The sequence below is a fragment of the Callospermophilus lateralis genome, chromosome 10 (assembly GCF_048772815.1).
Source record: "Callospermophilus lateralis isolate mCalLat2 chromosome 10, mCalLat2.hap1, whole genome shotgun sequence".
Classification (NCBI taxonomy): domain Eukaryota; kingdom Metazoa; phylum Chordata; class Mammalia; order Rodentia; family Sciuridae; genus Callospermophilus; species Callospermophilus lateralis.
This window is the reverse complement of record NC_135314.1, coordinates 5245178-5315925: the sequence shown is the minus strand read 5'-3', so window position 1 is coordinate 5315925 and position 70748 is coordinate 5245178. Positions and strand designations below refer to the sequence as shown.

The 70748-nt window shown below is 51.7% G+C and overlaps 1 protein-coding gene across 1 annotated transcript; it reads left to right on the top strand.

The window, feature by feature from the left end:
• Positions 1–35182: 35182 nt before the first annotated feature.
• Positions 35183–60249, top strand: Igsf5 (immunoglobulin superfamily member 5). The gene is made up of 6 exons (XM_076868608.2): positions 35183–35240; positions 39864–40184; positions 44948–45247; positions 54708–54848; positions 56838–56862; positions 60141–60249. Exons 1-6 carry the CDS (start codon positions 35183–35185, stop codon positions 60247–60249), a joined length of 954 nt encoding a protein of 317 aa, XP_076724723.2.
• Positions 60250–70748: the final 10499 nt, after the last annotated feature.

Here is a 70748-nt window from a genome sequence, read left to right as displayed (position 1 = left end):
TTTATTGGGGATCCCAGAGAAGTTTCCAGAAAATCCCGCCGGATCCACCTCTTGACTTCTGACTGGCAGCAGGATGACATCAGACTTTCAAGTCCCCACTGTGTGTGACCACTCTAAATCACCATGGCCCATGCTGGCCACTTGTAACCGGAGCCTGTTCTTACAGATTTATGGTTAACGGGAATTATTCTTGGCTCCCTGGGTTCTGGGATCTGGTTTGCATAACTGTCAGGAAAGTCCCTGCACTTCAGGGGTGATTTGTGTTCTTTTCCTCAGCGTTTTTGGCCAGCGTTTCTCCTGCAGATGACAGGTGGTTTGCTGAGGAATGCAGCACAGCCTATTGACCTGGACCTGGCAGGTAAATTGCTTTTTAGAAGAAAGCATGTGGGGGTCAGCAGGGTGGGCCCCGTTCCTAGAGTCACCCCTTGACCTCACATTTCCGCTGCGCCGCTCACGTTACCGTCCACAACTCTGCCTTTCACCTGGATCACACAGAGGGCCTGGATGGGCAGGTCACCCTGGCCCTCTGCGGCATGGGCTGATGTTTCCTTGCTCTCAGGAGCTCATACCTTCCCTCTGGCGTCCCTTTCCTTCTGCCCAGGCCCACCCTTTAACATGAGGGCATACTCTGAAGCTGGCAGTTATTTTCTTTAAAAACAAAAGGGTTCGATTCCAGCCTGCTTTGGCGTCCATTATTGCTTCTGAGAAGCCGGCAACCATTCTAACTGCTTTAAGACTCCCCCACCCCAAGCCGGCTGACATTCTGCTGTTTCACTACAGGGAGGGGTTTAAAACATCTATCCTCTTTGGGAATAATCGGACTCGAATGTGCTGCTGCTGTTTCTAAGTCTGTTTTGTTATTTAGGCAGGGGCGGGGGGTTCTTGTGAACTGACCTGCGTGCCCCACCGGATTCTCGGGGCCTGCTTTCACCCTCTGTGGTCCCCACCACGGAGCCTTGTGTTCTTGTGAACCGACTTCCCTGGTGATGTGCCGCTCGTTGCCATTAAAGTTATTCAGGGATTCCCTGCAGCCTGGCCTGCAGGCACGTTCTTTTTGCGACCATGTCCTTTACCTGGGCTCCCGTGGTAGGCTCCGCCTTCACACCTCAAGGTTTTGGGGGTGAACCTGTGGTGAGTCTTCAACACTCTGCTCTACAGATGCTGAATCAATGAAGATATTCTGAACCTGATTTCCAGAGGCCGTGAGAGCTGAGTGAGTGTTGGGACATTCATTCTCTGGAAATCAGGTTCAGAATATCTTCATTGATTCAGCATCTGTAGAGCACAGGGTATGAATTTGTCAAAATTCACTAAAATGTACACTTCAAATAAGTGCGTCTTACTGTGGACTTCAGAGAAGGGGAGGCTCATTATTAAAGCCGATGGACACCTTTGGCCGCCTTCTTCCTGTAGCTTCAGGTGAAAAATCGAGTAAGGCGAGGGGCACACTGACTTCTTGGCGCTTAGACTCTAAGAGGGAGCTGAACTTGGAGCCTTGGATTTGGTAGAATAGCTAACGGGATCTTCAGCTTTCCGCAGGGGTGCAGTGCCCCTCTCTTCTGCTGGCCATGTACATACAATTCCCATGCACATACCATCTCTGAAGGGGAACGGCACGCTCCACTGTGGGGTGGGTTCCAGCGTGCATGTCATTGAGCTGAGTTCCTTGTGGGACAGGATGGACCCCGTGCCACGCCTTACCTGGGAATTCAGGGAAGGTGCACCTTATGCACAGAACCACAGGATCATCTTGCTCCACACAGGTTTTCCTCTGAACTTGTTGAAATGCACCTTCCTTATCCTCACAAAGACCTTGATTGTGATTTCTCAGGGCGGAGGCCTGGATTCTGCATTTCCTAAGCTCTCCAGTGAGTCTGTGCTCACCAAAGCCTGAGAGTCACTGGGAAGAAAAGATGGAGGACGCTGGCCGCTGTGGCACCCCAGAAGCCAACAGGGGCTTAGGGAGGGGGAGTGCTTTTTCCACTGTCACATGATACGACAAGAGAGTAGATGTCACCAACAACCACAAGCTGCTCTGGTGGAGGGAAGAGGAGGGGCCAGAGGAGACCATGGGGTGCAGAGCATGGCTCTATTAAGTCAAAACAGCAAACACTGGACCCTGCGGTTCCAGCTCACATGACACACGCGTCCGTGCACACGTGTGCATCCAATGATGTTCTCCTGGAGTGTTATTTTTAAAGCAAAAGACAGGTTTCCTTCCATGTCAGTGTTCGCCAACGTGTGGAGGTCAGATCAACAGGTGTAACCGTGCCGCATTTACTAGGAGTGCGTGGAACATCCTTGGGAGGAAACGACTGTGATAGAGCTCTGCATTTTCATAGGCCCCGTGACGTGAGTAAATGTGGAGGAAGAGGTCTGAAGAGAATCACACCATGTGGTTGTTTTAAGTGGCGCTCTCAGGAAGGGACAAATCTGAGGACAAATGTTGTCTTCTCTTAAGACATGGCTCCTGGAGCATCCCCTGGAGGCTCAGTCCCAGCTTAGCCTCCTGTTGGCTGTGTGACTTTGGATAAGTGGCCTAGTGTGTCTGGGCCTTATGTTTCTTTAACATAGTGAATTTAATATGCATGCAGGGCGTGAAGGTGCTGACACAGTGTAGACACAGATGTGAGCCGTTACTGTATCAGGGCGGTTTAGATTTTCGTCTCTGCGTTCACAATACAAAGAACGACTTAGAGAAGAAAAGTCCATCTGGCCTCAGGTTTTACGGGTTTCAGTGTACTGTCAGGTTGGCCCCATTGCTCGGGAGAAGAACGTCATGCTGGAAGAACGTGCTGGAAGAACGTGCAGAAGGAAAGTCGCGTAGCTCACGGCAGCTGAGAAGCAGGCAGAGAGAAAGGAAGGGACCAGGGACAAGATACCCTCCCCAAGGGCACACTGCTAGTGACCTACTCCTCCAACCATGCCCATCTGCCTCCCTCCCACCGTCTAGTGGTCCTTTCAGCTCTCAGTGGATTCACCTGTTGGCTCCGAGCCCTCGGTGACGCCCTCATTTCCCCAAAGCCCCAGCTTGGACCTGGCTGCATTGGGGACAAGCCTTCAACACTTGAGATCTCGGGGGACACTTTGGATTCAAACCATAACAGAAGTGGTGAACAGAGGGCACCTCCCCTTATCTAAGTGTTGGATTTTTTTTTAAGTGTCTGGATTTTAAGCTGTGAGACTGCATTCGATGTGTTACTGATAATATTATTAATCACTATTAATTATTATTAGTATGACTGATAATAACTTTAAAGAACAAAAGGCAGATCACGTGGCAGAGGCAGAGATGCCCAGACTGTCAAGAAGTTGAAGGAGAAACAGAGACCGAGGCGCCCAGGGAGACGAAGGGCCTGCTTCTAGACACACTCGGGCGCCCTGGCCTTTGCACACGGCCCTGCCCGTGTCTGCATCCTGCGTCCGCACAGCTGCCGGCTGGCTCAGCAGCTTGGCGCCCCAGCCTTGCGGTCGTCTGGTGATGTGCGTGTCTGGGGAGGCTCTGAGGGATCGGGCTTGCTGATCAGAGGCTGATGTCAGGAGAGGGGTTTCTTACATCACTACAAGCCATGGAAGGGAAGCCGTTCACTCCCACCAGGCTCCGAGAGACAGCAGGGCAGGGACGACCGAGGGGGCACTGAACTCATTGCTGGCTCCTCTTGCTTCTATGACATGGAGAGGTACCTCTGAGGGACACGCTGAATCACGACAAGAATATGGTTTATTAAGATCAGTTGCACTTTGGTCTCTAGGTCATGTGCTCCTGCCGTGCCAGCCAGGATGCTGAGGGGCAGGTCACCTTCGAAGCTAAGGCTGAAATGGATGCCACTTTAGGATGCAGACCCCAGATAGCCCAGTGTCGCCACAAGCAGATTCTGAGGACTGGGGCGTGCTCACTCCTAGTGAGCTGGTACAGGAGAGGGGTACTGTCTCTGGTGCCCTTGGCTGGCTGGAGATGAGTGGTCACAGAAGAGCCACAGAGGAAGCCACGTGCATATCCACGAGGAAGCGCACCAGTTAAAATCAACCACGACAAGCACACAGGGCCGAAGCCGAGGGCTCATGCCGGGGACGTCTGCCCGTGGGGCTAGCTGCCTTCCTTTGTCATCTCTTCCTTCCAGACAACCTTTACCAATAAGGAATCTAAAACTAGGAAGTTAAAATTGATGATCCAAAATCTCACAGTAACGGCAGGGCTCAGACAGCCCCAAAGCCTGGTTTCTAAAGCAGTGAATCCGCCCTCAGGAAGCAACTGCTCAAACTGTCAGAGGCCAGAGGGGACGCAGACACCTTGGGTGATGCTGGCCACAGACAGTGGGCATTGTGTGTCCCAGCAGATGCCAGCCCTGGCAGTGACACCGGAGCCCCTGGCTCCCTGCTCCTAGTATGCCATCTAAGACTGTGGCTATCGGATTCCACCCCGGTGTGAGCCGGCAGACCATTAACCCCTGGTTGACTGAGCTTGCCGGAGACAACAGGGCTGGCCTTCAGTGATGGGTGTGGGATATCTGCTAGGAGGGGCTGGGAGGGCTCGAACAGAAATTAAATTTACACACAGGAAACACATCCAAATAAGGGGCTTCCCACCTGAGCTCTGTAGATGGAGACACTGGTGCCTCCAGAGCCCTCGCCATACTCCATACTTGTGCTCAGTCATTGACACCTGTCGGACCATTTCAGTTACAACAGACTCGGCCGTTGGTGACTGCTTCATCGTTTTAGATGAGGATCGCAGGAGAGTCAAGCAACATCCTCTAGATAATGCAGCTGGCAAATGGGAGGTGGGCGTGTTGGGGTTCCTTTCATGTCCTATGGCAAACACGATTGGTTGAGCAATATCCCCAAGTGTGGAATAGGCTGCCACCTCAACCCAATGTGTCCCAGGGTTTGCTTCCTTCTTAGAGCTGGGAGGCAGGCGGCACAATGGTGTATCTTTTCCTTCTGAGGCCGTGCGCTGTCCAGCCTCCCGCCACCTCAGGGTTCCTAAAGGCTTGCTCGCAGCCGGGGTTCCTGAGTTCCATGGATTTCTCTCCACCTCCCGGAGCACCCGTGTCTTAGGAAGACCTCCGGCACTTACCACTGTGGTTCATGGAGTCTACTTAACATGTCACCCTCAGAGGGGACCAACGTCATGTTCTGTGGCATGCTCGGGTGGTTTGGGTCTCTTTGGACATATGACGAGCAGAACAAAGAACATGGCCCTGGGACAGAGTTATGAATAGGCACTGCTGCCCACCAGGGGGCAGTGAGCTGCTTCCAGCCCTCGCTCCTGGGGCCAGCCGTGCCTTGGGCAGGTCAATGGCTGCACAGCAGATCTGGGCTACCGTCCAGGGAAGTGTTGGATTGGGGGCTCCTATGGAGTCTGCAGCGGTTCATTTTCACCGTCTACAATGGTTGGGGGAAACCCACTTGTTGAGGGAAGCGGGGAGAAGATGGTATCCATCCCCTGCTCTGGTCTCTGTGGGTCTGTTGTTTTCCTGGGGATGCAGTTTTGTTTTTGATTTATCATTTCCCCACTGTGACAGTATGACCCCACAGAACAAGGGACCTCCTTGTGGTCCATTAGCTTACCAGGGCTGACGTGACACAGTGTCTCACCCTGGTGGCTTCAACAACACACATCTCACAGCGCTGGGGCCATGACTCTGAGATCCCAACCTCAGCAGGGCTGGTTCCTTCTGAGCTGCAAGGAGGAACCCGCACAGGACGCCCCCTGCTGGTGGCTGCTGGCAATCTGTGGTGTTCCTTGGTGGGCAGGAGGGTCGGCCTGACTTTGCCTTCATCTTCACATGGCACTGTCTCTGGGTGGCTCTGTGTCCCAATTTCTCTCTTTTATAAGGACACCAGTTCTATTGATTAGGACCCTCCCTCGTGACCTTATGACATCTATAATGACCCCATTTTTAAGTAAGTTCACATTCTGAAGAAGAGGACTGGGACTTCAATGTATGAATTTTGGGGACGCACAAGTCACAATCACATCTGCCAAGTTTGTCCATCCCAGTTACAGGGTGGGTGGGAAGTATCACTGGGTGAGTCTCGGGACCTGAGGGATCTGGGCTGGGACTCTTACCTAGTCCTGATGGTCCCCACCTGTGGGGCGCCAGGCGGCTGCGGGGGACCTGAGTTCTAGGGTTCCGCATCGTCAGGCCGGCTGGGTCCCCGTCCCTGGGAGTGCAGTCACCCTGTAAGTGTCTGGAGAACCCTCAGGGGGACAACTACCGGATGAATTTGTGGTGGTGCTGCAGGTCCTTCTTCCTGAGAATGGGCCCTCTCCTTCAGTCCACGTGCTCGGGTGCAGGACTGGCTCAGGTACAGGGACTGGGCAGCGGGTTGCAACTTCCTATTGGAGTGGCAGCCTGGCGTCCTGCTCCTTGCTTTGGGCTGATGGTGTAGCTAGGGCCGTGCGCTTGTTGGCTGCTCTGTTCTGGCACCGTCTCCAGCACTGTCTGCGGGTCAGCTCCTCTGGCTGCCCCTCCAGTCTTGCACCTATTACAATAATCGTACCCACCTGGCTGCTGATGGCGACACGCTGCCACCTGGCCTGGATTTGTCTGGGTTTCTGCTCCCTGCTGCTGTCGGAGAGCCCAGCCCTGCCACAGGTTCCCCACTGGCGGCCACCACCTAACTGCCCAACAGTGCTGGTGGCATTTCACTAGTGGCCTTTTACCACCATGTAAACAGTGTCTGCAGGTCCTTCCATGTGACACAGGTGCTGATCACTTCTGGGACTTGGGTGTGTATACTTGTGGTGTGCACACTCCGTGTGCTTTCTGATCCCCCCCGCCTTCTCCCTGCAGTTCTGAAGTCTCTGCCTGGCTTGGTGTGGCCCTTGCTCTCTCCAAGTTCCCAGGAGCCATCCCCATTGGCACGACTCCTGGAGGCCTTCCGGGTGTTGAATTCCACATCACTGGAAGGTGGTAATCTACGGGGCACCTTCCCTTGGTCCAGCACTCTTGGGGACAAGTTCCATACAGTGCCCGGCTCCTGCTGGCAAGTCTGTTGCTCCCGAGCTCTGGAGGGGTGGAGGCCTTTCTCTCTTAGCCAACCCAACGCTCCTCCAGCAGTTTCCTGGTGCACGTTGGTCCCGGTTCCTGGCCTGCTGGTAAGTTTGGGCTTGATCCTGGGACGGGGCTGGAGTCACATATTTTATCCCAAGGCAGGAGACCATGCAGTGCCTGTGAGCAAGGTTGAGGGGAAGCCTTAGTCAGGGGAGCATAAGCCACTTGGACAGGCCCAGGGGGCTTAGGATTTCAGTTGTACTGACCCTGCTGTCACCATCCCAGCCCTGAGTCTTGGCCCTTCAGGGCCCTTCTCTGGGCATGGGCTTGCAGGGCTGAGCTGTTGGCCTTCCCTGGAGCTCTGCTCCCCTAATGAGTTCTTGGGCCTGGTGCTCGGCTTGTTCCACCCTGCAGCTGTCGGGGACGTTGTCTCCTGATGACTGCAGGGAGTCCTCCTGGCTCTCTGTTCTGGCTCCGCTCACCCTCTGGCCCTCCTGTGCATTGTAGCACCAGCCACAGCCTCCAAACCCGCAGTCCTAATGTGACTGTGTCCCAAGCCCCCTGCTTCCCTGTCCTGGTTCATCCCTGGGAAGACGTCACGCTGCACCCGGAATGGAGCTGTCCAGGTACAGGGAGCCACCCTGGAACGATGGGGTCAAGTCCTTGGGACTTGCCGAGCCGAGAGGACTCACACTCAGCTCCGTCTCAGAGCCAAGTTTCTCAGTCCAGTGCTGGCACCAACTGGCACCCTCAGCGGCTGACGGGATTTGCATGCTGACTTCACTGGGTGGGTAGGGGGACGGGATGATAGCGGGTGGGGACACGGGTTGGCTGAGGGAGAAAGGAGCAGCGGCGTGACAGGCCTCAGCTGGCCTGTGGGAGCTGGGAGCTGGGTGGCCCCTCAGAGGCAGCCTGGGGCGGGCCGCTCTGCTGTCACACTGGTCATGGGCCTGGGCTTCCCCGGAGGCTGAGTGCAGGCTGGCTTTAGCTCAGTTTGTTCCTGGGGTCAAACTCAACCACGAGCCATGAGACCACAGTCCTGGGAGGTGGGCCATGTGAGGGCCTTGGTTATGGAGGGGGCTCTGGGCAGCTCACTGCAGTGTCCACCATGGTCTTAGGACAAAGGCAGGCATGAAAAATGACCTTTCTGTCCAGTCCCAGGAAGGGGCCTGTGGCGCCTGCGGCCCTGCCTGTCAGAGCTGCTCCCGCGTGCCAGGATGGAGTCCGGAGCCCTGGGGCGTCGGCCTGACTCCTGTCCAGGCGGCCTCTCTGAGAGAGGACAGGAATGTGCAGGGCACCCAGGTGCGGGGTCAGGCCTGCCTGGAAGTGTCTTGCTTGGTCCGCCTTCTCTGCCTGGTCTGCCACTCCCAGAGAGGAAGATGGGGAGAGGTGGGGACAGAGGAGCAGCGCCTCTGGGTGCTTCCATGAGGGGAGGGCTGTGCTCCCGGAAGATGGGGAGATGGGGAGAAGGCAAGGAGGTTCCCGGTCATGGTGCCGTGATGATGTTTCCATCGTCCCACATCCATTCTGACTTGTTTTTTGCCACGTAAAAAAAAGTTCCTGTGTTACAGTCATCACAATAGTGGGATTCTTTTTTTTTTTTTTCTTTGTACCAGGGATTGAACACAAGGAAGCTTAACCACTGAGCCATATCCCTAGCCCTTTAATTTTTTTATTTTTATATTTTTTTAGATTTCGAGGCGAGGTTTTGCTGAGTTGCTAGGGCTTTGCTAAACTGCTGAGGCTGGCTTTGAACGCGTGATCCTTCTGCCTCAGCCTACTCAGCACTGGGGCTACAGGCGTGCACCACTGCACCTGGCTGATGGGATTCTTTTTGACATATTCATAAGTGCTCATAACAGTTTGCTCCATTTCAATCCCCAGTACTTCCCCTTTCCCTGCCCCGCCCCATGGTCTCCCTCTTCTACTTATTGGTATTCCTCTGTTTGTTTATTGTTTTTTAAGTCAGTGCAATGTAGTATACTATACACAAAAGTGGAATTCATTGTGATTTATTCATACGAACATAATTGGGTTGATGTCATTCTGCAGCTCCTTCCCTTTCCTCCTTCCCCCCCACCCCTCTGCTTCTCTGTTCTCCCTTTTGTTTTCATGAGATTCTACTCCTGCTTTTTAATTCATTCTTTGTCTCTAGTGTCTGCATATGAGAGAAAATTCTGACTCTTGACTTCCCGAGTCTGGCTTATTTCACTTAGAGTGATGTTCTCCAGCTCCACCCATTTACCAACAAATGACATAATTTCACTCTTCTTATAACTGAGTAAATTCTCTCTCTCTCTCTTACACACACATACACACACTTCACATTTTCTTTATTCAATCGTCTGTTGATGGGCACCTGGGCTGGTTCCATAACTGAGCCCTGTGCACCAAGCTGCTGTAAACATCGGTGTGCCTATATCACAATAGGATGCTGATATCAGTTCTTTTGGATAAATACCACAGAGTGGAAACTTGACATGGATCTAGACCTAAGCATTAGACCAGAAACACTGCAACTGCTAGGAGAGAACACAGGGTCGACACTGCCACATACTGGCGCAGACACCGACTTCCTTAAAAGGACTCCTAAAGTGCAAGAAATAAAACCAAGAATCAATAAGTGGGATGGCATCAGTGAAAAAGCTTTGCACAGCAGAGGAAACAATTAAGAACTTGAAGAGAAAGCCTACAGAATGGGAGAAAAATACCCAGAATAGATTAAGAACTCAAAAACCTTAACACAACAACCAAAATAAAAAAACCCAAATACTCCAATCATTAAATGGGCAAATGACCCAAACAGACGTTTCTCAAAAGAAGAAATACAAATGGCCAATAAATACATGAAAAAAAAGTTCAAGGTCCTTAGAAATCAGGGAAATGCAAATCAAAACTACTCTGATATTTCATCTCACTCCAATTAGCATGGTAATCAAGGACGTGGGGAAAGTGTTCACTCATACACTGTTGGTGGGACTGCAAATTAGTGCAACCACTGTGGAAAGTAGCTTGGAGAGTCCATTCTGAGTTCTTACAAACACCGTCCTCTGTGTTGGAGAAGTGCTTGGGCCTAGTGTGGCCTTGCCGCAGCTGTCAATCAAGGTGTCCTCTCAAGCTAGCCCATGGGCAGGCAGGCAGGCAAATGAGTGGCCCAAACTCGGCCAGGTGGGGATTTACACTTCAACAGGAGTCCCAGCATAATGAGAAAAGGTCGTGGGTTCACTCCTTCCAGGGAAGTGGGGTTGGGCTGGAGGGCAGAAGGACTCCTGCCTGGGTCCACCCTTCAAGTCTCCTTCTCCAGGAACTTCCATTCTTGGAGCTTCCCAGAATCTCCCCACATTTGCTGTGACTCAGGGTCAGATGCTGATGCTTCTAATGGCCAAGGGAGCCACACCTATAGAGCAGAAGGCAGCCCTGGACGGGCTCCCGGCCACCAGCTGTTGGCATGCTGGCTTGGAAGTCCACCCCGTGTTCTCAGTGTGAGGACCCTGAGACTCTGGTTTTGTGTGGGGCCTTCCTTCACTGACCCCAGGTGGTTTGGTAGAAAACACATTGCTGATTCGGCGAAGGGAGTGAGCAAGGCAAGTTTTCTCAAAAGAGAGATTCAGACTGGGGGAAGTCTTCGTGGCTGGACAAGCCATCCCCATGAAAGCACTTCAGCTTTGATGATACATTATTCATTTGATTATAAAAACTACTATTCAGGCATCAATACGAGACAGTGCTGGCACTGAGCTTGGAGTTTAAAGTGCATTTCCATCAGTGTTGACTTTCTTAGATGCCATGGGGAAGTTATTATGGATATTCCTGGGACAGTGAACTGTGTTATTATAATCACATTTTTCTTTTGCATTAAAAACTACCCACATGATTCTCATGTAAAAATTTCTGTCAAAATTCAAAAGAAGAGTGTTTGAAATGCTTTTCTGTCTTCTTCTGTTTTGCTGGCTGACATTTGTCGCTCTGCTTTGTATGTGCATCTTATTTATTGCTAGAACTGGAAAAGAAAGGATACCATTTTTCTCAATCTCCTGGCCTGGAAAAAGATTTTTATCTTTGATCAGTTTGTTGCTTGGTACATACTGTTCTCTGAATGCTGAATCTTAATAAAAATCTCCCTCAAATGTGTTTTTCTCTCTACTGAAAGGGAAATGGAACTTTCATTTCCATATAAGGGAAGAATAAGCAAAAATGAAGCTGCTAATAATTTTAACCATTTATCTTATTCTTTTTTTACCCAAGAAGAACATTTGATTCTCTCTTTGAAGAAAATTAATATTTTCTGATGCTGTGAAGACCTTTTCCTAAACATAAATAAATACATGCTTGTTTTCAACTGGATGTCATTTCAACTTCCAGAAAGTTTTAATCCTAAGCAATAGAGGTTTACATGTTTATTTTCTTAATGCTTATCCCTGGCATGCATCCACCCATCCATTGACCTATCTACCCACTCACCCATCCATCTCCCATCCACCCATCTACCTATCCATCCATTCATCCATTCATCCATCCATCCACCCACCCACCTATCTACCTACCCATCCACTCATCTACCCATCCATCCGTCCATCCATCCACCCACCCATCCACCCACCCATCCATCCATCTGTCCACCCATTTACCTACTCATCCATATATCTATCCATACATCTAACCATCCATCTACCCATCTATCCATCCACCCATCTATCCTTCCATCCAGCCATTCTCCCATCTACCTACCCATCCATCTACCCATCCATGCATTCATCCATTCATCCATCCATCCATCCATCCCTCCAGAATCCACTGAGCTTCTACCTATGACACAGGGATGACCCGTGTGTGACTCGGCTTTGTCACTACAATGACATATCCATCACAGGCCACTTGTGGTGCATAAGAGAGGCTTCCTTTGGTTCATGGTTCTGGAGGCTCAGCTGCAACATTGGGTGACCCCATCTGTTTGGTCCTCTGGCAAAGGAGGTATATCAGGAGCCAGGAAGAAGAGAGGGAGAGATGGGGGTCTCTTGGTTCCTCTTGAGAGCCCCAATGACCTAAGGGACTCCTGCTAGGCCCTGCTTTCCAACAGTCCACAGACCTTTCAATATCTACCACCACCCTGGAGACTAAGCTTGCCATAGGGATGTATGTGGATGCTCATCCAACCCACAGCACCAGATACTAAAGAGACACTATAAAGAAGAGAGAAAATAGGATCATGCTACTGTAGAGCACAAAGAGTGTTCTGGTGATTTTAGCCTGAATTTTGACAATAAAAATACAATTTCTTTCTATTAAAAAATAAAACCTGACTGGAAGATAATCATTCATGGATTTTATACTTAGTTGTAATTTACAGTCTTCTTTATCTGTGTTCCAACTTAAGGGTGAGCATTCATAGATGCCCGAGTCACACCGTCTCACTGAATAAAATGAACTGCGGGTATATGTGGAGAGGGAATCTACCCCCAGGATGTTATTGAAATAAAATTCTACTAGGATCCTGCTCACTCAGTGTATCACCCTGCAGTGCCACCTGGTGGCACTGGTGATGAACTACATGCAACTCTCACGGATGACAGAAACGTTGGGTCCCTGGGCACCTGTGATGACCACGTCACTTATCATCCAAACCTGTATGTAGAATGGGAGCTATTGGTAACTTCCCAGAGCAGAAAGCATAAACCGAGACGCTCAAAATCAAACTTACCCTAGATGGAAGAGTAAAAATTCCCTTCGACATTCATGAGGCAGCAAGGACTCAGGTGTACGCTCACATAAAATTGTCCAGGTGACCTACCTCCTGGAAGGTGAGTTCAAGGCTCGTCATCATTTTACTGTGAAGATGTGGAACTTGTAGGGTTTCCAGATAAATGGAGGACATCCAGTTAATTTCAGAAAATCAGCAATCATATTTTTGTACAAGTGTGTCTCAAATATTCAGATAAGCCAGAAATACCTTTTAGTATAAGTGTATCCTATGCAAATTTGGGGCATATTCATATAAAAAACTGTTGGCATGGATCTGGGGTTGTGGCTCAGTGGTAGAGCACTTGCCTCTCACAAGTGAGGCGCTGGGTTCGATCCTCAGCACCACATAAAAGTAAATACATAAAAATAAATATATGGTGTCCATCTACAACTAGGAAAAATATTTTAAAAATTGCTGGCTGTTTATCTGATATTCAAATTCAATTCAGGGGAAGATCTTTTACTCTGTTTTCTCCTGAATCTGGAAGCCCTAGATGGGAGAGGTTAGGTGCGGGGGCTGAAGACCATAGAGCTAATAAAGACAGAGCTGGCGTTTGAAGCCAGCTCTTTCTTAGAATGACGCTCAGGCTCTTAATGGTGTGGTCATCTCTGGAGACCATGGTCCCCACCTGGGCCAGAAGAGCAGTTTGTGGTGGAGGCTGAGCTGTTCACTGTATCTACAGTGTGCGCAGGGAGACTGTGATTACCAGCAGCACAGCTTGTTTTAATTTAGTGAACTGCACAGAAACCTGTGTGAGACGGTGCATCTGGGACGTAAAAGAAACTAGACCCAGGCACTGGAAGGTACTAGCAAATGTGAGATTCTCTCGGGGAACTTTGAACGCGAGCCATGCCAGCATCTGGGGGCTGTGCCGGCGAAGCACAGGCAGCACTGTACCCAGCGCTCAGAGACTTGAGTGTGGAGGAACCTGGGGACCCCCAGGGGATTCCCAGGCTGGTGTGCCAAAGTGGAGTCATAGTGGAGGACCCTGGGAACCCCTTCCCACCCCCAGCAAGGGGAAGCTTATCTGACCAGGGCAGAGGTGAGACACCAACTCTAACATGGGCTTTGAGGGGTCTTGTGGTCCACAGTCCTCTTCTGACACCTGCCCTCCTACCCACAGAGGGGTCCTGGAAGCCATCTTTGAACTTTGTGGCTTGTCCCCAAGGCCACAATAGCAGGAGGTTGTGGGGACACCAGACCAAGGAGGACCATCAGAGCCCATCCTTGGGAACTTAGGATCAGAGTCTGAGGCACTAGTGAATTGTGGTGGACATGGAAACCCGGGAGCTGGGAGGGTCCTGACGGCAGGGAGCTGGGGAGGAGGAGGGAGAGGAGGACGTGTGAGAGAGGCCGAGAAGGAATCTGAAAGAGAAGCAGAGCCCCTGTGGCCCATCAGCACACAGAACCCGGCCCCAGCTGCAGTCTGGAGCCTGCAGTCCCGCTGAGCGTCTAGTTCCGGAGCTCCTGAGACCCCTCCGCCTCCCGCAGCCCCAGAGCCCCTCTGCTCCCCATCCGCATGACACCAGCATCACCATCATCCTGGCTCATGGCCAGGGGCACCCCCTTCCTCTTTTATTCCTGACACAGAAACCTGCGCATCACAGATTTACCCCAAACAGCTCTCTGGAGACTCCTTCCCTGGAACTGGACTCACTGTAGGTGGACACTGTCACCTGGCTTCGGAACTGTTCCCGGTGTACCCCCAAGGAGGGGGCCAGGCCACAGGGCCCTCCCTCAAGCCCTGCCTGGCTGCCCCTGCATAACCCAGGCCTTCAGCCGGGACGTTCTGTCACATTCCTGCTGTGCCTGCTGTCTGTCCTCCTGTCCTCCTGCGTGTCCCTGTCTATGGGCTGGCCGGCATCTGTCTCAGAGGGAGAGGCTATGAATTCTGTCACCACCCATGGCCAGCTGGGGCCAGAGCGGAGGGGGGTCTGTGGCAGCCTCCTGGGGTCTAGTGAAGCTGCAGCAGACTGGGGGACCCCAGGGGGTTCGGAAGGTCCCTGGATAGGAGAGGGACGTAGCCATGAGAGTCAGAGAACACGAGTCACATCCCTGGGCCCGTAGTAAGCCAGGGCAGAACTGCAGGCTGACCGAAATGGGCCTGGCCCTGGGCTCAGCCTGCACCTCTCCCCTTGCCCGGGCACTTCCTGCTCACTGCCCCTGACCCATGTGGAGCTGCCACTCCCTCTCACAACTTGCTGGACGGGCCACTGTGATTGGCCTCGAGGTGGACATCTACTCTAAGATGACAAAACCAGAGCTTCCCCTGGGGCTCTAGATGTGGGGCCTGAGGGCCAAGCCAGCCTCTTGCCAGGGCTGGAGGTGGCATGTCAGTGGCTGAGCTCTTGAGGGCCACTGTGTGGTGTGATGGATAGCAGCAGGGGCCTGTCATCCTGGGCTGGTGAAGAGGGGCTTGTGGGGAGAACTCGTGGTTAAGGAGCCCAGCACACCCAGAGTCCACCACAGCCTGGGACAAGCACCATCCAGCCTTGAAGAGCCCTACCCTGTGACCAGTCGTCCTCAGTGCAAACTCCTCCCTGGAGGGGCCACCCCCGCCCGTCCCCGGTGTGGACTCTGCCTCTGCTGCCGGGCTTGTGTCGTGGCTCATCCCTCCATGGGCTTGGCAGCTGGCGAGGCAAGTCTGGGAAGTTGTCACAGCTGAGCGGGCCACGGAGACAGGGCAACCAAGTGTGATGTGGTGTCCTGGACGGGATTCGGGAAAGGAAGGGTCATCAAGGAAACCTGGAGAGCCCGGAGTGAAGCCTGGCTCTGGTTGATAATAGCCTGTGCCCAGGACAGCAGTCCTCCACGAGGGCCGCTGAGGTCCACGGACGGGCCACCAAGGGAGGCCGCCGTCTGCAGGTGGGGTTCTCCTCGGAAGCCCCCCTGTTCTCCAGGACTTTCGGCAGGTGGAGCCAAGGCCACTAGAGACCCAGGATAGAATACATAAATTGCCGCAGTCTGGCTGGGCACAATTCAGGAGCCACTTGTCAAAAGAAACTAACTTTATTTTTAGAACCACACACGATAAACAAAACAGCTCCTCAGGAAAAAACCCTCAGAGCCCAACTGCCACCACCGGCTTCCCACAAGCCACACACCCCAACAACCTCTTCCTTCCACAATCCTCCTGCTCTTGAGGCTGATTGGCTGGGTCGCATGGGCGGAGCCAAAAAAGTCCCCCAATGAGCAGCTCCGTGGTCTGAAAGGGCAGGGAAACAGCCCAATGAGCATCACCGCAGAGGAGCCAATCAGCTAGATGTTGCTGGGGCCGCTGTGAGCCAATCATCAGCTGGCAGTCTGAAAGTTTGCTGGGGCCCCTTCAGCTCATCAGCTGGCAGTCTGAAAGTTTGCTGGGGCCCCTTCGGCTGTGGCTCTCAACAATAAATAAATAAATAAATAAATAAATAAGTAAGTAAGTAAATAAATAAATAAATAAAACTAATATGGCCCCTCACAAATGCCTGCCCAGGACACTAGCTAGTGCCTGGTGCAATAGTTGGGGCCTAGAGGCTGGCCAGGCGTCATAGGGAGCTGACCCACTCACTCACCCTGTCGTCTGTCGTCTGTCTGTTCTCTGTCATCTCTCCAGATACTCTTCACTGGATTCTCTTCTATATAACTTATGTTCCTTTTATGATTATTTCCCTAGCAGTGGGAATTACTGAGTGAAGGGTCACACTCATGTTTTTAAGATTCTGAGTCATATCGTTGGAGTCAGCAGACTTCCTCTCATGACCTTGCTCTCCAGGCTGAGCCTCCAGGAGGCATCGGAGCACTTCCCGTGTTAGGGGTCAGCGAGCGGTGGGGTGTGCCCTGAGGCGAGAACGGGAATTTTGTTCCCATCAGGGTCTGCATTGGGCTCCTGACTGAATGCACATTCTGTCTTTGCCTCTCTCTCTCTTTTATGAGGACGGAAATTTAAGTCTTCCTTTAAAAAAGAAATTGGCTGTTATTTGCATGAAATCACCAAACTGCTTGGACCTGGCACGACCTGGTTCCTCTGGTGTAGTGCATTCCCGATCCTGGTGGACAGAAGCTGGTGGAAACTTTTCTGCTCCATCCCTCTTCATCCTGAGCTTCTATCTGTCACGTGGGGCTCCCAGGAAGAGTCCCCACAGCAAGGGATGAGCATCCAGCATGCTTTGCGGCTGTCCCTCTTCCTGGTCAGCTCCGTCTTGGCGGTGCAGGATTCTGAGAACCAATCTTCAGGTATTTTGGCTGAGAGGGGTGAAGGGGCCTGTGCCCTGAGGCTTTGTGAACTGGCCCAGGACTGCTGGCCTCAGGCCTCTTTGTACAGTTGAATAGCCCTATGTGTGTGGCCCCTGTTTTATTTTGTTTTCTCTTATATGAATTTGAACTGTATGTTGCTGGGACTCACCCTGACCCAAGAGGCACTGTTAGCCCACAGAGCTGCACCAAGGACCTGTGGCCACCTGGGCAGCTGTGAATCAGGCGAGGTGCTGGGCAGGCCCCACTGGCTGCCTCTGTTCTCTGCCACACATGCCTGACTTATCCTCTGTGATGACTCATGGCCCAAATAAGTAGATCAGGGTTCCCTTGCCCCATGGGGTGTTACACTCAGCTTCACTCATCGGCCAGGTGAAACCCCGAAATGTAAACCCGCACTGTTTCCCATGAGTGCCAAGATGTGCGACGTGCTCCTAGAGCTTTTGGGAAAGCATAAGACACAGCTGGGGCAGGACACGGGGAAGTGGCTGGTAAACACTCCTCGGTGCTAGTGGCTTTACTCGGGGGCACAGCAGCTTTCTTCTTTTCTGTGTAAAATCAGGTCATTTGTTTAACAGTGCAGAGCCCCAGAGGGTTTCAGAGTTTGGAAGCAGCCAGGGTCCCTTTCTTCTCAATGCAGTAAAAATAAGTGTTACTGACCACCTCAAACGGGAACCAGAAATCCAGGGCTTCAACACCTCCATGGGTTCAAAAGAAGCCTGGTTCCCGGCTCCAGAGACTGAACAGGGCTCCGTCTCTAGGACCTGGCTTCAGAATGGAGGACAGCTCTCCCCACAGGTGGACACACATGACCTAGGAGACACACGATTTGGATCTTAACCATTAGGACTTTGTCTGGATGTGAATTAGGAAAAACCATGACTAGCTCATCGTGTTAATAAGTTCACGGGTCTTGTCACTTAGGGTAAGACTGCAGGAGGTAAGTGCGGCTGCTGTATTTGTGGTGCTGGAGCCTGCACTGTGTGTTGTGTGCTTCCTGACTCCCTCGCACCACAGCCACTATCACTCTGTGTGTGTGTGTGTGTGTGTGTGTGTGTGTGTTCACCTCCCGATGACAGAACAGGGCCAGAGCAGGACGAGAGACGATGAAGAAAGATTTTGATTCATTGTTTGGACTTTGAAAAGGACATTTCCCTTATTTAACTTGGGGTCTGGAGCAATTTAAAACCTTAAGCAGTTTAGAAGCTGGAGCGCCCTCTAGTGGAGGCTACAGGAACAGGGTTTGAAAATTAGACTAAGCAGCAGGGAGAGGTGAGGGACTGGCTTTTCTGGGAGTGGCAGGAGATCCCTGGGCCTCACACTGGTGTCCTCTAGGAGACTCCAGGGTACTAGGAGACTGGTCTGGAAGTGCCAGCTGGCCCCACCCTTGGGCACTCACTGCTCATGCAATGGCGGGGCAGGGGGTGGGCAACATGGCAGGTAGCTTCTCACTCTGAAGCGGTTCCTGCTTCTGCTGAATGCCCGCCGTGTTTCCCGTGTGGCTGGGCCTGGGGAGCAGAGTCACGTGAAAGGTTCATTTCAACTACTGGGGAGGTGATCTTTCATTACTGGAACTGACACCTGCTTCTAAGTTAGATTCACCTTTTCTGTCTGCAGTTAGTGCCACCATCGGAGGGCCTCTGGGGTGATGGGGTTCTCCGATAGGAACCTGCATAGCATCCCTCAGTCAAGGACCTTAAGCACTGTTATGGCTCACATCCGTGAGGTGTCCCCAAAAGCTCACCGTGAGACAGTGCAAGACGGTTCAGAGGAGAGATGATGGGGTGGTGAGAGTCTTGACCCAATCAGTGAATTAATCACCTGATAGACTTCATTGAGAGGTACCTGAAGGCAGGTGGGGTGTGGTCATAGTAGGTGGGGCACTGGGATGTGGCTTTGGGGCGTATATTTGTACCTGGCGACTAGAGTCTCTCTCTGCTGCCTGATCGTCCTGTGAGCTGCTTCCCTCTGCCACACTCTCCCTCCATGATGTTCAGCCTCCCCTTGAGCCGCAAGGAATGGAGTCTGCTGTGTATGGATCGAGACCTCTGAGACTGTGGGCCCGAGAGACTTTCCCTCCCCTGCTGTTGATCTGGGTGGGTCCTATAAGAGAAGTGAAAAAGCCGAAAGCAGACCCTTGTACTGCCAGGAGGCGTGTCATGAAGGTCCAGCCCTGGGGTCCACTGTCATTACCCAGCCCTGCATCACCCAGAAGCAGTCAGCTGGAAACAGTGAAAATGTCCCCACAAGGCTCGGTGACAGTTCCCTTGGAGTAGGCAGGTCTGTGGACTAAGCCCAGGAGCCTGGCTGGCTGCTCTCGCAGGTGCTCCTGGCCTCCTGGTGGTGTTACCGCTGTTGACCGGTGACGAGTTCTTGCTTCCCCAATGTTGAAGAACGACACCAAAGAAGCACGCTGAGGCAAGGTCAGAGTAGAAATTAGAAGTTTATTAAAGGACAGCAGAAAAGACTTCTCCCGGAGGAAGAAGGGGACCCAAGAGGTGGAATCCGTGGAAGTGCGGTTGTCTCCCCTTTTTATAGTTTTGGTGATGGAATGTAGATTGGAGGCCCGAGGGGTGGGACACAGGTGGGCTTAATTATCACCTTTTGGGATGGGATTATCACTTCTTTGGGATGGGCTATCTCCAAATCTGTTGGGGCTGTTTCCTGGGCTCCATTAACATTTCTTTGAGGTGGACTTTGGCCTAGGGCCTTTCTCAGGACTTCATTAACATTCCATGAGTTGTCCTGCGTTTTCCCTGAGTCATTCCCAGCATGGCCTCCATTTTAGATTTCACTCAATGTTAGACCCGATTTACCTGACTACACTGACTACCTAACTTTAAATCTGGCTTCAGTGGGACTGAAACCTCATGTTCTGCAGGTCTGGAGAACCATCGTGGGGTAGAGTGGGGCAGCTTCCACTGAGTGTGGCCTCCGCCTGGGCACCCTGGGCATCCCCTGGGAGTGGAGCAGCTACTCCACCAGGCAGCCACTGACCCCCACACGGCCACTGCCGTGTTGCTGAGGCGTGGCTGGGACTCGAGAGATGCCTGGGCTCCTTGTTGGGCTTCCAGCCTGGCGACAGGGTGGCTGGTTATTTGCAGCAGCTGTGTCCTGGCGAAGGCAAAGTAACCGTGAGCTCAGAGCTCCAGGGTGGCAGGGAGGAGGGAGTGACCACACCACCCCTGGCCCTGAGGAACTGCAGGTGGCTTGTTTACTTCCCCTTGTGCATGGAGTCTTCCGTAGAAACTGTGGCTGGCCATGATCAGGGTGACAGTGGAGTTGCCTTGGAGCAAGAATGACCTGTGGCCTCACCTGAGCGCTGAGTGGCCTCACCTGAGCTTTGATTTCGGCAGGTCTCTGTCCTGATTTCTGCATTTCTGTTCGGTTATCAGCACGAGATGCCTTCCTGCTGATAACAGCTCCCTTCAAGCCCCAGCCGGAGCCTGGGGTGCAGGCTTTTCCTTTCTTCTTTGGGCTCCTCTGATGGTAGATGGGGAAGCCCTTGACTCTGGGGAGTCAATTCCTCTGGAGAAAAAGGCTGGAGGCTGGATGCCAGGCCTCCCGTCCTTCAGGTGGGCAGCTTCGTTCCCCACTGCCCCAGCAGCCTCCCCGGCCACATGGTCCTTCTTCCTGTCCTGACTCTTGTTATAGGGTGAGGGTGTCTCCCCAAATGATCCGTTCAGTCCTGACCCCTGGTACCTGTACTGGGACCTTGTTTGGGAACCAGGCCTTTGCAGATGAGCAGGTTGCGAGGCGACCACGCCGGAGGAAGGTGGGCCTCTACTCCAGGGCACCCCGTGTCCTGAGAGGAGGGCGAGGTCCAGGCAGAGGAGAAGCCCTGGTGAGGACAGAGGCAGCGAGGAGACATGGCCACACGCCGAGGCACACCGAGGACGGAGGGGCAGGGAGGGATCTCTCCTGCAGGTTCCGGGGTGCGTGGCTCCGCAGCACCGTGACGTGGACGTGCTGCCGCCAGGACGTGAGGGAAGAGAGTCTGCTGCTGGACACCTGGTGTGTGGCTGCAGAGCCCTGAGAGACCAAGGTGCTCATGTCCCACTTTCTCTCTCTTGCTGTCCACATCACCTCCCAAATAAACCTCCTGCTCACGGATCTTTCCACTGGGCCTTCCTTCAGGAGCCAAGCGGAGGCACCCCGTGCTGTGCACAGAGAGTGTCCACGGAGTCCTGAGTCCCCGAATGAACACTCATTTTTGTTAAAACAGTGAGTGGAACCATCCTTTCCATTTTCTGCCCACCTGTTCTGTGATTGGTACTTTACAAACGAATCAAATTGGTTCAGACCCCTGTAGTAGATAGCACCATCATGACCTCTACTTCAAGCCAGGGGGAGCCTGGGTCTGACTGAGCCTGAGTAGCTTGCACCCCTTGGGACCCTGGATGAGCTGACTACCCAGCACCAAAATGCTGCCCAGTCGTTTCTCCACAGATGTCAGGTTTTATCTAGCGTCCACCTGTGCTAGTTGGTGTGTATCAGTTGCTTGATAGAGACTCAGTATCAGTGGCTTAATTACAGCAAGCTACCCGTGGGGCGCTTCAGCTCTGGGAGTCCCTGAGGGCTCTGATTCCTGCCACCTGCGTGCTCGGCCACATGGGGTGCAGTTTCAGCATGCATTGCCATGCCACCTGCAGCCAGGGGTAGGGAGGGCAAAGGGAAAGAGGAGGCGGGACTCTTCCAAGCTACATACATTCCTTGGATCTTGAATGCCCCCAAAGGCCACGGGTTGGAGGCTCAGTCCTGTGGCACTGTTGGGAGGTGGTGGAAGCTTTAGGCCTGTGGTAGGAAGTTGGGTCGTTTGGTCATGCCTTTGAAGGGGATGTGGGGGACCCCAGGCCCCTCCTCTCTTTGCTCACAGTGAGGTGAGCAGCTCTGTTCCCCACCTGCTCTCTGCCGTGATGCACCATCTCCCCATGGGCCCTAAACAGTGGCTCCCACCAACTGTGGGCTGAAACTCTCAAATTGTGAGCCAAATTAAACTTTGCTTTTAACTTGGTTCTCTCTGGAGTTTTGTCACAGCAACGGAAAGCTGACTCACCTGCTATCGATGGGAATTCTGACCCATGGTCACACTTAGACACAAGAGGGCAGGCAGGCTGGGACATGCAGTGTGTATTTGTGCCTAGCCGTTGCCATAGAATGGGGGAAGGGGGTGTGGAGACAAGCCAGCGGGGGTGCTCTTGGGCCCTGTGCTGCATGGCAGGGACATGCACACAAACGCACCTGATTCTTCAACTCAGAAAAGGCGCGTGATGAAGGCAGATTTTCCCCAGCAGAAGAGATGGTCAGTAGGTCTGTGTGACGGCGGGAGCACAATAGTGATGTCCCCATGATGAGCCGGCAGGCCCTGAGCAGGAGGCTGCCCAGAATGCACAAGGGAGGAAGTAAAGAGGGAGAGGAAGGGTGTCAGCCTGTCCGGGACTTGATGCAGATCTCTAAGGCAAAACAAGCAAACAAACCCCCAAGAGTCCCACTGCCCATGCCCTCCACCTTGACTTTGGAAGGAAGGACCAGGTGCATAAAGCAGAGTGGGCTGGAATGAGAGCAGACAACGCCAGCCGGACATTGGCCCTTCTGGGACCCGAGCAGCTGGAGGAGGAGGCCGCAGGCAGCCCACGCCTGTCACCAGCTCCTCCTGGCTGCTGGGTGGAAGCTGAAGTCAGAGGTCGGGTGTCAGCAGGGCCAGGCTCCCTCAGACCTGCAGGGGAGGGCTCCGTCCTGGCCCATCCCTGCTTCTGGGGGCCCCAGGGTTCCTCGGCTTGTTATCCCAGTGGCCGGTTGACCGAGTCTCTCCTCCACGTCTCCTGGCTTGTCCTTGTCCCTTCACGTGTCTTTGTGTGTCTCTGTGTCCACATTTTCCTTTCTGAGAGGACGAGAGTGAGCCTGGAGTCGGCTCCTCTAGTGTCCCCGTCCTCACTTGACTCATCAGTGCAGGGCTTGTCTCCAAATAAGGCCACACTCACAGGTGCCGGAGGTGAGGGCTCCAGCATGTGTTGTTGGGGACACCGCTCAACCTATGATAGCTTGCTTGATGGAGGTTCATACCTGAAGCCAAAGTACATTTACACCTCACTCTCGGCAGCAGGAAGACTCCCCTCCAAAGCTAACAAAACATGCAGGGAGTTTTGTTTCCTGAGCAACTAGCAGCCCCTGTGCAAGAATGGATTGCCAAAAAAGGACTCGTGGCTCCTCGTCCCCTGTGCGTACCTATGAGGAGGCGGGGCTTCTGACATGCCCAGGACAGGAATCTGTCAGTAAAAATAGAATCAAATTATGATGTCCCAAAGGCAATTTATATTTCCTATGCTTTGCTTTCAAAACACGCTTTTGTGTTTGAGAATTTCAGTTCACTTTCAAGGACCACTTTTATTTTGCTTTTTGTTCAGCTTTTTGTGAACCGTGAGAGGCACAGGTCAGCAGCCAAGCTGGGGGACTCGTGGCCGGTGGCCTGGTGCCAGTGGAAGGCCCCGACTGATGTGAGTGCTTTGAAAAGGCGGCACATTTCAATCCTCTCACCCACCAGCAAACACCACTTCCCCATCCACAGCACCCGACTGTCCCCACCGGGCTTCTGGTCACCTGGCGGCCAGCTGACAACCGAGGCCCAGGCCCGGGGGGGAGGAGCTTGCCGGGTGTGCTTTCGCTGTGCTTTGTCTCCCAAGGGTGCACGGGTTCCAGGCTTGTCCTCCATGGGCTGGTGTCGAGTGGTGCGGGACCTTCCGGAGGGTCCGCTGGAGTGGCCTCAGGAGGGACTCTGGGGTCCCCGTCCCTCTGGCTTTCTGTTTGAGTTGTGATCTCTTTCTTCCAAACCTGCTCCTGTGCACGCCACACCTCTTGAGTCCCCAGAGATTGAGCTGATGCCACTGCCAGGCCTTGAACCCGGCTGTGGTTTGTGTCTGAAGTGTCCCCAAGGCCATGCGTGGAAGGCTTAGTCCCCCACTGGCTTTACCTGGAGGCAGAGGAACCGTGAGGAGGCTGGGCCTAGAGGAAGGAGTCGGGCCGTCTGGGGGTGCTCTGGGGGATGTTGGGGGCTCTGGTCCCTTCCTCTCTTCTTGCTTCCCAGCTGCCGTGAGGTGACAGCTTTGCTCTGCCGTGTGCTCTGCCGCAAGGCTCTGCCTCCCCACAGCCCATGGCAGAGGAGCCATCTTGCTGACCCTTGATTCTGGTCTCCTGAGGCCTTAAGCAGAGAGCTTAGGGCTTCCCACCTCTAAACTGAGGGAGATGAGCGAGCAACGTTCACATCCCTCTGTTTGCAGAAAAGCAATACTGTGACACGTGCTGCTTCCAGGTCCCTGCTGTACAAGACTAGCAGCTTCCATTTCTGGCTCTGGGGCCCTGTCCCATGAGGAGGCTCCAGCTGCCCTCTGGAGAGGCCCCTATGGGTGGTGGCCCGTCAGCCAGCCCAGCCGAGCTCCTGACCATGGCCAGGACCAATTCCCGGGCCTGTGTGTGAGCCTCCTTGGGAGTGACCGTCCAGCCCCACCGCCCCTGTCCCAGCCAGTGTGGGGAGCCTGGCCAGAACACCAAATAGATGCTGGGTGTTTGGAACCACCAAGTCGGGGTGCGGTAAGTAGAACACCTTTTTGCTACTTGCTCTCTGTCTCTGAGGATGTGTTGAGATGAAGATAACTTGAGCAGAGCCATTCAAGATGGTACATGTGGCATTCCTACCTGAGGCTTGAAGGACACTTATTCTTATGTATAGAGGGAGTTGTCAACGTTGTGCCCAAGTATGCCACACTAAGCATTCATGCTGCTGAGGACTTGGGGACAGGAGCCATCTCAGACTCTGCACGTGGGTTGTGAGAGGCAAAGTTCTGGGAACCGATTGAACTCCACCTCGGATTTCAAAGGGATCAGTGTCTGGATGTCTGCACTGAATTAAAGAGATCAGACTGCCCAATGCTGGGGAAATTAATAACAGCCCTGCGTGCAGGTATCTGTCTTCCTCTAGCTCTCAAAGCTAGCAGCGCAGGCGGCCTGATGGAGTGGGTATTCTTTCAGTCCTTATGATACATTATTATGATATTGTGTATCATCATGTAGCATGTTATTATGAAACCATTAAAATAATGTTCATTAGTGGTTTTTAATGATATGGAGCAATGTGCATCGTACAGCAAAAAATTTAAAAAGATGCAAAATTTTATGTACAACTTTATATTCTACTATATAATATGTGAAAGTACGTATGGTTGCCGAATTCAAATATCCCTAAGAGTTAAGACACCGGCACAATTTAATATTCAATAATGAAGAATTCTTTAAATAACTTGGTACATCCATAAAACATAATACCATTTAGCCCCTTAAAATTTTAACAATGCAGAAATGTACGGAAACCCAGTTAGGCTACTTGCTCAAGTGGGTATGTTGGTTCCCCTGGGAAGCCATAGGAAAGAGCCACAGATCAGTCGTCTTAACGCAACCCTGGTTCCTTATGCAAGGTTCTGGAGCCCGAGGTCTGCAACTGAGAGTCAGCAGGGCCTTGGGAGGAGCCTTCTTCACCCCTCCCAGCGCTGGCCGAGGCTGGTGGTCCTTGTGGTCCTCACTCTGGCCTCTCTGCTTTCATCTCTGTGTGGCTTCTCCTGGGGGCTCACACCTCCCTCTGTCTCTGCACACATACACCTCTCTCTCCCTAAAGGACCCCTGTCATACGGGATGGAATTCCCACCCTGACTTCAGGGTGACCTCATCTTAAGTGAACTCTTTACATCTGCAAAGACCCTTTGATCAAATAACGTCCCACTTGGGGGATCTGGGTGGACTCTTCGACCCGGTACAGGGGATGAAGTGAAAGAAGTAGAATTTCAATACGAAATTCCATGTCATTCTTCAATAAAAAGTTAAAAATGAAGCACAACACACTCACAGGCCATGGGTGTGCACACATGCGTGTGTGCTTGCACACAGGCAAAGGGGTGAAGGCTGGGTAATGAACACTTTCCTGGGGGGCTTTCTGGGCTGAAAAGCTGTGGATTCAGCTTCATGACCCCTGTGTATTTTTTGGAATTTTATGAATTTTCTACATTGACAACACACTCCTTTGTAATTAAAATGCTGATGATTTTTTTTTTGCCAAGTTGTCAAAATACAATAGCTGATGGTGTTGAGTGCCCTGGTCATTCCCTGCAGGGGGACAGTGACCATCTTGCAGAGGCCTGGCTACACTGCAGACTGCTCGAGGTGTGCATATCCTCTGACCCAGAGAGTTCATAAAAAACCAGACTGCTTTTTAGAGTAGTTTTATGTTTGCAGCAAAACAGAGGAGAAGGTGCAGACGGCTGTCATGCCCCAACCCACACACGCATGGCCTCCGCACTATCGACACCCCCGCTGCAGGCCCCTTTGTCACAGTGGGTTGACCCCCACCGGCCAGGTATCCACCCCCCAGCATCCACGGTGTGCACTGGGGGTGGCTCTTGATGCTGCACCTTCTGTGGGCGTGTCCAAGTGTGCAGTGATGTGAGTCCACTACAGCGTCACACAGAGGAGCTCGCTGCATGCCCTGAAAGGCCCTTTCCTCTCCCCTAACTCCTAGCAGCCGCTGAATTTTTGCATAACAGCAATTGCATTTTCCAGAATTGATCCCGAGGAGGGAATTGCTCGCTGTGGCCTCCTCTCTGGTGGGCTGTGACAAAGTTCACCACTTATTATACCAAGCAGCTGAAGCCCAGCGGCAGGGAGCCACCCCCTGAGAGAGGTGGCCTCAGCTGGCAGGGTCATGCTCAGTCACCGAGAAGTGTGTGTGTAGTCACGGGGAGCGGCAGGGGTTTGTGACCCACACGTGAATCAATCCTGCTGTGAAACAGTAGGCTCAGCATGGACGTAAAAACACTCAGGCCACCCGGTTGACCTGCTGTTGACCATGCTGTCCCTGCATGGTGGCCTTAAGTGCATTCTGTTTAGAAACTTTCCTCCTTTTTGCTTTCCTGTATTTTCTATAGCCAGTATGTTATTGCTTTTTTCATAAGGAAAACAATTGAATCTAGTTATTAAAAATTCATGGTGCCTCTGTTGAGATTACAGATGGTTTTTATTTTCTTCTTTCTATTAAATTGAACCAATATGAAATTGCTTTTTCCTGGAGATGAGGTTAGATATCGGCCCTCGTATTCACTGCTTTCTCTATCGTCTTCAAGAAGCCATGTGCTTGAATTCCTTATACACCTGAATTCCTCAAGACCATGTTTTTAAAGTTGAAATCATGGCTCTCTTACAAATCTACGATGTACAGTGTCAAGGACTGGACTTACTTCACTCACCAGGGAGGGAACCAGCAGGAGGTAACAGCGAATTCGGGGAGAACCCAGGAACATGCACACGTGGGCCATTGTGAGTGATGGGGGACTTCACAGTTAGAACGTGACACTCTCCACAGAGCCAAAGTCCAGGGATTCCCACTAGACAGGGGTCATTTGCATTTCTACGTCCAGCAATCATCTGTTTTACTTTCAGTTTCTCAGAGCCAAGGGCTCAAGGACAGCTCAGGCCCTGTTAGCCACAGCCTCACAACCTTGGCCCCATCCACGTTTCTCCACGGCATTTCCCACTTTCCTTTCTATAGGGGAAGGTAAAACCCAAACCTTTGGCCTACCCTTTGGTCTGGCCTCGCATCTAAGGCCACCCACCGCTGGCCCCTCTCTGTACTCAGGCCCCACCGGCCTCTCCCACTTCGGGGCCACCTGCCCTGCCCTGCGGCCTCATGCACACAGTCCCCTCTGCACTGAGGTTGCTGTCCCACCTCACAGCTTCCTACCCACCTGACAGCCAGCTCAGCCCCACTTCCCCAGGGCCTCCTGGGCTATCCCAGGCCTCCCAGGCCTCCATTGCAGTCTGAATTGCCACATGAATATGCGTTATGTAAATTTAAACTTTGCAATTTTAAAATAGCAGAGGCTAAAAATATCAGTAAAATCTCTTTGTGCTCAAATTTGGAAATAATGCAAGTCTCCAAACTTAAAAGAAAAAAAAAAAGTCGCTCGGGGCCACACTTTGCTAGCTACCTTTCCAAAGACCTGCGAGCCTGTCTGCAGGTCCTGCCTCTGGTGGCCTCTCAGCAGCTCGTGAACAGATGCAGTCCAGGCCCAAGGCCACCCGGGCCCCTGCCCTTGCCGCGGGACCTCTGAGTATGGTCATCAGGTGCACCTGCTGCACAGGTGTGCTGTGGTGCTCACTGTCGGCAGAGTTCTCCCAGAGGCTCTAGAGGTGTTTTCTGGTAGTGATGCTGGGGTTAGGGCTGGGACTGGGAATCTTGGTGACACTGAGGTTGGAAGGCCAGTCCTCAAGACTCCCGGTGCCAACTGATGTTCAAAATGGTAGAAGGAGGCCAAGAGGAGAAAAGAGCCGATGAGGGCAAGAACGTGCCAGGCTGGCCTTAGTTTTACAATCCTGGGGCACATTGGTCTGGAATTGAGTTCTGAATCATGTTAGGCCACAGCTCATCAGTAAGACACAAACCCTGTGGGATATCTCTGTGATTCTTTGACTCCGCGGGACTCTCCATTTTTTTCCCCTTTAGAGATGGCAATTTTGCTTGCTGTTACTATTTTGATTTCTATGTGCATAGAGGCCTTCATAGAAAGTGGGGTCCCTGATAAGGGGGGAAACTCAGAGCTTAGATGTGCAGATGGGATGAGACAAAGGAAAAGGTATCTGGGCTTCTACGGGAGATAAAGTATTGGAAGGCAATTATATGTTCGAAAGTAATAGAAGAAAGGGGTATTAAGGAAGGCTCTGTCTCAGCCAACTTGTCTTGGCACTGTCTCTGGTGATAAAGGTCACTCTCTCCTTTGCTGTATGAGAGACAGGGGTCACAAGGAAATGTGTATTCTGCTTTTAGGCCGACAGGGGGAGGCAGAGAGCTTTTCCTGTATCTGTTTTTTTCTTAACTGCCTTCAACACAAAATCATCTTTGTAACAAATGCATATTTTGGGGTGGCATATTCCATATTCTATCCCCTTCAATATAGAGCTCCAAATAGATTCTGATTGAACAAAAAAGCAATAAATGTGAGTATTAAAAACAACGTGTCTGCTCAGAGGGCTCTTCTGAAGGGGTCCTCTGGCCCCCGTCCTGTCCACGCAGTGCAGCCAGCCTCAGGGGCCCTGGGAGGCGCTGCTGAAACTGAGTCGGAGACTGAGCTAGGTTCTCTGCTGCTGCGGGCAGGTGGGTCTGGGTAAGTTGCAGGCCTTGCTGGTTTCTTATCTTATAATTTGAGGAATGAAATCCACAGGAAATGAGGGCTGAGTGTAAAAGAGGAGGATTTATTCCAGTGATAAAACAGAAGCGGGGCTCTTGCAGCAGGAGCGAGGTGCCCGGCGGCAGGTTTCACGTAGGCGTGCTGGTCTCGGGGGTAATATGGCTGCTGGGTGGAGTCTAGGCCCAGATCTGTGCTAACCAGGTATTAGAAGAGCGTCAGGGTTGTGGGTTCAGCCCTGACCTTCTGATTGGCTGTGACTTCCCTAGGCCTTGAGTTTGGACTTTCCTGTAGCCTCTATTTAGATGTGTCCCCACTTCTGCTTTCCCATCACTCCAGGACAAACGGCCATTTTATCACTTTTCTGGGACCAAGGCATGGCTGGAGCATTTGGGATGTTTCTCCAGGGACATTTCTTGGAGCCCTAATTGGTGCGGTGGCTCACACTTATTATCCCAGGGACAGGGAGGCCGAGGCAGGAGGATCCCAAGTTTGAGGCTAGCGTCAGCATCATAGTGAGACCCTGTCTCAAAATAAAAGATAAAAAGGCCTGGGGGTGTAACTAAGTGGCTAGGCACCCCTGGGTTCAATCCCCAGAACCCCAAACAAAAAGACAACACAATACAACAACAAACCCCCAAATGCCCCAAACAAAATAAACCAAACCAAACCAAAAAAAAACCCAGCCTTAATCGGGTCCCGCTGCCGTGACCACCTGAGGGTTTTACTGGGTCCTGACGTCTTCACTATGAGCTCTTTGACTGAAGACTGAGTGCGCTGTAAGTGTCCCAGTGTTGGCCGTGGCCGCTGCCATGACTGGTGACTACATCATCGCGATGGCCGGGTGTCACCAGTGTTACCACAGCCCTCTCCACCCTGCAAGCAAGTGACACTGTTCCCCAGCCTTGCAGACAGGAGCAGCTTGGGAAGAAGAGGCTGCCTGTGAGGCCCAGGGCTGAGGCCCAGTGAGTAGGCCTCACGTCTCCCCACCAGAGGGTACATGTCGTGGGGACAGGCACCGTGTGTGGTCACGAGCCACCCTACTGTGCCTAGGACTGTCAGGGAAATACTAGATGCTTCTAAATGTTTATTGCATGATATTTGGTGGGTGATACGTCTGCAGTGGCCACGTGGCCCATGGGTTTTGGAAACTCTGGACTGGACTTGCTAAGACTCTGAAGGGGAGGCTTTCTGAGACACTGAGTAGCAGAACTATGTATTGGATTAATTACTAGAGAATGAGGAAGTTGCCTGCACATTGATAAGGGTTATGGAAATTTATCTTCTGCATGAACAAACCACAGAACGGGCAGAGGACCCCACCTGTTAATCCAGAAGTCGACAGCTCTGGAGGAAGCCAAGAGCTGGGTATAAAAATGGGTGAGTGTGTGATTTTGGGGCTGGGGATGTGGCTCAAGTGGTAGCCCGCTCGCCTGGCATTCGCACGGCTCTGGGTTCAATCCTCAGCACCACATACAAATAAAATAAAGATGTTGTGTCCGCCGAAAACTAAAAAATAAATATTAAAAAATTCTCTCTCTCTCTCTCTCTCTTAAAAAAAAAAAAGAATTCACTTTTTAAAAAAATGGGTGGGTGTATGATTTCAAATGAATAGAAGTGAGAAGTTTAGATCCTGAACATAACTTCTGCGCTTAGTGTGTTTTCCAAGTGGATTCACACTGTGTGCTTTTCCTGATGAGGTTGACCTAGACATGTTTGAATGTGTGACATTTCCAGGCACATGCTGGTGCCCAGGACGAGGCCACCAGGGAGCAGGACTTCAATACTATAGCACTGGACGATCACGTGCTCAGGATTTAGACTGCGATTGCACCAGTCGGAATGCAGGCGTCAGACGTGGTCATTCTCTGTGCAAGAAGAAAGGGCTAGGGTCACCGTCAGTGTGCGTTACTACAGCAAAAGGCCACACACCACGGCTCGAGGACACCACTGTCCTGGAGGCGAGCAGCCTCTTCCTGGCTTGTAGGTGCCCCTTCCTGGTGCACGTGGGAGGAGAGGGATGGGGATGGAGATCTCACGACCTCATAGGACACTACCTGCCTCAGGCATGCCATCCTGGGGACTTCACTGTGGCCAAAAGCTCCACTTGAGGAATTAGGACTCCAACATATGATTTTATGTCTCTCTCTCTCTCTCTCCACACACACACACACTTCAGTCCACAGCAGCTAGAAAACAATGTCTTGATTGTGAAAGGGAAGGTGTTTCTAGGATTTCTGCTCTGAGTCAGAAAAGGGAAGGCCCGCCTGCCCGCCCTCCTTCTTTCCTTCTGCATAAGGTTGAATCTCCAGCGTCTTCCACTTAAAATGATCTTGAAGTCAAAGTGACACGTCGGATCCCCTTCAACAGTAAGGATCAGCACCCTGCCCCTTCTCCCCACTTATCTGCATTTGTGTCTTTCTTTAATATGTGCTTTCTACCCCTGGGGGCCTACTATGTGCACACAGCCTGAATTCTGCGTCCCCTGGGAATATTAATATACAGTAGGAGAGACAAGATCAGATAGTCACAAAAAACTCTTCTGCAGGCAGATGGTTCAATGCTATGTAGAGAATGGTCTTTTCTCAGAAATGTCACAGTGCTCTGAAAAGGCAAGTGTTTTTGTGTACCTCTGAGGAGCCAGGTGGGATGGAGACCCAGGTCTCTACTAGTCCCTGAGGGCTGGTGAGGTTGCAGGCTGAGGTGAAATTAGTTCTCAGGCAAATGCTCCAGGGACGCTGTGCCTCGTTCCTAAGGGCTGTCATGTGCCACCTCATGTCACTCTAGATTTTATTTTCCCCCAATCTAGCTGCTCTGTGTTGGATGCGAGGTGCCTGCAGGAGCAGGAACCGGTTTCACCAGCGCCTGGGCTTCTGTGAGGCCGGGAGGAGCAAGGTGGTGGCCAGCCAAGGTCCTCAGAGTCTGGGTAGGAAGGGGGCTGACAGCCTCGGGCTGGTGGAAAAGCACCAGGACCCAGGCTTTGTCCTGGGAGGCTGGGAGGGCTGGGCGGAGGGGAGCTGAAGAGGCCGGAGGCCTCTGGATCCTAGGCCTGGCCGTGCCTGCGAGCAGCTGTCTAATGATTAATGCAGAAGGTGGGGCGCTCACCTGTGTGCGTGTGGCCCTGCCTGTGACATGACGGGGTCATTTCAGGAGGAACTTCCTGTTAGCTGGTGAGGAGAAATCGGAGTTCTGTGGAGGCCAGAGGATCAGCTCCTGCGCCCTCTGGAGAGGCCAGCAGCCTGGAGCCTCTGGGAAGGAAACCTTCCTGGCAGCCCGAGGGGGAGGCCTCCTGGCCGAGGTAGGACACTGCGGCTCGCGCTGCAGTTGACCCAGGTCTGCCGGGGTCTCTCCTGGGTCTCCCATCAGAGCCTGGACGCTCACCCCCACCTCACGTTTGCTTTCCAGCCTCCACGGAGTTAAAAATTAAAGGAGAGGCCTGCTCGGAGGAGTCGGGGATTCCCTCGGTACTCGGTGAGTGTCCCCGTCACTCTTGGGAGTGTGGAGGGCCACTCTGCCGGGACTTGGGGAGGTCCCAGGGAAGCTGTTCCTTGGGCACTTGGAGAGGCCTTTGCTCCCCAGCGAGAAGGCCCACGTTTTGATGTCTTGACTTTCTAAGAAGCTGGGCCCCAGCTTAGGGGCCCGCAGAGCTGCAGTCTGCAGGGTCCAGGGAGAGGCGGTCCCTGCCCCGGGGGCGGTTGAGTGCGCCCCTTCTCCCTGCCAGGCCCCACGCGGTTCTGCTGGGGTCGGGCTTTCTGGAGCTGCCTAGACCAGGACGGTCGCAGGTGCTTTTGGAAGTTACGACATCCAGCTCCTCCCAATCCCCAGAGGGAAAGGCCGGCTCAGGGAGCTCAGACCCAGGCTGCTCTTCCCGAGAAGGCAGCTTGGCGGTGCCTGCCAGGGTTTTCCCAGGGCTCCTCTGGCCAGTAAGGAAGGGGCAGGGGTTACGTCCTGCCTAAACGGCCCGTCAATGCAAGACTGAAGAAGACTTTGCAGTTTTTCAACTACAAGTGCATCATTCGGATCCTTCCAGAGTGGGATGAATGAGAAGTCACGCCTCAGGGCTGCTCAAACTCCCCCAAGCAACTTGCCTGATTTAAGTTGCACTTGAAATCCGCTGTGTGGTCCTGCCCCAACTGAACCCAGCCTTTGAGCCCTGTGTGTCCTCACAAGCCCATGACTGTAGTGACCATATTGGTCCTGCTCTTGGACTCCCACCGTCCCCTGCGCTGCCCACCCCAGACCTTGCTGGAGCACGAGACAGCCATTTTCCGGGGTGGAGAGCAAGAGAGGGGGCAGCGTGGCTGCGGGTGCCGACAGCATCTCCCAGGGGACCTTAATCCGTGGCTGCGGTTTCCGTAACTCTGGGCCACCTCCACAGCGACTGCTTTTGATAAAAACGTGTCACTTCCGTAACTGGCAGCAGGTTGACTTCCCCTCATTCTGTGCTGGGCCTTGCATTCCAGGTGACTGTGAAGCCATCAGCTGTCCAGTTGCGCTAATTGATCCTTGACAACTGGTAAATGATTGATGGGGCGCTGGGTGGCTGAGGTGTTGGAGTGATCTCAGAGGCTGTGATTGCATTCTGGTTTGTGCCTGGCCGAGGCGAGATGTGGTGCTGGTCTGTTTGAGGCCAGCGCAGGGGCCCGGCTCCTGCCGGGGAAGCGTGCCGTGAGACGTTTGAACCTTAAATTAAGGGTAGGAGTAGTTGCAGTTTTCTTTCCGAAGAGAGTAGAGAAATATAAGGCCGAGACCCCCATTCCTTCTCAGGAGCTCCGGGGACCTGTAATGAGATGAGATGTTCACTGAGTCCCGGGCTGGAGCTGCTTGGCTGCCAGGCACACGGACCCTGGGCAAAGCCCAGCCGTCGCAGCCCAGGCGGGCCTGCTTGGGGTCTTGTATTCCTGCCTCTGGGTCGGCTGTGGGGTCTGCCTTCTTAGGCCATCCCTGGCCTGCTGTGCCCACATACTGCAAGGACAGGTTGTGGAGTCCCGTGGGTGCTAAAGCTGCCTCTCTCGCACACCTGTGAGGGTGGGGAGGAGGGCTGGGAACACCCTAGCCCCAGGCACAGGGTATCACTCCTGCAGGGTGCGTTCCTGCCCAGGCGAGCTAGCCTTCAGCTGCCCCGAGGCACCCACAGTCCTGGCAGGTGCCTGGAGAAGAAACAGCAAAGGCAAAGAAGCAGGTGGGGGGTGAACAAGGAGGCCATCAAGGCGAAGGGGGACTTGGAGAAAGGGTCGAGGGGTGTACATGTGGGGCCTGGAGTGCAGCTTAGTCGACCCTGACGTCCTGGACCCTGAAGGTACCCCTCACTCAGCCACAGAGCTCTAGGCTGTCTCTCAGCATGCCTGGCCCGGCCCACCCCAGGGCCTTTGTACCTGCTGTTCCCCTGCCAGGGGAGCTGCTCCTGCAGAAGTGCACACAGAGGTTGCCTTGCTCACTCTCCTCTTGGGAGCCTGCGCAGCTGGCGAAGATGAGAGCTAGACCCCGCCCCCCACACACCCCTGCCCAATCTATTTTCTCCTCACCTCTTGCACCTTCAGGAGAGGACATGATCGATTGATCTGTTTTGTCTTCTCTTCCTTTGTGAGAGTGTAAGCTCCTGGTGGGCAGGACTTTTTTCTCAGTGACTGACAGGGAGGGTAGGAAGCCACGCAGTACCTCTCAGTGGGCCGTGCAGGGCTCGGGCTGCACCATCTGCACCCCATCATTTATGGGAGGGCCGGGGTAGGGTTGCTCTATTCATCCAGTGACTCTCAAACCCCGGGGGCTTGTGTGGGCGCAGGTGGCTGGGGGCACCCCTGAACAGCTGGTCCAGCGGGGTGGGTGGACCCGAGAATGTGCCTTCCTGCCAAGTCTCCTGTGAGCCTTCTGTTTCTGAGTGGACGCCAGGAGCTGCTAGGGCTCAGGCCGTCTCTGGGTGGCAGGTGCCTCTTGGCGTGGGGTGTCACCCACTTGCCTTTCTATTCCAGGGTGAGGAAGAACATGCGGAGATGGAGGGCGGCTGGAAAGAGGTGCTGGCCGTGCTGGTGGTCCTGGCTGGGCTCGCAGGTAGGGGTCACGGGGCTGCGGACTGGTCACTGTCTGCTGCAGGCAGGGTGGCGGGCACACAGCTGCCCGAGGGCACCTCCCAGTGCACGGCTGCCCCTGGGCCTCCCTCTCAGTGGGATGCTGTTCCTACTTGGAACTGACATCACGGCCCGCGTCGGGGCTGTGGCTGAGACTTGGGGGACCTCATCAGGGACCTTCCCGAAGCCACGGCACTGCTGAGATGTCTCTCTCACCCCCGTCAGTGTCTACCTGGCTCTCAAGGAAGGGGACACAGGTGTCACTGCCTCGGGGAGCCTGTGGTTTCCAGGGTGGGCGCCCCAGCTGCCACGCATCCCCAGGTGAGGTCCACTGTGTGACAGTGCCCCCTGGGTGTGGCTGCTCCGGGACATGGTGGACACGCCCAGGGTTGAGGCTCAGCCTCCCTCTCGCTCACTTGAGTCTGCACACCCCGCTTTGGTCTAGCTGGTCTTGTCTGGCTCCGCGGCTCCCGGAGGGCTTCAGCTTGTCTCCCTGACCGGTTAGATGTCCCTCGGCATCCCTACTGCAGGACTCGCAGGCGTCACGCAGAAGGACAGTGCGTGTCCAGGAGCGCACTGTGTCGTCCAGGGGCAGAGCAAGGGCTTTCAGGCTCGTGCTGGGAATGGGGCCTCCCCTGAGCAGCCCCCTCTCTGGCCTCCCTTCGCTCCTCCCCAAAGTGGCCGCTGTTCTGACCTGTCACTGCACGGACAGTTGTGGCTGTTTTTTAGGTCCCCGTGTTCTCTATTTTGGATGCCAGACACAGGCTTTAAAAAATCTGGTCATGTCAGCATCAAAAAAAAAAAAAAGTGGGGGGATAAAACAGAACAGGAAACACCAGGTGTGTTCCACGCGGCAGGGGCTGTTCCACGCGGCAGGGGCGCTGCGAGAGGCTTGACTGGGGTTGATTTGCATGTGAAGTCTAGGGGCTCCAGACTGTGGTGGGGAACGCACTCGGGGCACAGGGACCGGGAGACCCTGCCCTATGGCGTGAGGGTGAGTTGGTCGGAAGGTGCTTGCTAGACATTTGTCTGCAGAGTGGAGGGGGGAAGAAAGCCCCCGGCGGGCTGAGCCCAGGGCTGGCCAGCCACCCTCAGGACTCACTGCAGGGACACGGCACTGTGTGGGCCTCTTCTAGCCATGGCCGCAAAACTCTTTCAAAGGTTTGTCAGGCAGTGATGAACTCTGGTTTGGGTTTTCTTAGAGATTTTTTTCCTGGTGTTGCTGAGTCTTGTGCACTGGGTTGGGGCAGAGGAATCTGGCTAATGTCTCATCTAGGAGGGCCAAATATCGTGGGCTAATTCTAGAGCCCTGGGGAGCGGGGGGCCCATCCTCAAACTGGTGATGAATACAAATTTGGAAATGTGTTGCCGACGCTTCACTCTGGCAGGCTTGGGGTACAGTCTTCTTCACCTGCAGACACCTCTGAACACCTGGGGGCAGCAACTGTGGACACCCAGTCCTCCCTCTTCACCTTGCCTGTGGTAGCTCTGCTGATAAGGAACTCGACCACTGGATCTATCCACTAGTAACTATGCGCAGGACTTTTGTCGTGGGCCACTTGTTGGAGCACGGCCGGGTATAGCCAGGCATAATCCTTGTTAACCAACACAGAGCTTAGAGTCTAGTAGAGGAACAGTATTTGAGATCCTGTGATAGGATCATTTAGCCTAAGTTGGGTATTCTGAAGGTTTCCCTGAGGAGGTAACATCTGGGCCTGGAACTGAGGAGCAAGTGAGACTGGTGTTCCAGGGTGGTCAGCGCATGTGTGAAGGCCCTGGGGCTGGAAAGAATGGATGAGTCTGATAAACTGAAGGTCCAGTGGCCCGAGGTGGAGTTGGGTGAATTGAAGCTGCTGTGGGACTGTGAGTCCAGTCTTAAGCATTAGTTGGTCTGACCTATGAGGAGAGAATCACTGAAACCAAGTCTGGGGTGTGGAGTGGGAGGTGGGGCAGGGTTGCCCGATCAGATGCATGACTGCGGCATGGACAGCAGTTTTGGGGGGGACTGGTGGTCTATGGGTGATCTCGACTCTTCCTGGGGACCCATCCCAGGGACTGAGCTGGGAGCTCACCTGCCCGGGGCCCTCCTTCACGTCTCCTTCTTGTTCTGGCTCCTTTCCCGCCTTCCAGAGCTGCGTCCCAGCGCAGCGCTCTCTCTGCCCGCCCCTGTCTGTCCCCTGCTCCTCCTGGGGGGAGCCCCACCTCCAGCCCTGCTTTCCCATCCATCCCACGTTTTAGGTAGGAGAAGAGGGGACGAAGGGGCTGCAGGTGTGGCAAGGAGCCAGAGGAGAGGAGCCTGGGAAGATGGAGGGCGGCCACACAGGCTCCCACAGCCTGAGCCAGGGAGGTGGCTGAAGGCCCCTCCAGGGTGATGCGGAGTTGAGGGTCCCTTTGTGGAGGACGAGCGGGAGCCACAGAGGCTGTGAGCGTGCTGCCCCTGAGTGTTTCACCTGGAAGGTGCCAGGCCGGGGTGAGAGGGCGCGGAACCAGGTCTCTCTTGGGGGCAGTTGGTTCTTTTCCTCAGAGCAGGAGAGCAGCAAAGGGGCCGGGGCTGGGAGCTGGGACCTGAAGAGCCCAGGGGAGAAGCTTCCAGGAGGATCAGCTGCTGCGGACGGAGCCAGGACCTGGCGTTGCTGACAGCCGCAGCTGGGCTCTCGGGCGGACGCCCTGATCGTTCCCAGTTTCTCTTTGCTCTTAGGGGAGAGGAAGGTTGTGAGCAGAGGTTCTGTTGGTTAAAGGTCTTATTTACAGTTTGCTCCCACTCATTCCGGTGGGGCAGGCTCGCTTGCACACTCACCTGCAGATAAGATACGAGGCCATGACCAGAAAAACAGCTTCTGACTCAGGAGGCCTGGCCTGGGGCGGTGGCTTAGGGTTCTAGCAGGACTGCGGGATCGTCAGGGGAATTTGGTGCTTAGCATTTGGTTCCTCCTGTTTGTGACTTAAAGGCCCATCAAACCCAAGGGGTTTCCATCCCACACAGGCCCCCTCCCCCCTTCCCCTTCCCCCTTCCCCCTTCCCCCCTCCCATCTCCCCAGCTGCGCCGGAAGCCTCACCCCTGGGCGCTGGGTTCTTACTGGAGGTGCAGGCTGACTTTGGAGTGAAAAGATGTGCCCGCCCCGTGCCCAGGGCTGGGAGGAGGTCTGGGTTCAGATGGGCTTGCTTGGAATTGCCTGCTGGGCTCCCCGGGGGGGGGGGGTGGGCAGGCTCAGTTCCCTAGCTCCACTGGGCACGTCCATCCCTCGTCTTCCTGGCCAGGTGAGGTCAGGATGCCTGTCATCGGAGTGTGGAGCTGGGGCTCAGCTTGCTTCTCCCTGGGGTAAGTCTGCCCGTCCTTGAAGTGTGGCTCAGAGCTCAAGGGAGCTCCCGCCGTGGCTTCCTGGCACCCATGTCTGATTCCCCCTCTTGTGGCTTTTCGTTTCTGTAGCTGAAGATCAAAGTTGTGGGCCGAGCGCCTTGCCCAGGTCAGGCAGGAGATCCGACCTAAGTGTTTAAAGTCACGCTTTGTCTCTTTTTCTGTCATGCTCCCATCAAAACAAAGAATGGTGACTCTTTTCCTGGACACTGGGTGGGCTTCCTGGGCCCTGACCTGCCCCAGCTCTGCCCCAGCTCTGCCCTTGGCCAGCAGGTCCTCCTGGTCTCTGGCCTGGCCTGCAGCGCTTCCCTCCCTCGCATGGTTCCCGCAGTGCCTTCTGGGTGCTCAGGGAGGTGCCCGTGGCAACGTGTGTCCTTCAGTGTGGCTCTTCCCCAGGAGCCGCAGGGCCGCAGGGAGACTCCTCCAGACCCTGCCTTACACTTGACCTTTCCCAGGTCTGAAGGAAGGAGGGGAACTCTACCTGGGGACACCCAGTGCACATGGCAGGCCACCTGGCTGACTGCGGGAGGGGGGGGTCCTAGGACACCAAAAGGCAACAGGAAAGTCTTGATGGAGAGAAACTAGGGTTTGGGGTGTGTCCCGGGCCAGGCTCTTCCTCTAGTGGCTTCAGAGGGAAAGAGCAGGGGATTCAGCTTGGGAAGGTCCGAGCTGGCCCAGGTCCACCACTGTGACTGCGAGTGCCGAGGTGTTGCTGGTGGACAGGGCTAGCTCCTCTGCAGTGTCAGGGAGGACCTGTTCACACCTCTCCGCTCCCAGTGGGTACCAGTGACCATGGATGTCTCTTGCTTGGAGGCCCAGGGCTCCATTCTCGGCCTCTATCTTCATTGGGTGGCCCTCTGTCCTTTCTCTTATAGGGACACCTATGATTGGACTTAAGATCTGTCTTAAATCCAGGCTGATTTCATCTGGAGATCCTTAACTCATGACATCTGTGAAGGCCTTATTTAAAAATGTCACATTCTGAGGTGGACATGGTGGACATGGACTTTTAGGGGACAGTATTCCACACAGTGCAGCTCAGGGAGGGGAGGAGACTGGAAAGGAGCATGCGGCGGTGGCCTTGTGTCCACGGGGAGCTCCTGGTCTCCTGGGGGCGCCCTGGAGTCAGGACCAGTAAGATGGGATCTGAGTCCTTGGGTGGATGCCCATTGTGGGGCACAAATGGTAATACAGAGGGTTACACTACAGGGTGGACTTGGGTCACCACCTTGCGTATCGGTTGTTTTCCAGCTCCTGGATCCGGTTATCAGATCATAGAAGGTCCCCACAATGCGACCGTCCTGGAGGGCTCGGAGGCTCGCTTCAACTGCACCGTGTCCCCGGGCTGGAAGCTCATCATGTGGGCTCTCAAGGGCACGGTGGTCCTGAGCGTCACCCCCAGGGAGCCCATCATCACCAACGACCGCTTCACCTCCGAGAGTTACGAGGACGTGGACGGGAACTTCATCTCCGAGATGATAATCCACGACGCGCAGCCCAGTGACTCGGGGTGGGTCAGATGCAGCCTCCAGAACAGTGACCGGGAAGGACTGGCTTTCCTTGCTGTCCAAGGTGTGTGTCCAGGTGGCCCCCACGCTGGGAAGCTGCGGTCCACTGGGTTGGCCATCAGAGGGTCAGAAGGGGCCTTATGAAGTCGAGGCCACACAGGGTGGCCCTGTTCGGCCTTCGGCTGGTGTCACCCTTGCCCTTGGAGAATGTGGTGTTTGCAGGGTGTAGAATCGCCCAGAACTAATATTGACTGTTCTCCATCTCTCTCCTCCCTCCCTCACCTCTCCCTTTCCTTCTTCTTCTCCTTTCTCCTTCCTCTGCTTTTTTAAAAAAGACTGTTGGGATGGGCTTTGTCATTCTGGTCCCTTCCTGTATCTCCCGGCCTTTCTGGACCCCATCCCTGCATCCTGCAGGATCAGGGACAGGCGCTCTCTCTGCTGCGGAGATGTGTGACGATCACGGTCCCTTCTCTGGTTTTCCCTAGACTTCACCGTCTTTCTTTGCATACATTATTGACCAACTTTGAACATGCTTTAAGTTCCTTCTCTTCCTGGCTGAAGTTCCCCCACCTCGTTCTCTCCCCACCCCTACTGCAGTGGTTATTACAGTCAAAGGTGTGTGTTCATCAGACATACCGAGCCTAGAGAGAGAAGGGAAGTAAACATAATGTGTAATGATGATAACTTCTTCTCTGTTCTTAAAGGTAATGCTGAGATTCTGAAGATCATGTTACATACTAGGGGAAAAAAGTAAAGGGATGCTTTGCCCAGGATCTAGAATATTCTGACCCAAGTTCAATCCCTTTGAGGTCTTTTGCAGTTTATTTATGTACTGTTTATAGAGGCACAGGAACTAGTGGGGTTCTGGATTTCCATGATAGCACTACTTACAAGAGACTGTGCCATATCTTTGAAATGATTTCTTACATCCATTTACATATTTGCCTGAGGGAAATTCCCAAAGATTCTGTCTATGTTCATGTTGCTGACATATCAGATTTCATAATATTCGATGGAGAGACATGTCTATCTCTATTTGCTTTTTTGAATGATTTTTTTTTACTGTAGAAATTGAGCTACATTGGTGAGCTACTGCAGTGTGTCATTCATTTTCTGTGGTTTAATGAGAGTCCAATGACATTTTCTAAGTAAGTGATCCTCTGAGGCCACCTGGGACCGCTGGCCTTTTGCACGACCAGCTTCTTGCGATAATGACTTGTGGTATAATGGAAAGAACACAGGAGGAGAGCGTCAAAGGCACGAGCTCTCTGTGGCTCTGTCTCCCAGAGAGACAGCTCCCTCATCTTTTTAAACTGGGATGAGGCTTCCCTGCCCACATCCTAGGCTTGCTGTGAAGACCAGGTGCACAAATGACTCAGGATAGTTTGGGGACTCCAAAGTCCCTTCCCTTCAATAGATGACAGCAGAGCCAGGGCCACAGTGCCACACTGCCTGGGGTCACTGTTCAGCTCTATGGCTAATCCCTGGCGTGACCCAGGACATGGCGTCCAGTGACCTTGTGCCCTAGTTCCTTCGCCACAGGGCTGTCGTTGATGTAGGGTGGATGAGGCTGGACACCCAAGGAATTTTCAGGAAGCAGGTTTACTTAGGCTGCAGTGGTCCAGAGGGACTCATGCCCATAAATCTCTGGATTTCCCAGAGTCTGGAAATTCCTTTAGATTAGACAGTGGCATCGGTGGGAACATGACAGTTACTCTTTGTCCCATACTCGTAGGCTAGACAGAGGCTTCACACGTTGTGTCTGCAAACCTGGCATTTACAAGGAAGAGGAAGCTCTGAACCACAGTGAGCTCTCTGCAGATCTCCTGTCAAATCCTGTTGGTGCTCTTTGTAAAAATCTTTCTGACAAGAGGAGAAGCTTAATGCTGGTGGGGGGGTCTTTTGGGTGGGGGTACCCAGTCTGCTTCATCATGGCATCTCCAAGGCGGGTCTGTGGAAGGTCTTCAGCACAGCGCTGGGCTCAGTGTGGCCCCAGGACCATTTGCTTCATATTTCTTGGGTTCCTAAAAAGAGCAGGCGTTTCTGTGCGACTCAAGATGAAAAGAGGAAGACACAGTTCCTGTCCTCAGGAGCCAGACAAGACCAGGGAGAGGCAAGTTGCCACACAGGTGCTGGCAGCCGTGAGGGAAGGAGGACAAGATTGGGGACCCACAGGGAAGGAGGTGACGGGTTCTGCCACTCCTCCCAGAGCAACTTCCCGGAGAAGGCTTCGTCTGAGGTGGGCCTGGGAGGTCTGCGGACCCAGAAGCAGGAGCACGAGAGGAGGAGGAGGGAGCCTGGACGGGTGTGGAGCATGAAGGCCTGGCTCCTCTCCCAAAGCCGCGAGTCCACAGGGTTGCCTGAATACGCCCAGTGCACATCGTTCTGTGTGATAATTGCCGTCATTTTAGGTTTTAATACAAATGAAAGAACAAGCTTCTAGGGGAGGCAGAACTTTCTCCAGGGTCGTGCAGAGGGAACCCCCAGGGCTGGGGCTGGGTGCCATCATTTCACCACGGCTCCATGGAGCTGGGTGGCACTTTGTCGTTGGAGGAACAAATGTTCTCTGAGCAACCAGGTCTCCTCGAGGGAGAAAAGCATCTTGAGAAAAGAGAGGACATGCCCACCAATTTCCCAACGGTGCTCATTTTTCCTTCACGTATCGATAAGGAACAGGAAGAGTGGATGGAGCTCCAGTTTGAGTCATGCAAACTCTGTGGGAGCGCTGCAGTCATCCTCCTGTGGACAGAGTGTGTCCTGCTGCCGGATAAGCTCCGCGAAGCCAGCGGGGAAAGTGGAAGTCCAGCTGGGCACAAAGAAAATGCTCCGGACTGCTGCGTGGATCCTTTCATCAACCTCACCAAACGGCCCTGGTGTTTTGAGCACCACTCGGCCCAGGGTTCACGGTCCTCTGATCTTGTCTGGGGCGATACTGTCCCTTCCAGGGTCTGCATCTTAAGACCCCTCTCCATCAAACCAACACCGGACAGACACAGGACAAGTGCAAAACCCTGTGGACATAAGGGACAAGTCCTTTCCCTGCTCTTATCGCATTTACAATGGCCCTTGAATTAGCAAGGGTGCTTTCTTATTCCAGGGAATATTCAGGAACGGAATAGTTGGGAAGTCTCAGAGTGGGTGGGTCAGGCAGAGCTGTTCTGGTTGGTGTGGCCTGGCACTGCTCGGTACCCAGGACCGCTCCAGGGCGTCAGTGAAGCCACTGGTGCTCTCTGGGTTCCCAGATGGGGGCTGAGTTCCTGCTTTCCGTCTGGCAAGTGCACAGGGAGCTTTGGGCTGGGCACGGGGAAGGTCTACAGGGCTCAGCAGGCCCGCACTTTCCCCAAGTGAATAGGGACAATGGTACAAAGTCACGCAAGGACAAAAGACCCCAAGTGCCCACTGGAGAGGAGGAAAGTCCCTTGGTACAGCTTCAGAGTCCATGGTGCCACCAGCCTTGAAGAAAGCTCAGCTGTTGAGCTTTGGTCTGGTATCAAAGAAGAGCAGGATGATCGACAAAGGCGAGGAGCTTCTCCGCACTATTGCAATTACACTTCAGTGTGAAGTGAGAGAGTCTTTACATCTTTCAAACAAAGCAATATATTGCAACAGATGGAAGGAAGAAGCAGGTGTGAGTTCCTGGCCAGACACCGAGATTTTGTATAAGTAGGAAACAACGTCACCCTTACTAATTTTTATTGGTTTAAAAATTGAGTTATTTTAAATGAGATATGTTGATCTATTTGGCATGGAATAGGCTATTATTTTTGAATAAATATGTTAAAGTAAATATTTAATCTAAATTTTAAATATGTTGACTATCAATAGAATCCATATAAATGAAAGGTCTTTGGAGTCCTCAGAGATTTTCAAGAGTGCAAAGATCCTAAAACCAAACTGAGAACCGCTGACCTGGTCAAATCATCTGATTGACAGGAGGAAAACAGCACCAGGATTTCGGTCTTTTTTTGAGGTAATGGCAATTTTTCAGCAGAGCCAGGAGCGAGGGCAGAGCCTTTGATTCTTGGTCCAGTGTTCTTTCCATTACATTATGTGGAGGGGAGTTTCAGCATGTGCCATTTGAATATTTTAATGCTTGTGTATTTCGCTAAGGCTGTGTCTTTGCTGGAGCCAACACTCAGGTTGTGTTAGCAATATCAGCAAAAATAAGCCATATTTTCCCATGGATTATTTATATTGTGAACGCTGGTATAGGCCAATGGGTTCTCGATAAAATTTTAAAAATAATTTATCTGAGTAAACCATTTTGATACATGATTTGGATCCATTATTTCTATCATCACCTCAGATTTGATTTTGGTTTGACATATGGCTACAATCATATTTTAAAGGCCATGTCGAAGATAGTGATAATGTCTAAGCATTTGTGATCCCCACAATGAATAAAACAAATGTGGTCGACCCCACGTCAAGGAGAGGCCTGCTTCCCGGGAGGCTCCAGGATCCGGCCGCCTTGAAAAGAATCTGGAGGCTGTTTCCCTTCCTGCTTTTGCTCCTGGGGTGGCCCAGGACAATCCTGTGGCTCACTGCAGTGACTCTGTGGCCATGCATCTGTTTTCTCTTCCCCACAAAACGGTAATGGTTCCCCAGAGCATGGTGGGCGATCTCACCTTCTCTTGAGAACCTGGCAGGTGTAGAAAGGGACACAGGTGAATCCTGAGCTGGGGTTTCCCAGGACAGACACAGCCTCGGGGCCTTGGGAAGAAAGTCTCCTGGCCTGTGATTGGGAACACCAATTGCCGCAGGAGAAGAGGAGCTGGCACTGACAGCCGCTGCCGACTCTCCGACTTTCTCTCTTCTCTTCCTCAGTCATGGGAGCGCTGTACATTCCCAGTGACAGCATCGTAGTCACTGAGGACGAGCCTTGTACTGTCACTTGCCGCGCACTGGGCTGGAGCCCACTCCCGAATATTTCCTGGGAGGTCGCCGTCCCCGTAAGCCAGTCTAGCTATTACTCCTTCCTGGAGCCCGGCGAGCCCCGCAGTACGGTGAGCGTCCTGGCTCTCACGCCGCAGGGCAACGGGACCCTGACTTGTGTGGCTAACCTGAGGAGTGTGCAGGCCCACAAGGCCGTGGCTGTCAACCTCACGGTGGTCCAGTCTCCGTCTGGTGAGTGAAGACTTTCTGCCTCATGTCCAGGGAATTACGCCTTCAAGCTTCTGTTTTCTGTGTGGTGCTAAAATAATGCCTGAGAAAATCACAGGGGACCTTGGTTTCTAGCTGGGGATGGTAATGAAGACAAATATCTTGTGCTGTTGGCTTAAAGATCCTGTGATCTCTTCTGCACTTAAAATTCATCTTCAGGTTTTTTTTTCTCTCCCCTGAATTGCACATGAAGACCATTCAGGAGTCTTGCCGATCAATGATCATAAAAGAGCATTGGATTCAGAGACAGATGCTTGGATTGAATATTTTCTCTAGCCTCTACTGACACTGTTCCAGGTTGGTCCCACTCCTGAGGAGAGGAAGCAGGTCCCAGTGTTGCGGAGGGTGTTCGGGTTGCCTTAGGAGAATTACGAGGTTGGATCTAGTTTGCCCAGCAAATCCTCGACGCGCCATGTTTCCATCGACTGTTTAGCTGGACTAAGGGATATGACTTTAAAGTCTAGATCCTTCAGTGGGATCTACATGGGGTCCTTGACAGGCCAGAGACTCTAACCAGCACCTTGCAGAGCCTATGAGCTCCAAGGGGTGTGGGTGGATGGGAGTGCAGGGGTGGTGGGGTTTTGGGTGCTCAGCCTGGAGATTCTCTTTAATGCCTGTGTTTCACAGAAGACAGGGAGGTCTGGAAAAGTGTTCTGCTCTAATCAAGAGCACTAGCTGGGTGGGGCAGAGTGAGTCCTGGAAGCTAAGGAGAGTTTTTCTCTTGGTTCAAAGCTTTTCCCACCATGCAACCACCATTACTTGAGGGTTTTCAAAGTTCAGAACAAAGCTCTAGCCAAAGCAAAATAATAATAATAATAATCCAATAATAAACAGCACTTTCCAACCACAATAAAGAGGCACTGTCCCAAGCACTTCCCAAGTATTTTCACCACTGTGACCAAAAGACCTGACAAGAACAATCAGAGGAGGAAAAATTTATTTGGGGGCTCATGATTTCAGAAGTCTCAGTCCATAAAAGTCCAATACCACTCCTTGGGGCCTAAGGGGAGGCAGAACATCATGGCGGAAATGAGTGGTGGAGGAAAGTGGCTCAGGACGTGGTGATCAGGAAGTAGAGACAGTGCCACTCAATGAGGACTAAATATACACCCGAAGGCATGCTCTCAGTGACCCGGCTCCTCCAGCCACACCCTATCTGCCTACAGTTCCCACCGGGAACTATCGGGATTGATTCACTGATTAGGTTGAGGCTCTCTAACCCGGTCATTTCACCTCCAAACTTTCTTGCATTTTCTCATACGTTTTTGGGGGATACCTCACATCCAAACAGAACATCAACTATGAACCAGGTTCACCTGCACAGCAACCCTAGTTACTGTAAGGTGAGGTGACAGGGACAGTATTGACAGGATTTTGATCAAGCCATCGAGACGGTAGACAGCAGGGCAGTCCTGGCAGTCTGTCCCTAGGATCTGACCACCCACTCCACCCACTACCGTGGAGTGCCACTGAATTGTGCAAGGGCTTCCTGTGGCTGCTGTATGAGGTGTTGCAGATGACAGGCGGGGGCTGGGGGGACCAAACAGCAGGAAGTCACTGTCTGGTCCTTCTGGAGCTGCAGTCTCAGGTCAGGGTGTCAGCAGGCTTGTTCCTCCTGAGGGCCGGGAGGGAGAATCTGTTCTGCTGCTTTCCTTTCATTTCTGGTATTGGCTGGTGGTCTTTGGCGATGTGTCTTTGGCCATATTGATGGAACTCTGCCTTCATCTTCCCATGGTATTCTCCCTGTGACCAGACCCCCCAGTCATATTGGATCTTACTCAGAATGACCTCAACCTACATTTGCAATGCTTCTCTTTCAAAATAAGATCACATTCTGAGGGACTGAACGTGAGTTATTTTGGGGCACAGTTCATCCCATAACAGGAATCTCTGAACCTGTCAAAACCTCTTCTGAGCCTGACCTGTTGTAAGCACCCACCATCTGTGCTCCGTGCTACGTGGATTGATCCCCAGGGCAGTGTTTGCTCACTCCCCTGATGTAAGCCTTCTTGTTTCCAATTCGGCTGTCCCCAGAGACCAGGCAGACAACAAAAATGAACACAGAAATGAATATATGCATCAGCTAGAGGATGGAGTGGTAGGGGAGGGGGGAACCAGGGCAATATGGTGATGTGGGCCCTGTACTACCAGGCCTCAAGTACTCCATGACTAGGTAGATAGCTGGAATTTTATGCGAACTTCTGTGGCTTTTGAATGCCGTAGCTACTTAAACCATTTGGTAACTCTGTAGGCTAAGCAAACACGATAACCATAAGGGGCCTTGTACTGTCCATTCCCCAGCCCTGTGTGATGTCTCCCTGTTAAAACAGGCCCTCACTCAGTCACTCTGAGGTCTGTGGACTAGGAAAATGGTACTGCAGAGTGAATGTATCTCCAAGAGAACTAACTTGTAGCTATTGTTTTCTAAATTCCAAGGAGCAGAAGTCTATTACAAGGATCCCTCCTCCTTTTCCCTCATCTAGAAGGTTCTGGAAGCCCTTTGTTCTGGAATAAGAAAGAGCAGGAGGGCGGCTCACTGGGGCAGTGCCTCCCCTCCTGCTTGTTTGGGTGCACACACTCTAGCTCTCCTGAGCTGGCTGTGGGATGTCGCGCTGGGTTGCTTAGGCCTGGCTCCGGTGGAGGCAGTGTTTCCAGGGCAGGGACATGAACCTTGTGTTTCTTTAGTCAAGGCTAGCTTATCCTAGCTGATTAAATTCAGGGAAATCTAGCTTTTCCCTACCAAGACAGTATGTGGGGATGAGCTCGAATCCAAACCTAGTTTGCTTTTCTTTCTCCACCTTACTTTGAACAGTTATAAAACCTTTACAACAGTTGCGAGGACAATATAGGAATTACCCATGTTTCTTCATCTGGGTCACTAAATGTTCCCTAGATGCTTGTCATGCTTGCCTCCCTCTTTTTCTGTCCCTCAACCTTCCCCCAGAGTATTTGAGAGTCACCTGGAGATGGGATGATGCTGTGTCCTGAAATGCCTCAGAGGTCTGTCGTACAGGGAGGCCACTCTCCCACATGACCCCCCAGAGTTGGCTACCAGAAAGCTCGACCTTCCTCCAGGCCCTTGCACAGCATGGGGTCTGTACTTCCAGTATCTCTGATAATGTAATATGGAGTGAGTCGTTTCCCCCAAACTGGTGTTAGCTCTGGGTGTCAGGGCTTCAGTCTCCCTGAAGTTCAAATGGCTCCCCTAACTTTTTGCCTCATGGTCTAAACATTTTTGAAGGGTCCAGTCTACTTCTGAAGGATTCTCCCCAATTTGGATTTTTTCCTAATTTTTTCCCAGCATACTTTGCAGTGGGCCAAATGTAATCTTGCAAGACGTAGGTGATGCCACATGGGCACACGAGGACAGTGTTCTCTGTCATTGATAATGAGAATGTCTGTGGCATCTCCTGGATCTCTCCGGTGAAAAGCTACCCTTTTGCCTTAATAATTCACATCGGATCCATGCACCTGTGGGAAGGCGCTGTTTCTCCACAGCCTTCCACCTAATAACTTTTGCATTTACTGCTAAGTCACTGCTGGAATGTGCTATTTCTATGCTGGCTCTAAACCAGCCTTTCTATATTGAGTTGTTGGGATTCTTTTATAATGAAGAGACCTTCTTTTCTTCCTTTCGTCTCTCTTTTCCTTCCTGTTTGGTATGGACTCATTTTTTTTCCAACCCATTGTATTCCACTCTTGTCATTATTCCTTTTGATGCTCAGCTTGGTCCCAGGGTGGCCTGCAGGAGTCCTTTCAAGCTGTCTCGGTGTCTTTTTGATGTGACCTATTACTTTCTTAGCACTTGGTCCAGTCAGTGTTCCAGACTCACTCTGCACCTCCGTGTCCCAGCCTGGAATCGACCACGTTGGCACGGAGCTGACCAGCTTGCCTTTACGCTACTTAAATATGATGAAATCTGGTCCAGGCTTCGAAAGGAAGACTGAAAAAAAAAAAAACGCATAAACCTTCTGTATTCTGGAAAGAAGTGTCTGTTGAAGCACGTAGTTGCAGGGTAGCAGGGCAGCCAGGAGCTCCTCCAGGACCGATGGTACCCTATAGAAAGGGATTTTAGAGATTAGGTAGCCAGAAATTTTTTTCCTGCTATAGGGGCAGGGCAGAGGGAGGGCGTTTAATGTCCCTTGTAGGTTGACTCAGTGGAATTCTGCAGGGACCAAACGAGTGCTTTACGTTCAGTGGCTAGAGGCAGGACTGCTGGATAGGAGGTTTAGTGGGTGGGCGGCAGTGAGTCTGTCCTTATTGGACTCATTTGGAAAAGGGTCATTAGTTTCTAAATTATTCATCCAGGTCTGGAGCAGCTGGTGCTGGCAGTGTGCTGTGTGTTTTGTGCAAGTTTTTTTTGGCGGAAGTCTCCGTCCCAGCCTTGGCTGGTGCAGCTGGCCTGAGGCTGCAAGTGGCAGAGCCAGGTTCCCAGGGAGTCGCGAGGGAGTCAGCTCTGCCTGTCAGGCTTCTTCAGGGATCTGGTCACCATCAGTCCTGATGCCACTTCCCAAAGCACAAGGAATCTGCTCTCATTTCTGGAGTGACCCCTGTCAGTCACTGAGAGAAGGACAGTGGCAGCAGAGGAGGTTGGAGCAGGTCAGGCCACATTGCCCAGAGTTCTTCCTACTGGTGTGTAGACCAAAAGCCTTCCTCAAGAAAAGCGGATTGCAAGGTGAATGCTCATCTTCAGAACTGTCTTATAAAAGCTGATTTTCTTGCTGACAGAAGAAACAGAAACTTAGAGTATCACAGACATCCCTGAGACTAGCAAGCAACAGCCCTCTCGCCCCTGTCTTGAGACACTGTGGGCCTTCGTGCCACTCTGGGTTGTTTTCTTTTTTAAATTTGTTTTAATTAGATACACATGACAGTACAATGATCTTGACGTATCATAGATTTGAATCTCTGGGTTGTTTTCTTTGCATGTATCTGTGGAGAGCTTGGGAAAGGATGGAGGTGACACATGACCGCCCCCTGTAGGAGGGCGTGACTCCTGTCCACAGTGCATGACCACGGAAATTCAGGGGCAGAGAAGGGCGGTAGGCGTGGCAGTCCTTTCACTCTACAACTAATGGTGTGATTCTGGGCTCCGTTGTCTCACCTGTGACAAGGGCAGGAGAGGAGCAGAGCGGTTCTCCCTTCCTCTGTGTGTCGGTCACCAGAGGAGCCTGGACGCAGACACCGAGGCTCAGGCTCCTCCCCAGAGACTTGGTTTAACTGGTCTTCTTGGAGCCTGGAAGTCAGGATTTTAAAGTTCCCAAACCATCTGTTGGGCACCTAGGATTTTGGGACACTGTTCTAAAAAAAAAATCTCTAGGTCCCCACCTTCCATCTAGCCTTCAGGAGTTGTGATCCATGCAGGTTTGATCATCAGACAGGGGCTGCTCCCGCTCACTCACTAGACAAGTGGCCGCTGTTGGTGGTAGAGGGCGTGGGCTGAAGCGCCTGCAGCACTGGGGTGGCCTGCCCAGGCAAGACGCAGAGCCAGGGCTGGCGTCTCACTGGTCCAGTGATCCCCCGTGTCCCTCCGGTTCACCCAGAAGCGTGCTTTGTACATGGTGGCGGTGAGATTTTGTATGAACACAGTTGGCTTCAAGAAATTCTACGCAGCCTTTTACAGCTGCACCTTCCTTTGAGAGCACCTGGGAGATACCTCTTCCTTGTCTTCAAAGACGGAAAGAAGGGAAAAGGACACTCTTGAGGCTGAGCAAAGCCCGCCCTAGGTCAGTCGTGCAGCCCCCACCGTGGTGTGAAGACTGTAGGGAGGGAGGCGGTGCTGACCGGGAGATGGCCTCTCAGGCCCCGTCTGTGGTCACTCAGGGATGGCACCTCTCTGCCAGCGAACCTACCGCACCTTGCAGCAGGCACACCGCAGACTTCTTGAAGACGGATTTATTTCCCGTCAGGCCTGGGTGGTGACTTCCCAGGGGGATCGGGGTAACTCATGGCAGGGTGCGGGGTGAGTTGAAGGACGAGGCTCTCCTGTGCCAAGAGCCCTGGGCAGATCACTTGGGCTCTTGGCTCCTGGATAAGACCATTCCAAGACTCTGTGTTTTCTGTGCACCTTTATGATTTTTTGATTTATCAATATATGACTGTTATTATTTATTTTTTTCAATCTCCCATAATTGTATCCATTTTAAAAATTGGCCTTATACTGAACAAAAATATCCAGTGTGTATAGGATACATGTGTACATATACAAACACACACAAACTATACACATGTGTGTAACATATGAAAAATAAAATCATTATTAAAACAAAGGAGGTTAACTGTGGAGCTCCAGGACGAAACCCTCCCCACCCCGGCTCATGTACCAGGCTTTGTCCTCCCCTGAGTTAGGGGGAGACTAGAGCTCAAGCCTCTCCCAGGTGTAGACTTCCAGCAGCACATGGTCACCACCAGTAGAGAGCAGAGGAATGAGCCTTCTGGTTCCTGAGGCCAGTTGCCATTTGGTCAGAGGTGGGGGCTTTTGGGCAGGCATCGCCTGGCTGACTGGTGAGTTAAGGAACAAGGAAGTGGGTGATGCCAGTATGGTCCATTCTCCTCCTTGACTCTGTCTCCAGTCTCTGCAAGGCTGCTTCCCCTCCTGCAAACAGGCACGCCCAAGGGCACTCCCAAGGACACAGCAGGCAGTGGCTTCTAGGTCAGGGGAGAGGCTGTCAGGTCAAGACTGAGCTGGCAGGACGGTGGGAAAGGCCACGGCATGATGTCTTAGCAGGTGAGGGGTCCTGCCGATTGCTGACATGCTGAGCCAGACCTTACTGTTTAACCTGAGCCAGCTCCCTTATTGTGAAAATTCGTCCTATTTGCAAGCTGAGTTTTGTAAGAGCCCATCAAACTGGATGCAGGGTGACAGCGGCAATCTCAGACATGTGCATTGGAACTTAGAGCCTCCTCAGAACTTTCCCACACATTTTTTGAGTCTCTGGGTAAGAATTGTTACTGGTGAGTGAGATGGAGGCCAAAGGGGACATAGCAGGTACGCAGTGGCATGAGACTGACTGGCTTCCCCAAGTCAGGCCCCAAGAGAAGCCCGAAGCTCTTGTCAGTCATAAACCTTCCCCACAGTGCTGATTTTCAACTCTAGATTGAGAATAGATTGATGAAGTTCTTGACTTAATCCTATTCTTATCGATTTGTGGGAGGGGGCATATGGGAGCACCCTGTAATGAATGGAGTTGCTCTTGGGTAGTGTTTACATTTTTGTCACATACCAGGGATTCTCAGAGTGTGGGTCCTCAGCCACCTGCATCTCAATCACTTGGGACACTATTCCAAATCCCTTGATTCTGCACATCCAGCAAGCATTCCAGAGGATTCTTGGGGTTCTTCCATCTGTGGAACAAGGGGATAATAAGCTTGCTCTCTGAAAAGGAGGAGCTTGTGCTAGTGTTCCAAGTCTGGGGGTGGGAGGTATGGTAGAAAAGGGTATGATTCCATCTTCTTCCCATCACAATTTTTTTTGGCTCTTTTCTTGTCTCTTTCTGTCCTATCTCATTTCAGAAAGATGATGATTAAGGTGGAGACAGATGACATTAGAAAAATAGTTGACTTTCTCTACATTCCTACAATTCTGTTCTGAGCATCCTAATATGGTCAGAAAGGTGAGTTCTAGGTATGACTTGGCTACAGCCAACTGCCTGACTTCTCTGTGTGGAGACAGAAGGGAACTCAGCATGTTAGTCATCCATCCATCCATCCATCCATCCATCCATCATGCCTAATATGTTCCAGGTGCTTGGAGCATAAGAAAAATAAGTCAGTCCTTGACCTTGAGAAAGGTAAGTCCTGTTTGGACATCGTAAGATATATAAGAAGAAATGGAAGCAACAGTTGATTTCCTTGACGTTTGATATGACAGTACATGTGAGGTGTTCAAAAGAGAAACTGTCAAAATTATTTTAATATTTCTCAATTTCTTAGAAGAAAAATTTAAAAAAATCCTTTACAGACAAAGCAGAGAATCTTTGTGTAGGAAGGCAAGACACATATTTTTTATATTATATAATTCTTCAATGTATAGAGTTCCCGGAATTTCAGCTCTTGTTTTTAGACAGGTATGTAGGTGATTCTGCAGCTGGATCCTGACCTGCCCATGAGTCAGCCTCCAGGTGTTTGGAGGTGTTAGACACAAGGCAAAAGTGATCATCTCTAGCAGTGCCACGCTCGTTCTGAGCATTTGGCACAGACATGGGAATGGCAAACTATAATTGCAAGGTCAATTTTCAAGGAAAGCTCTAAGGAAGAACATCCAAGAGTGATTTTCAACTCTGGCCTTTGGTTCCAAAGTGCTGAATGACCATTAATTTCAAAGCCAACTCCATGTTCCTTCAGAGGAAGACTCTGTTTTGATATTTTTTGATGTGTAGCATCTAATAAAGTAGCGCACATTTACATCAAGATGCAACTCACTCCCTCAGGGCTGAGTGACAATTGTTTGTCTAGAGCAATTCACAGTCGGACAGTGGTGGTTTGGCTTCCATGTGGCTTGGCAGGGAGAAGCGAAATGCTGGACGAGGCCCTCCTGGGAGCACCAGTGTCGTTCCCACAAACCATGGCCCGGCCATGCTGCCCGGTAGGACTTTCTGTCATGACAGAGGTATCCCATAGCTGTGATAATGGGACAGTAACAGAGGCACGGAATAGTTAATACACCTAATTTGAATTAATTAAAATTTGAATTTGAATAACAACATAAAAAGCCAGGATTGGAGAGCTCTGAAACATGGCAGCAAAAAATCAAACTGGCCTTTTTTCTCTCTTTCCTGCTCTGCCCGCTTCCTTTAACTTCCTGCCCGTTCCACCTCGGCTGGCCATTTTTCTCGTGACCCCCTGACTGCCGGGTACAATCAGAGGGTGAAGCGTCCCGAGGAGGGTGGCTCCTGAGAGCTATGGGAAGGCAATTTCAGCCTGAGAACTCCATCCTGTAGCCGGGTCTGGGGGGGCTGCCGCGAAAGCCCTGCACCTGGCTTCCTTAGCAGTGACCGTCTCTGTTCCTGTTGGCTCTGGGACCTCAGAGTGGCCCCCAGGAGCGAGACCCCCGTCATTCTCCAGTCTTGGCCGGCAGCAGCTGCTTGAGGATGATTCTTGAGTGAACACAGAAGGTGCCAGCAGGTGTGATGAGAGTCCTCCGCCCCGGGCCCAGGCTCTCGCCCCTCAGGGCGTCAGGTGCTCCCGACTCACACCTGGGCTGGGTTCCTCAGCAGTTATTTATGGATAACAATAAATATGATGATGGAGATGCTGACCCGTGTTGACTAACCAAACTCACGGAAGGGACGCTAGCCTCGGGCGCCCGGCCACGGCAGGCTCCCTCTTGGCATTGGTGGAAAACAGACTGTAATGTAGATCCAGGCAGAGTCCACGATCCCAGGCAAAGCTCCCTCAAATGTCTCCTCTCCTTTCAACCTCGCAGACAACACGGAAAAGTCAGGTGCATCGTTGCCCACCTGGGCCATTGCTCTGCTCGCAGTGTTATGCGTGTCGGTGTTTATCCTGATAGTTGTTCTGATCATCGTATTCTGCTGCTGTTGTTCCTCTCGGAGAAAGAAAAAAGGTAACTTTTTCCTGTGTGAATTTTTATGTAGTTTTGAAGTTTGGTGTAAGCAGATGAAGCTGATGAGCTCATGAGCTCTTTTAAATGACACACTGAGGTGAGCAGATAGAACTTCCCACCTGCAAGAATGGATCTTGTCAAAAAGACAGATGGCCAGTGATGGAGACAGTGTGGAGAGAGGGGGCCCTGGAACACTGGTGGGAATGCAAATAGGAGGGGCCATTATGGGAACAGTGGGGGGGGGGCTCAGACAAAATGAAGCCCAGGGCCACTGTGTGATCCAGCAACCCCACTACTGGGTATGTACCCAAAGAAAGCGGAATCGGTATGTCAAAGAGATGCCAGCTCTCCACGTTCACGGCAGCACTATTGTTAGAAGGGGAAACCGTCCAAATGTCCATCCATTGAGGAATGGAGAAAGAAAGTGTGAGCTATCACACACGCGAACTTACACAGAGTCAAAGGGCAGCTGCCAGGTTGGGGCTGAGGGGATGGGGACACGTAGGTCCAAGCAGACAAGGTTTCAGTCAGCCAGGACAGATAAGTTATGGAGATCCATTGCAAAGCAGGGTGTCTGTGCTCATCATTCTGCATTGTGTGCTCGGAAATTACTACGAGAACAGGTTCCAAATGTTCTCACCATAGAAAGGTGATTAAACGTAAGAGGCGATGGATGTATTGAATAGTCTTTAATCTGTTCATGATGCACCCATGTCAAAACGTCATACCACACGCTGGAAGTGTATACAATTTTAACACATATAAAACTGATATATATATAAAATAGATCAATATCAGTTATACTTCATAAAGTTGGGAAAACAGTAACAAAAAATGAGACAAAACGCAAAACAGAAGAGCCCTTGACTCCAAAGCCCTTGAAGGGAGCTGGAGAGATCCACGGGGAAGCTGAGGGTCGTCTGGGAAGGAGCTGATCTGTAGGAGCTGTGGGACCGTCCCTCTGCCGGAAGCCAGGGAGGCAGTGCCTTTCTCACCAGAGACTCGGATTATTTGAACTTTGTGCTTACTTTCAAGGGTATGTAGCTACTGTGATGCGTCATTGAATGCTGTAGTTTTTTTTTTTTAGGATAAAACCTACCTGTTTGGGCACATCAGAAAATATTAATGTCCTGGTAGAAAGAAAAATAAGGTCTCCTGTTACAGTCTGAGGATAATTTCAATGCTTCAAATGACTAAATATAACTTTTTCCCCATAAAGTATTTTTTGGTACTCGACTGGTACCTGCAGAGTTCTCCCTGTGCCAAGTGGTTGACAGTGGAGTGACTGAGAGGGACCCAGTGGAGTCCTAAAGAACACAGGCTTGAGAGACAGGCGTGGGGACTTGGTCTGTGGCTCGTTACTCCCCATCTTCAGATTCTAGATTCACTGTAGTTCAAGAATCCATTGATTAGTGATATTAGCAATTTAATGACAGCTTTTGGGGGTACTTGTGTATGTACCAACCATATCTACCATTGGCACAAATGAAACTGATAGAAAATGTATCTTAGAACAACGTGAAAGGGTAATGCTACCAAGGTAATATCTAGTCTATTAAATTGGTGACACTAATAACTACTCTTGGTTGTTGCAACAATTAAATGAGGTGATGCTTTGTACAGTTCTGCCCTGGGGCTCATACATTGTCAATACTAACGAATGACAGTGGTGATTGGTGGTGCCAGCACTTCTTGTTGAAGGAGTCTTTTATAATATTGGTAATCAAACTCAAAACCACTAAATACTAATTGGATACCCACCGTCTTTCAGGTTCCTTAGGTTTACTTATTTTTCTATTGGTTAAGAGTGAATTCTACTTTCCTTATTCTTGGAAGCCACTGGATGATTTGGTGTGGGGGCCACTTCTTAATACCTGCTGGGTCACCAATACTAATGTGAGGGTTAGTAGAATCTGGGCGTCTGTAACAATCAGTGAGATTTTGTTTTTAAAATGAGTATTCTGATTTTTCTAATTTGTTTTTTTGCAGAGTCTGTTTATCAAATTAAAATAAGGTAAGTTTGAAATCATGTCAGTTTTTTGAAAACCAAGCGAACTACCACCACCACCAACAGCACACATACCCATAATTGTGCCATTTTAGGGTTTGTGTTACTCAAAATTAAGTCCTGAAAATAGGCGATACTGCAGAGCACATGTGCCAGCCACAGACTCACGGGGCGGCCCTCGGGGACTAGCACGGGGTGGATGACGGCTGCCCGACTTGCTCTGGCTGCTCGGGGCTGGAGCAGACGTGTTGGTGCCTGGCATTTGCAGCTCCTTCCACAAGAGGACACTGTGCACCAGGACTGTCCCTCCTGTTCTCCGTTGAGGATGGGGACACCAGAGAGGGTACGCTGGGATTTCTGGGGGCATTGGACAGCCAGGCCTCGGAGAGCTGCAGGAGGCCCTGCTCAGGAGGACAGAGGAGGCCGCATTCCCCTCCTTGCACCACGGGAGGCAGGACACAGACTCCCCTCCTTCCCACACTGTCCAGCAGTAGCTGCAAGCACTGTGAAGGTGACCGTGTCGAGGCCCACCAGAGCTCGTGCCCGCCAGTGTGGACGCAGCACTTGGGCAGGCAGCAGTGCTCCGAGGGGAGGGCTGTGGCCCCGGGTGGCTTCCCTGCGGGGGCCCTGACAGTCATGGCTAGCTGTCGGTATTCGCCTGTTAATCTGAAAAGCTAAGACTTAAACTCTCCCCGGCTGCTCTCAGCACAGTGGACAAATGTGTGTCCTCAGGAAGGGACAGGTGCTATCCATCTCTCCCCGCCGCTGGTGATGATGCGGATCTGAGAGGCGCTGTCTTCTGAGGACGCCACCGTGGAGCATCTGAAGACACGTCCCCGTGGGGCCTGACTTAGGGGAGGGAGGAGGAAGGGACACCACCCTGATAACCTTTCTGGCCTCTTTTCGACTCTACCCCTCAGCGGGATCACAGCGTGGAGGCTGGCCTTGCCCACTGTTGACCATGGCCACATCTTTGGTGTCTGTTCGGGGGCCTTAGGTGACCTCAAAGCATAGTAAGATGATCAAGAGCCATTGAGGGTCCTGGGCACGGAGCAGCAACAGCCACAGTGCAGTGACCGTGTGGGTCCACGGGACAGCTGGCCTTCGCTGAGGGCGTCCCACGCACGTCAGCTTCTGACCTAAGCCCTGTGGAGCTTTGCAGTCTGGATTCTCACAGTGACTTTATGAGGCCATTTTTTTCCATTTCGTAAATGAGGACCCTGAGCTAGAGGTTAGGCAAAATTCCTGACATGTCCCCTGTGGGCGGGGGGGGGGGGTGGTGGGAACGTGAACAGGGAGCTGTTCCAGGCTCAGGTCCTTCCTGTGTGTGCTACTCCCGTGCTGGACCAGGCTCCCTGTCCGGAGGTGAGGACAGGGTAGCTCGCTCGCTGACCTGGGTCCTTCCAGTTGTCCTGGTGCTGACTCCTGCCACGCACGGCATCCTTTGCATCAAAATCACATGTGCGTTTTAAAATTTTTTAATAGAATCAGTGCACGTTTATTGTAGACAACAATTAAACAAATATAGGTGTAAGAATTGGTGTTCAAATCCCTTACAGCTCCACGGCCCAGGGTAATCATGTCCTCTACGCATGTGTGTACCTACGGGCACACGTGTTCACATACACATATGTTCACACACACACGCACACACACGCACACAGTTACTTTATAACTTGCTCTTTTCATTTAACTCCATCCGGAAGTCAATTTTCTATCAACAATCATTTGTCCACCATATATATATATTTATGTATTTATATTTTTGTACCAGGGATTGAACCTAAGGGCACTTAACCACTGAGCCACATCCACAGCCCTTTTTATGTTTTATTTTGAGGCAGGGTCTTGCTAATCTGCTATGGCCTAACTAAATTGCTGAGGGTGATGATCCTCCTGCCCCAGCCTCCCGGTGCGGAGTCACAGGGTGCCCTCCGCCCTGGGCTTGCCCACAGCACTCTTGTTTGTTTGATGAAGTCTTAAATGGTTGTGTGACTACAGAAAAGGGCACAGACCATGCCCGTGTGGCTTGGCTGGTGTTCACAGGGCACTTGTGCCAGGACTTGGCTGCTGAGATTCTGAGCTGGAACATCCTCAGTGTCCCCAAAGTGCTGCTCAGACCCCATCAAATTGTTGTCTGCCCCTTGTCACCAAAGGCAGCATTCTCTGGCACCTGTCCCCACATCCCCAGACACTAGACTCCTGTAACTGTCACAGAGTGGACTCATGTCACGCGTACTCATGCACGTCTTCCTGCTTGAGCTCCTCACTCGGGCTGAGCCACATTGGCACACAGATATTGATGGCGTGACAGTTACACAATGTCACCACAATGTCACGGTGTGCAATTTATTTTTCCCTATGGCTTTAAGTGGGCGCTTGGGTAGTTTTCAGGTTGGGGCCGTTCTGAATGGAATGGCCCCTCTGTGAGCTGCTCATACGTCCTTTTGTGAACCCAAGTGCCCACTCCTGTTTGTCCTTCTGTCGGGCGCACCTCTAGCAGAGAGCCCTGGGCCACAGGGCAGGCCTGACTTCCTCCACAGTTTCCAAAGGAGCTGCTTCCATGGCCCCCAGCAGCTCTCGAACGTCCTCATCTGTCATGAGTTTTGCAGCAGCGTGGAGACATGTCCTAGAGACACTCATCATTCATTTTACCAAGTCCTTGCTGCTGGCCACCTGGGCTGTTTGTGGGTCTTGCTATTATACAGAGCCCACGAGGAATACTCTTTCTAGAACTAATTCTTAGACATCGAGTAACTTATTCCAAACTTCTGAAACTCAATATTTCTAATTCTCCCTCTAAACATTGCCAGACGTCATTCCCAGCATGCTGCCCCACCTTGCTGTATTTCTGAGGTTGGCACAGGGTTTCCATAAAGGGCTGCATTGTAAGCGGTTTGGTTCTGCCAGCCATCTGGTCTTTGTCACAACATTCAACTCTGCTGTTGTAACACGAGAGCGGCCCCAGACCACACGGTGGCCTGTGGACAGGTGTGGCCGTGTTCCAACAAAACTTTATTTATAACAGCAGCTGGTAGCTGCTGTTACCCCTGCTTGACTCAGTGGTTCCTGAGAGTGGAGCACCAGGTGGGTCTCATGAGGTCCATGGGGCTCTGGTGCACAGGTTCCATCCCTCTCGTCCCGAGGACGTGAACTTGTGGACCGTGCACACCTGCACTGTGAGCCAGTCACCTGGCTGAAGCTTTCCTGCATCGGAGGCTGAGGGTAGCCAAGCAACCCAGGTCTCTGTTGCCGACTAACATGTGACTTTGTTCTACTTCTAGGAACTCTGAAAAGGACAACACAAAGAAAGGAACTTCTGAGACAAAATTAAAAAACGAAAATGAAAACTATGCATTCAGTTCAGATGAACCAAGGACCACACGTGAGTAGCTGGTGGGGCAGGAGAGAGGCAGCCAGGAGACCGTACTGACGCAGGGCCGGCTGGCCGGATGCCACTCCTGGGGAGGACAGCAGCCACAGCAGTAGCAACTTCTTGGATAATGTTTAGAAGGAGAAATTCTAGAATCAGGAATATTCTAGGACTAGGTTATTAGTAAAATCCACCTGTTTATCTAAAACTCATCTTTTAGGTCTTTTCCCAGGATTTTTCTATAAAGCCTTCTGGAGACCCCCTCCACTTCTGAAGCATCGTTCTGATCATCTCACTTTCACAGAGGCTAATGGGTGGCAGAATCTTTGAAGGCTGCCTCCGGACAGTGGATTTGTAAGGCTGATGATAAGGAAAGTCAGAACAGATCCCGCCCCAGCAGTCTTCGAGGAAGACCCAGCAGAACAAATCCCCCGGGATGACTTTCAGCCAATCAACCCTTGATGAGGATTTTTATTATTATTTTTTTCTACAATTGGAACTCTATCTTTAGAAACCCCCATTCCAAATACTAGGCTTCAGATCTTAAATAATTCTACAAAGCACAAATAGCTTCCATTTATAGCGTAACCACAACTTCCTGCAGTTTTTTGTGAATGTTTATTCATTAGTACTTTGAGCAATTAATCAAGCATCTTGACCAAATCTTGGCTCAAATCTAAACCTCTGTTTCTTCCCCCCATTTGCCCTGTGTATATTTTTCTTGGTCAGCTATTCATCTTGTCTCTAGATGAGGCTATTATGTCAAGAAAGGAATTGATTTTAAGTCAGTTTTTAAAATATCTTTATTTTACTAAAAGGATACAGTTCTAAAGTTATATAATCTCAAAGGAATTCTTACAAACAGTATTTATGGTTGTATTAGCTTCCCGTCACTATAACAAAATGCCCGAGATGAAAAGCTCATAAAGAGGAAAGGTTTTAATTTTGTTCACAATTTCCAGAAGCTTCAGTCTGCAATGGATCTGTCCTGTCACTTTGGTGAAGCAGCACATTTTGGAGGGGAGCACATGACAGAGTAGAGCTCCTCATCTCATGGCAGCCAGGAAGCAGGAGAGACGGAAAGGGGCCAGGGTCCAAATATCCCCTTCAAGGACCCATCTCTAATGATGTCTCTTCCTTCCAAGGCCCCGTCCCTTAATGGTTCTCCCACCTCCCCAGAGAGCCAGGCTGAGGACCTGGCCTTTAACACACGGGCCTTCAGGGCACACCCAGACTGAAACTGCAGCAATGGCTAGGGTTATTTGGTTCTGGGGCTCTACATAGGAGCAAGCACGTCTCCTTATACATCACAGCCTTCGGTGCATGTAACTCGGTTTATTTTTTAGTCACCAAACTCACCGAGCTCATTCTTCTACTTCAGAGACGGCGCCTCTCCCTCCCAAGTCCAGGGAAGCCAGCGCCCAGAGACAGCCGAGCGGCAGCCCTCCTCCCCAGGTGATGTGGCCGTTTCTTTCTCTGTTACCCTGCAGTGCGTGATTCTAAAATGGAGCCTGTTGGACATTCACGCTGGAGGGAATGGGGGGCGACCTTGAGTATCTCCCGTCCCTCCAGCAGTGACTCCAACACCAAAGCTGACGTGTGCGGTTGCCCATGAGCCTGTTTTGAGAGAAGGTCACCTGGCTGGGGGACGTACCAGCAGGGCCAGCAAAATCACAGATGCGCACAGCTTGCCAGGTGTTCTCGTTGAGCCAAGTTCTCCAGGACTTAAGTCAGCCCTGCTGACCTGATTACCTGGCCCCACAGGAGGCACATCTGTACTTGGACCAAGGGTACTGGGCTCATGGAAGGATGCTGGGTGCTGGGTGCTGGGTGAAGACATAGAAAAAGTGTTTGTGCATGAGAGAATCTGTGACAGGAGCTGGGGAGCTGGGGAGGCCCTGGTGGGACTAGGGTTGGGGGGAGAGCAGAGGGGCTGACCCTCGAGCTGCTCTTACTGAGAGGAGGGATGTTGCTGGCAGAGTGGGTTTTTTTGGGGAAAGAGCAGACATTTGGAGCTTGCAGATTCTGAGGTCTCACTTGGATGTGCACGTGAACCCGTTGGGTGTGCAGCTGAATTCATAAGCGTGACTTCTAGGGCGTGACACATGCTGAGGCTACTGTTGGATGTTGAACACAGCTGGGATGGCAACCTTGGGACCGGGGAGCACAGCGTGCTACCTCACACGGAGAGTCCTTGGCACTTGTTATTCACATGAATGAGCTAGAGCTAATATGCAGAAAATGAGATTTATTTCTAAAATCACGTTGGGCAAAACAAATGTAACCGGTGCCCTTCTCTGACCTGGACAAATGCAACCTCAGCCGAGGAGTGTCCAGAGCGTTCCTCGTGGGGCCCAGGGCACACGGTGTTCTCCCCTGCAGCTCTCAGGAGAGCAACCCCACGGCTGGGCTGCAGACGGTGCACTGCACTGGGCGGTCCTGGTTTGTTCTGCAGCGGAGGGTTCGTTAGCCTGCAGGAATAGCGCCCGCGTGGGCCCTGGCAGAGGATCACTCTTTTCTGCGTAGCTCTTTGCTGGATTGCTAGGCAGCCAGGCTGTAATTTTCCTCCTGCAATCAGGATTCAGCTCCCCACCTCCCTCCTGCTGGGGACCTCGCCTTCCAGGCCCTGGGGGAGGAAGGGAGTGCTGACAGATGCTCCTGTGTATCAGGAGGACTTCAGCCATGTCATTAGTGGTGACCCAGGTGGCCATGCAGGAAGACATACGAGGGGACTGTGGCACCAAAGAAGCTGGGCCTAGAGACAGACCGCTAGTTCCTGGCAGCAGCTCTAGCGATGTCCTTAGGCTGTGTGGCAGGAAAATAGAGAGGTCAGTTCTTTCCATCAAGGTCCATCTCCTGGGCACATGTCTCTGCTGATGCATTTAATCTGAGAGATGACTCTGGAAGGGCTACACACAGGTTTCCTCTGGAAGCTCCAATCTGCCGATGAAGAGGTGGCAGTAAGGGAGTAGTCAGCTCTGAGGGATGCTGTGTGGACTCCCCAGGGCAGGGTGAAGTGGCTGTGAAGGCGTACGCCTTGCTGAGGGGCTCCACCACCTGGAGCCAGGCACAGACGTTCCAAGAGCACGTTTCAGCAGCCATTATTTCCACAGCTGCCTGTGGCCACCTTCTGTCAAGTGCCTCTGCACTGCCAGGCCCAGTGCTTGGGAGGAGATCAGGATTGGGTTGCACCAGACAATTCTCCTCTAAAGGCAGGTGGTGTAAACAGGGAAAGGGGAACTCCGGATGAGTCTGGAAGCAGCAATGGAGAGTGATGTTTCAGAGTTCCGAGGGGATGTTTCTGCAAGCTTGAAGTGCTGTCTTGAGAATACACAGGGAGAGAAATTTAAGAGGTTTCTGCTACTGAAACATGCAACCAGCTAAATAATTAACTGGTGGAAAAGAGCAGCAGTCATGGAGGGGCTGTGCCCGCGGCGGGGGGTGGGTGGTAACATGCCCTCGGGTTTCCCAGGTGTGCACAAGGCTTTGGGGAGCCCAGCACCTCAGCAGAGGGCATCGTGGTCCTTAGGAAACAAGTCAGGACCCCAGAGAGAGGGACCGTCTTCTCTGGGCTAGAAACTGGGAAGGTGTTTTAAAGAGCTAAGTCGCACTTACAGGAGGAGAGAGCGTGCCAGATGTGTACTGGAGGGACCGGAACTGGAAGCACGTAGTTCCCTTCTTGGTCCAAAGAAGACACAGTCTTTAGTGTTGTCCACAGGGTCACTTGGGAGCTGCTACTTGACGGAGCCAGAGCTTACAGCCACAGGTCAAGGTGGCTCCGAGCACAGAGGCCCCTTAAGAGCTCCCAGGTTGCAGGGCCTGGCCTGTGTGGCTGCGTTCTTGCTGTGGAGGTGACCTCAGAGCTCTTTAATCCGCTGTGGACAGTACAGTCCATGCCCTCTTCCCCAGGCCCTCCCCCATTCTGCAGCTAGCCATCTTTCTGCGGGCCAGGATGGGCAGCCGGAAGAGTCCAGAGCCTTTCTCAGTTGTCCATTCGGCCTCCTCTCTGCCCTCCTCAGGGTGACTCCAATTTGTCACAGAGCTCCCATGCCTCTGGGCATTTCTGTGGGCCCTCTCTGGCCCCTGCTGGCACCCAGCAGCCTCCTGCCCCACTTCAGGGCTGTGGACTGCAGATTGCACTACTTTGCAGAGACCCTCACTAAGCCTGGGGCCTGAACAGCTGCAGACCTCCAGCTGTGACCTGGCGCGAGAGCCTGCAGCCTCAGTTCTTCCAATGGCAGCTGCTGGGGAGCTCACTGGGACAGATAAGTGGCCCGTCCATGGAGAGACGCGTGCCCACCAGCGCTGGGTGGAGCCGCCTGCTCTGCTCTAGGAGGCCTGGGGCAGGGCCAGCCTGGCTTTGTAAGCAGCAGCAGCTGCCCAGCAACGAGCTCCCTCTCTGTTCAGGCCGGTGCCTTCCTCTGCACACCTGGGTGGTCCGTGGACCTGGGATTTTCAGGTGTTAACCGAGGGATGGTTGTGGGCCACCCTATCTAGAACAGCTCTGTGCTGTCACAGCAGGGCTCTATGAGGAGCATGTGCGCAGGGACTGTCCCTTCACTGTGAGTCACCAGCTGTGGCGACAAGCAGCATCACTAGGACCCACCTTAAAAGTGACATTAAGGTTGGGGCCACTGACCATGTTAAATGACTCCGCGTCACATTGCTGCTTCACTCCCCTGGGGTCAGGGACATTGCAGCTTTCTTCAAACCCCCCCTATTTATTTGTTTATTCTTGAGAACCCCCTATTTAAATCAGGAGCGGCCTGAGTGCCGAGGTCACCCACAGGACTCATCAGTGAGGCCTTGGGGAAGCTCAAACTCTTGGTCCCATCTCCGGGCCCCCTGGCTCAGAAGGCTGGGGAGGCACCTGGGCACCTCTGCTGTCTAGAGCAGCTGGTGTGGCTCCGACCAGCCGAGGCGACCTGCCTGGTTACCTTGCAGCAACATGGGAAGAGAGTGGCTGGAAGGGAAGAGCGGCCAGTCGCCAAACACCAGCTCACCCCCCTTGTAACCTGGCCCTGCCTGTCGGGGGCTCCATCCTGACCGTTGGCTCACTGTCCCAAGGGGTTAACTCACAGGGGAGGGTTTATTCTGGACCTCTCCCAGGGGTTGACGGTGCTTGTACTCTTGTCCTCTCTGCCAAGAGGCATGTGGACTCCCCTGCAACTAGAAGAGGGTCTAGACACTGGGTCCGTGAGTTTGGAGTCCCCAGCTCAGGGCTGCACACAGCAGGACAAGAAGCAGGTGGTGTGGCTGGGGACCCGTGACCCTTTATCCTGGACCTCAGGCCCAATTTCAGTGACAGCCTATACTCAGCTAACTAAAAATGTTGCTATTTTGGAAGGGGTAGGCACCAGCATCCTGTAACTCTTGCCCATTGCTTTGGGTTGAGATCCACGATGCCAGAAGCTCAAGCCACCGTGGAGAAGAGCAGGACGAGCTACAGCAAGGTCCCTGTCTTGTCAGACCTATAGTATCTCCTGATGCTTTCAATGTGACCGTCCCTGGAAAACTGTAGACGTGCAGGGCTTGTCTCAGGGACAGCATTGTAAGTGACAGGCTGTGGCTGGACATTTGCCCCACAGAAGTCAGCCACGGTGGCCCGAAGCCACATGGGCAGGGTGGCTGGTGTAGGTCAGGGCCACAGACGATGCTGGGTGAGGACAGTGGGACAAGGCACAGGTTCCCAGGGTGCCTGGCCCCCAGGCTTCCTAAGCCTCCCTCCCTGCTACCCCTGTTCCCTTCCGGGTCTGCCCTGAATGTAGGAAGTTTTATTTGAGGGATGGGCTGACCTTATTCCTGCCATGATCAGGTAGAAGCCAGGGACATGTTTTCCTGGATGCTGGATGCCCGACCTCCCAAAGATTGCTTGGTCCATAGGGGTGTGTATGTGTGCATGTGTGCACGTGCTCCCTGACACCTCTCCATCCCTGTAGTGCGTGGTGCTCTGCCCATGTGGGTGCCCTGGCACCTCTCCATCCCTGTAGCATATGGCTTGGCACCATCTCAATACAGCAGAGGCATTTGGGGAATTTATTAAAGTGCAAATTCTTGGGGCTCTTGCAGACTTTGTGGGCATTTTCTCTGGACAACATTCTTAGTCATGTTCTGGCATTTTAAATCATGTTCCCCTGGGATCTACTTTGAGGAAAATATTTTCATAGACATGGGTAGCATCATTTCTAAGGGAGAGGACTCTCTGAATTCTTGGGATTTTCTTAGAACAATGCATTTGGAATCACTGGGCCTCACGTGTCCATAGCACCAAGCTTGCTCCAAAGCACAAAGAAGTTTGAGATGCTTTCGGGAGTGCAGAGAACAAGACCAAGTGCAAGGTCACGCCACTGAAATGCTTCCGCTTCCACAAGTCTGAGCCCTTGTTAAACCTTCTGTGGATCCTGAGGCACACTGTACCCAACGTGGGTGAAAACAATGGGGTTTTAGGCTATAGAGACCTCAGGCCTTGCATTAAATTCTAGGAAGGGTCAGAAGAGAAATAGAGATTGATTTCAAAACAGATACCAAACCACGACATGGCTTTATGACTGCTTCTGGTCTGGCGGAATCCACCGTTGGGAGGTCCAGACCCGACCAACGCTCTTCTCTAGACAGGACTTTCTGCTGGTGAAGTGGAGTGGCCCACCTCACTGTGGCTGAAATGTGTTAGGACAAAGATGGTGAATAAATTTGAAATTTTTAATAAAACTTGCTGTTGACAGGAAAGGCAAGTTCTCTTCATTTTGACATGAAACCATGGGGTATGAAAATGTTTTGCATCTTGATGAGGTTTTAAAACAGGTGCCCATCTCCTTTCCCCTTTCTCTGCCTCCATCCTGATCTGTTAATTCTTCTGGTTATTTTAGATGTTTTTTCTCTTTCTCTGTCATTTTGGAGGGTGACATGTAATTGTCTCAAAGCTTAGATCAAGCTTTCCCTTCAATCCCTCCTCCTGTTGAGATAAGTAAATAAACTGGTGATACATTTATTTTTTAATTAATTTTTAAATTTTATATATGATAGTGGAATGCATTACAATTCTTATTACACATATAGAGCACAATTTTTCATGTCTCTGGTTGTATACAAAGTATATTCACACACCAATTCGTGTCTTCATACGTGTACTTTGGATAATGATGTCTATCACATTCTACCATCCTTGCTAATCCCCTGCCCCCTCCCTTCCCCTCCCACCCCTCTGCCCTATCTAGAGTTATCTATTCCTCCTATGCTCTCTCTCCCTACCCCACTATGAATCAGCCTCCTTATATCAGAGAAAACATTCAGCATTTGTTTTTTGGGGATTGGCTAACTTCACTTAGCATTATCTTCTCTAAATCCATCCATTTACCTGCAAATGCCATGATTTTATTCCCTTTTATTGCTGAGTAATAGTCCATTGTGTGTATAAGCTACATCTTTTTTTTTTTATCCATTCATCTATTGAAGGCCATCTAGGTTGGTTCCACAGTTTAGCTATTGTGAATTGTGCTGCTATAAACATTGATGTGGCTGTGTCCCTGTAGTATGCTGTTTTTAAGTCCTTTGGGTATAGACCAAGGAGAGGGATAGCTGGGTCAAATGGTGGTTCCATTCCAAGTTTTCTAAGGAATCTCCATTTGCTTTCCATATTGTCTGCACCAATTTGCAGTCCCACCAGCAATGTGTGAGTGTGCCTTTTCCCCCCACATCCTCGCCAACACTTACTGTTGTTTGTCTTCATAATAGCTGCCATTCTGACTGGAGTGAGATGATATCTTAGAGTGCTTTTGATTTGCATTTCTCTAATTGCTAGTGATGATGAATGTCTTTTCATATATTTGTTGATTGGTTGTAGACCCTCTTCTGAGAAGTCTCTACATTTAGAAAACAGCAACACATCTATGCAGCCAGCAGTGGAGACAAAGGCCATAGACCATAAACATCTCAGCGTGTTCTCGCTGAAGGCGCCATCCTGAGCGCTCTGCTGAAATAGTCCCGTCAGTTCCCAGGTTCCTCCTGCTGTTGGGGGTCCATGCATTAAAGCCAGGAGCCAGAGTGGCTGCAGGCTCAGGACTCACTCACATCCCAATGCAGCCTGAATAATTTATCCTGCCCAGCTACATTATTTAAGATGTTAAATGCGGCTACCGAGCCTTGGAATCTGAGCCAGCATCCTCCGGCTGGCAGGGGAAACACGTGGCAGTGCATTTTTATAGGGCCATCCTACCAGGCACAGGCCCCCACAGGCAGGATTCCACCATTTGTTTGTGAATGTTTCTGAATATGAATAGCAAAGAGGGGGCTCCTTCCTGATAGGAGCCAGTGACACCCACTGCCAAGGGAGACAGATGGGGAACCTATTTAGAGTCAGTTCAATCTTGTCCCCTCTCTTTTAGAAGGGATGTATGTTATTTGAAGAAGTTTAGAAATATTTTATGTGTTCATAAAAAAGCCATCTGGTAAAGCAGGAACTTCCATAGGAAAATTGAAAAATAAAACAAACCAGGCAATCTTTGCATTTGTAATCTACCTTCAACTGAATGAATCTTGGATTTTGGGAACTGGATTGCTCTTGGACCCTGGACTTGGAAACTCCCTAGAGAGTGTGTTGTGGAGAATAACGGAGTCAAGGAAGAGCACGTTTCCACACCGTGTTCCCCTCTGCAGCCTAATGCCATCTCCTTGGGGAGCGGCGGTTCCTTCTCAAGGTTCCATTCACAGTGAACTCAACCGACTAACTCCATTCTTTTTCCTCTGTTGCCAGGAACCCAGAAAACAACAGCCGGCCCCAGCAAGCCGTCCACAGGTTTCTTTTAATATTGCCAGTCCTCAGAAGGTCAGGAGCGCGACTTTAGTATAGTGAAGGCTTCTCTTGGGACCTGTTTTGTACCTGCTGACAAGTGACATCAGGGGGCCTCCATCCGTCTCCGTAGCTGCCAGGATCACCTGGCCCCGTCGGACAGTTGGAGCGGGTATCTTATGGTGGCAGGAGCAGTCTAGCAGTCTGTTTTCCCAGATGCCATGGAGAATGTGGCTTCTGAAATATTTCATGGTTTTATCGAATGCCTTAAAGTTTCCAAGCAAAACCCTCAATGTATCATGTTAATATTTATTGTCACTCCCACTTGCTCATCTAATAAATGGCACTTGACTCTATTCTACCACAACGTTTTTTTTGTTTTGTTCATCATAGAATTTTTAATAAGATCTAAAGATTACAATAATACATTATCTATAATTCAGAAGGTACCACAACTTTTAAATTATTTTTATTGCCCATAAGATGGTATTTATGTGTGTTTAGCAGGGAATTATTGCAAATGATCGGAGAAGTAAGAAGAGAATGATTAGGATCACTCAGAACTCTGAATCCACTGGCACACCGGAGCTCAACAGGTTTGAAAGTCTCTCAGGGTCCAATGTTACAAGACCGCGGTCCTGTCTGTCTGCTCCCTGAAGACTCCCCCCACTCCTCCCGTGAGTCACATGTGGATTCTGCCTGCTGGGGGCAAAGCTCACACATGCAACCTTCATCACGGAAGTGATTACGTGTTCTTTAATAAACGAAAAAGAAAATACCAAAATCTCGTATTGCCTTTCTTGATGCTTTACTATTTGGGTGCTGTTTTAAAGAGTCACATAGTTAGAAATTAAGCTTTTCCAAGAAGGAAAACAGGGACTTTTGGAAAGAGTTCTCATCTTCGTGCTTGCCCTTTGCTTCTGTGTCTTTGTCCCACTCAAAGTCAACGGGAATGTTGTGACTAGAATGGAGCGTCTGCCTTTCCCAGAGGTCCCTTTCCCTCCAGGGTATTCAGTGAGTGTCACCACCCGCTGGGCCTCTTCAGGTGTAACCTAGAGGCAGGACTACTATTTTCCTGAGCTCTGAACTGGCCGGTACAGATTTCCATGCCAGTTGGCAATTAGCCACTGCTCGGGGGCTCCCATACCTCCAAATGTTAGTGCTAAAGTAGGACTTGACTTCTTAAGTCCGTCATGATTTTAGCAAGTTCCTCAAAGTTCTAAAAGATGCAAATTCATCATGATGAGGTTTCTCATCACTCAACACTCTGCTTGGATTAACAAGCAGAGTGTTGAGTGATGAGAAACAACATCATGATTTATTAAGTAACAACGCCCCCATGATTTATTAAGTACTTTCATGATCTTAACTCACATTCAGCTCCTACTCTGGACCTTCCATTAGCCAACAATTAGCCCAAGAACTATTTCTTAGCACTATGGCAGGTTTGTGTTCTGATTGGCTGTTGTTTGTAAAGGATTCATTTTGATTGGCTGGTGTCCATACGGGCTCCATTCTGATTGGCTGGTGTCCATACAGGGTCCATTCTGATTGATCAGTGCCTGTACAGTATCTATGCTGATTGGGTGGTGTTAATACCTTACTAATTGTCAGATATCTATTTTAAATATTACCATAGCTTAGAGGATTCTGGAAAAACGTCATCTCTTCCAACACTGACCCAATGTGGGAGAATTGGCTGCCTATTTTTTTAGAACTTTTTTTTGGTATACA

Coding starts and splice junctions, on each gene's coding strand:
- Igsf5 (XM_076868608.2), top strand. CDS start 35,183: ATGGAGGGCGGCTGGAAAGAGGTGCTGGCCGTGCTGGTGGTCCTGGCT. Junction 35,241..39,863: donor GGTCCTGGCTGGGCTCGCAG/GTAGGGGTCACG, acceptor GTTGTTTTCCAG/CTCCTGGATCCGGTTATCAG. Junction 56,863..60,140: donor GTTTATCAAATTAAAATAAG/GTAAGTTTGAAA, acceptor TTCTACTTCTAG/GAACTCTGAAAAGGACAACA.